The sequence below is a fragment of the Neofelis nebulosa genome, chromosome 3, assembly GCF_028018385.1.
Source record: "Neofelis nebulosa isolate mNeoNeb1 chromosome 3, mNeoNeb1.pri, whole genome shotgun sequence".
NCBI classification, from domain to species: domain Eukaryota; kingdom Metazoa; phylum Chordata; class Mammalia; order Carnivora; family Felidae; genus Neofelis; species Neofelis nebulosa.
In genome coordinates, this window is record NC_080784.1 from 199,808,260 (window position 1) to 199,880,348 (window position 72,089).

Consider the following 72,089-nt stretch of genomic DNA (forward strand, 5'->3'; position numbering starts at 1 on the left):
AGCTTCAAAATTACTACTTTTGGACATTGTTATTGGAGTTTGGAGAAATAGTTACTGTTATAAACTTTTGGCAAGAATGAAATTGGACAGTGTTTGGGAAAGCTGGTCTGCAATAGATAGCAAATGCTTTCTAAATGCCTTCACCCATTATGGTCAGGTGAACTAATTTTGTGTGGATGGACATTCCCACTGCAAAAAAAAATTGAAATGCTGGAAAAAATATTTTTAAAAAGTATTTGAAGACGTTAGAGAGCAATCGAAGCAGCAAATTCTTGGCCCAGTCCATACAGGTGACCATGGTAAATTCAGCTTTACTTTTCACCTCAGTGGATTCTCCAGGTCTCAAGAACGGCTGACCAACTAACAAGAAGAGGAGTGCTCCCGACTGCCTCATGGAGCTGTGAGAGGAGAGTCCTAGAACACATCCAGAGTCAAAACAATAAGAAGAATGTCATTCAGTTGGAATTCCAAATGGTCATACTCTCCAGCAGGGTGCCAAACTTCACAAACACTGAATCCCAATCTCCAAGAGGAGGCTAAGGAGACATGATAAGAAAATGCAATGTAGTATCTTGGATGAGATGCTAGGACAGAAAACCACAATAGGTAAAAGCTGAAGAAACCTGAAAAAGGTGCAAGTTTTAGTTTATAATAATGTAGCAAAATTGATTATTTATTAATTGTAGCAAATTACCATACTAATGTAAGATGTTAATAACAGGGTTAGCTGAGTGTAAGGTGTATAGAAACTCTGTATACTATCTTCTCCATTCTTCGCAATCTAATATAGTTTCAGAAATATCAATAAAAACAAAATAAAAAGCTTCTGCACAGAGAAGGAATCAATAGAACTAAAAGGCAACCTACTAAACGGGAGATGTTTGCAAATGACATACCTGATAAAGGGTTAGCATCCAAAATCTATAAAGAATTTATAGGGTGGGAACGCAAACCGGTGCAGCCACTCTGGAAAACAGTCTGGAGGTTCCTCCAAAAATCAAAAATAGAACGACCCTACGACCCAGCAATTGCACTACTAGGTATTTATCCAAGGGATACAGGTGTGCTGTTTCGAAGGGACACATGCACCCCCATGTTTATAGCAGCACTATCGACAATAGCCAAAGTTTGGAAAAAGCCCAAATGTCCATCGATGGATGAATGGATAAAGAAGACGTGGTGTATATATATATATATATATATATATATATATACACACACACACACACACAATGGAGTATGACTCGGCAATCAAAAAAGAATGAAATCTTGCCATTTGCAACGATGTGGATAGAACTGGATGGTATTATGCTAAGTGAAATTAGTCAGTCAGAGAAAGACAAATATCACATGACTTCACTCATATGAGGACTTTAATGGACAAAAGAGATGAACATAAGGGAAAAGAAACAAAAATAATATAAAAACAGGGAGGGGGACAAAGCATAAGGGACTCATAAATATGAAGAATAAACAGAGGGTTACTGCAGGGGGTGTGGGAGGGGGGATGGGCTAAGTGGGTAAGGGGCATTAAGGAATCTACCTCTGAAATCATTGTTGCACTATATGCTAACTAATTTGGATGTAAATTAAAAAAAATAAAATTAAAAAAAAAGAGCAAAAAGAAAAAATAAGAATTTATAAGGGCCCCTGGGTGGCTCCGTTGGTTGAGCGTCCGACTTTGGCTCAGGTCATGATCTCGCAGTTTGTGGGTTTGAGCCCCGCATTGGGTTCTGTGCTGACAGCTCAGAGCCTGGAGCCTACTTCAGATTCCGTGTCTCCGTCTCTCTCTGTTCCTACCCTGCTTGTGCTCTGTCTCTCTCTCTGTCTCTCTGTCTCTCTCTCTCTCTCTTTCAAAATTAAATAAACATTTAAAAAATATTTTAAAACATTTATAAAACTCAACACCCTAAAACTAAATAATCCAATTAAAAACTGGGCAGAAGACATGAACAGTCATTTCCACAAAGACATACAGACAGCCAACAGGTACATGAAAAGATGCTCAACATTACTCACTGTCAGGAAACACAAATCAAAACGACAATGAGACATCACCTCAAACCTGCCAAAATGGCTGAAATCAACAAGAAACAACAGGTGTTGGCAAGGAGGTGGTGAAATGGGAAAACTCTTGCACCGTGGGTGGGAATGCAGACTGATGTAGCGATTCTGGAAAACAGTATGGAGCTTCCTCAAGAAACTAAAAATAGAAATACCCTGCGATCTAGAAAAAGCACTACTAGGTATTGAGCCAAAGAATACACAAATACTAATTCAATATCAGTATTAGTATTAGGAATACATACACCTGAATGTTTATAGCATCATTATCTCCAATAGCCAAGTGATGGAAATAGCCCAGTGTCCCTCGATAGATGAATGTGTAAAGATGTGGTATATACATACAATGGAATATTACTCAGCCATAAAAAAGAATGAAATATTGCCATTTGCAATACATGGATAGAGCTACAGAGTATAATGCTAAGTGAAATAAGTCAGAAAAACAAATACGATATGATTTCATTCATATGTGGAATTTAAGAAACAAAACAAATGAGCAGAGGGGGAAACAAAAAACAGAGAGAAATAGAGGCAAACCAAGAAGGAGACTCTTAACTGTAGAGAACAAACTAATGGTTACCTGAGGGGGGCGGAGGGGGGGGGGTGATGAGTGAAATAAATGATGGAGATTAAAAAGTGCACTTGCTGTGATGAGCACTATACTGAATCCCTATATCGTTCACCTGAAACTGATATTACACTATATGTTAACTAAGTGGAATTTAAGTAAGAACTGAAAAATATATATCAATAAAAAACAAAGACATTATATTATATGCAAATGGATGAAATACTCAGAAACCGTCATTTTACATCAAAAAATTAAAAAAAACCCAAGAACCCCCCAAACTCTGTGTAGCTTAAAAGAGACCATTGTAAATATAAGGATATATAGAAGCTGGAAGCAAATTGATGTAAAGACATACGTTATGGAAACACCAAAAGAAGACCGGCCATTATCAGTATCAGAATAATATAATTTAATTTTTTTTTAATTTTAACTATCAACATTTTAAATATCTTTGTAAGATATATTTATAATATATCTTAAATAAAATAATATTCAATGAAAAATTTTTAAGAAAGAGGGATATTTTGTTATATAAAGGGTTTCACTACATTGGGTTTATAGGAAATTTATAATTAAGTCTTTCCTCTAATAATATAACCCTAAAATGTATACAGCAAATAATGACAAATTTAAGAGAAAAATACAAATGTTCAGTTATTGTGGAAATTTTCTCATGCCCCTTCTTAGTCACTGGCAGAAGAAGGCATTGTTAAAATCAGAGAAAAAAAACTTGGTAGGGACCTTGATGATTAAAAATAGAATGAAAAGGGGTGCCTGGGTGGCTCAGGCAGTTAAGTGTCTGACTTTGGCTCAGGTCATGATCTCGTGGTTTGTGAGTTCGGGCCCTGCATAGGGCTCTGTGCTGACAGCTCAGAGCCTGGAACCTGCTTCTGATTCTGTGTCTCCCTCTCTCTCTGCTCCTCCCCTGTTCATGCTCTCTCTCTCTCTCTCTCTCTCAAAAATAAATAAATAAACATTTAACAAAAATAGAATTAAAAATCCTGGTGGTTTGACATATTTAGCACATTACATCTAACAAGTACAGGATAATTTCAAATGAACACAGAACTGAAATTATACAAAGTTTATTCTGATCATATAGAATTAAGCTTGAAATGAACAAGAAAATAATTAAAATTTCTTTTTGAATTTTGAAAGTAAACAAAATCACTTCTAAATTAACAATGGATCCATGAAGAAGTCACGATGAAAATTAGACAGTACTTTGAACTGAATAAAAATATAAATAAAAGTTATCAAAGTTTGTGGGATGAAGCTACAACTGTAGTTAGAAGGAAATTTCTTGGCTTAAATGTTGTATACATTTTTTTAAAAGATTAAAAGTAGATGGGATAGATATGCTTCTTACGATATTAGAAAAATGTGACATTTGGTCAAACAAAATGGAAGAAAATAATAAAATAAGCAAATAAAATAAAATAAATAAAAAGAAAATAAATATACAACGTACAGAATCCACAGAGTCAGAAGTTGGTTGAAAAAAATAATAAGATTGATAATTACATAGCTAGGCTGACCACGGTAAAAAGAGGAAAAGCACAATTCACCAATATTAGAAAAAGATAAGATAGATCATTAGACATTAAACAAGAACTTTGGGGAAACAACTTTATGCCATTATTTGGAAATTTAGGTAAAACTGACAAATTCAATGAAAAATACAACTTACCAAACTAATACAAGAAGAAATAGAAAACTGATTAGTTTCTTGGGGCGCCTGGGTGGCGCAGTCGGTTAAGCGTCCGACTTCAGCCAGGTCACGATCTCGCGGTCCGTGGGTTCGAGCCCCGCGTCGGGCTCTGGGCTGATGGCTCAGAGCCTGGAGCCTGTTTCCGATTCTGTGTCTCCCTCTCTCTCTGCCCCTCCCCCGTTCATGCTATGTCTCTCTCTGTCCCAAAAATAAATTAAAAAACGTTGAAAAAAAATTAAAAAAAAAAAAAAAAAAAGAAAACTGATTAGTTTCTTAATAGCTACAGGGAAAAACTGAAATTAATCTCTAATCATTATTTAAACAAATCAAAACAAAATCTTAAGTAGGCGTGCCTGGGTGGCTCAGTCGGTTGACTTCGGCTCAGGTCATGATCTCACAGTTCATGGCTTTCTTTGAGCCATGCATTGGGCTCTGGGCTGACAGAGAGCTCAGAGCCAGGGGCCTGCTTAGAATTCTGTCTCCTTCTCTCTCTGCCCCTCCCCCACTCACCTTCTGTCTCTGTCTCTCAAAAGTAAATCAATGCAAAAAAAATTTTTTTCTTAATAAAATCTTAAGTAAACTATAAATAGAAGTGAACTTTCTTAATCAGATAAAGTAAATTTTTTTAAAAACCTGCAGCCAAAAAGTGACTTAATAGTAAAACATTAGAAACTTCCCTCCTGAGATCAGATCTCAGACAAGAGAAGATTACTTCTATTCAATATTCCTCTGGTGATGGTAGACAGTAAAATAAGGCAAGAAAAGTCATAGGGCTGGAAAAGTAGAAATAAAACTATAATTTTTCACACTAAATTTGCATGTATCTATTGAATGCATAGAATATTTTAATGTTTTTTTATTTTTTTTATTTTTTTTAACGTTTATTTATTTTTGAGCCAGAGAGAGACAGAGCATGAACAGGGAAGGGTCAGAGAGAGAGGGAGACACAGAATCAGAAGCAGGCTCCAGGCTCTGAGCCATCAGCCCAGAGCCCGACGCGGGGCTCAAACTCACAGACCGCGAGATCGTGACCTGAGTTGAAGTCGGACGCTTAACCGACTGAGCCACCCAGGTGCCCCTATTTTAATGTTTTTTAATGTTTATTTAGTTTTGAGAGACAGAAAGAGAGAATCTGAGTGGGGGAGGGGGAGAGAGAGAGGGAGACACAGAATCTGAAGCAGGCTATAAAAAGCTGCCCAAGAAAGCCTTGACCTAATCAAGAGCTAAATTCAGTTGTCTACACCGTACTCCACACCCTTACTAGGACAACCTCAGGCTGCTTATGGCCTTTTTTTAAATGACATTATCTACTAACAGATATTTTAGTCTGGAATATGTTTTATGGTTGTTATGTCAAATGTTACAATTTCAAGAGGAAAGTGGCTCCTCCTCTGAATTCAAGTTAAGCCAATTTTCTAATTATCCACTCTATGAAGAAGGAGCTGTAGCGACCCCCACCCCTGAGTGTTTCTTTTCATCCTAGTTACTTAAACTCCCTGGAAGCTAGCAAAATGTTTCAAAGGTAATTAGAATTATTTCCTATTGGAATTTGGATATTTTCTGTATCTTTATCTGGTTAGAAGTCATAATCTGTAGAATGATTCTTTGACATTCCCAATGAGTCAGAAAAATGTTTTCTGTGTGATGGATTTATATTCACTATTTTATTCATTTTTCATTGGCAAATATATGAGTTGATAATACAAACATATTTTGAATAGCAAAATATATATATATATACATATATATATATTTTTTTTACATTTGTCTTCTATACACCTTCATTTAAAGAAATTGTCACTAGTGTTTTCTTATGTCTGTCATTATGAACTCATGACTTTTCAGGTTCACGATGTATAAATCAATCCTCATCAATGTTCTTTCAATTCCCAATTATCTCCACTTGATGAGTAGAATGCCTCTGGACATAGGGATCCTTGTGCTTTGTGAAAACTTATCTTTCAGGGCGCCTGGGTGGCTCAGTCGGTTGAGCGTTCGACTTCAGTTCAGGTCATGAGCTCACAGTCTGTGAGTTCGAGCCCCGCGTCCGGCTCTGTGCTGACAGCTCAGAGCCTGGAGCCATCTTCGGATTCTGTGTCTCCCTCTCTCTCTGCCCCTCCCCTGCTCATTCTCTGTCTCTCTCTGTCTCAAAAATAAATTAAAAAATTAAAAAAAAAAAAACTTATCTTTCAGGCACAACAGGTGCTCTAGGCTCACATTTAACCTTTCAGTTCACAAGTGGGATCAGCAACTTCTGCAAGGATCCCTGGTTTCTCACAGGGAGAAAACAGCAGTGGAGACAAGAATCTAAGTGCTGTTGTGAGTAATGGAAGCAAAGAGCGAAGCATTTCTCCTGGGCTATTTCTTTGGGCAGAGCTATAAAAGATATATTCTGAATTTCTTTTTGTAAAGTTATGATTTGATTTCGATATTTCCAATTCAACTCTAACAGTACAGCGTCCCTACTTACATTTTTGATTGAAAAATTATACTTCATTTTCTTTTATAGTCAACATCTTGCTTCCAAATGAAATAAACATCATTACCTTTTTACGTTACTGAGAATATAAGAAAACCATTCCAAAATAGCAATTCAATATCAACGCAAAAGTATGATTACTGAATAAGTTCAATTTGGGGGGGTAGGGTTTTTTGTTTATCTTGCATTTCATTATAGATTTGCAGTCAGATTATTTTGTTCTAGAATAATGGTTGTCAGACTTTATTGTGCATCAGAATTACAAGGAAGATTTGCCTAAAGAAACAACAAAACAACACATAGTTGTGCCTCACCCCCTGAATTTCTAATTCCAGTGAGTTTGAGGGAGTGTCAAAAATTTGCCATTCTAATACATTTTCTGATGATGATGGTGCCACTGGTCCAGAGGCCACCCTTTGAAAATCACTGTTATAGAATCAATTATAATTTGTCCCTCTACAGGTTGAAGCACTTACCCGACCTACGGTTTTACTTCAGGGCTTTCTGCTGGCTTTCAATCTGAAGCTGTTGGCATTCCATAGTTGCTGCTGGTAAAGTCATAGGGTGAAGTCTGCTTAGATTGTCAAAACATAGGAAAGATAAATCTTCTGTGCCTTGACATAGTTTTTAAAAAAAAAAAAATCACCAGCTCTGTATTCAAAACTCTGCACCTTAGTTTCATTGCCATCCAATCTCCCTGCAATGACTTCGTACTTAGCTATAATTGCAAAATATCTATATTTGCTTGAATAAACTGAATAGCCTGGCTCTGCTTCCTATGACTTAATTTCTGATCATATCAGAACAAACTGTGTTCACATGTAACAATCTCTAGTCACTTTAATGTATCAGATTATGCACTGTTTCAATGAGATTATCCCAATTAGTAGTTTCTTAACACCGTACCAGCCAAAGTTTTCAATTTTCCACCAGAGGATCAAGAAAATCCCTAGTACCTTAGAATCCCATATGATTAGCAAAGAGAAATAAAATAAATACAAACTCTTGAGGTTTGCCCTGAAATTCTCATACATATTTCATGTAGCCTCATTTTATTTGGAGATAAACCCAGTTTCATAGGACGCTGGTTCCTCAGAGGCATTACCTTAATGCTCTACAAATTCAAACTTCACAAAACCAATCAAATATGTTATAAAAAAAAATCCAGCACATATCAACATAAAATGCAACTTAATTTTGAGATACCAGCAATCAGAAATGAGCCAGCTATTACAACCTTAAGCCATGACTCCAAAGTTAAAGTGGACACTTTTCTACAAATTCATATAATTTCCAGCTTATCGGGATCCCGGTCCTCCCAGGGTCATTTCATAAGACAAGGATGTTTATGGTTACAACACGTCTTAACTGCAACAATTCAAGTAAAGTCCCCTATTTCAGATCATTATCAAAAAGCTTTAGCTATTTTGTTTTAATGCAGAAATGCAAATTCTTAAAGGAAATCACATCCACCATGTTCCAAAAACCCTGATTTCTACCTTTGTGTTAACTGTAGTTAATATTACAAGAAACACGTAGAACACAGTGTTCTAAAATCAAGGAAAAATGATTAATGCTCCGGTGTCATTATCAAATTAATTTCATCACCTTTTTAATATTTAATTTCACTCAAAATCTCCAAATTTGGAATTAATGTCTTTAAAAACATTAGATTCAAAAAGGAGTCTTCTGAAAAGAAAAACAAGGTACTATCCTTTCGAGTAAGCAGAATTTTAAGACTCTTGGCCTCAGGACTGAGCATTTCATCAGTTCCTCGGCCTGTGGTTTATCAGTTCCAAATGAAAACTCCACTAGAAAAAAATATTAGTTTAAAAAATGTCTAATTCTTATAATTTTTAGTTTCCAATATTTACTGTCATCTCATGCCTCTTGCTAAAAATAGTTAGCCCTCCACATATGATAATATCCAGATACAAATTTATCACATTTTCATTGGATACATCTCTATAATTTTTTGTTTTGTTTTGGAGAGCTCCTTTCCAAACAAGCACATCTCAAGACTGAGATTTTTCTTAAAAAAAATTTTAACATTTATTCATTTTTGACAGTGAGAGAGACAATGATGAGCAGGGGGAGGGGCAGAGAGAGAGGGAGACATAGAATCGGAAGCAGGCTCCAGGCTCCGAGCTGTCAGCACAGAGTCCGACACAGGACTCGAACTCACAGACTGTGAGATCATGACCTGAGCTGAAGTAGGACGCTTAACCGACTGAGTTACCCAGGTATCCCAAGACTAAGATATTTCTGAACTTCATTGAAGTCATTGATTGAACTTCATTGCAACAAATTTGCAATAAATCCTTTTTTTAAAATTTTTTTAATGTTTATTTATTGTTGAGAGAGAGCATGAGCATGGGAGGGGCAGAGAGAGGGGGAGACACAGAATCTGAAGCAAGCTCCAGGCTCTGAGCTGTCAGCACAGAGCCCAACGCGGGGCTCAAACTCACAAACCACGAGATCATGACCTGAGCCGAAGTTGGGCGCTTAACCGACTGAGCCACCCAGGCGCCCCTGCAATAAATTCTTAAAACTCCAACCATTCTTTTATGCAAGTGATGCCTTCCTTTATACAAAAAAGAATGTGATAGTTTTCAAATATGATCGCAAAAATTGTGACACCTCTCCCATCAAACGGTGAGGTGTATGTCCACCAGATGAAAGTGACGTAGGGCCAGTTTCTGAACCCAGGCCTTAAGAAATGGGCAGCTCCCATTTCCTGGCTCTACTCTTACTCCTAAAACCCTGCCACCACGCTGTGAGGAACCCCGAGCCACTCCACGGAGGAGACCGCATGGAAAGGAACCTACTGATGGCAACTTGCCATCCAGGTGACTCAGTTGTCTGGGAGGTGAGTCCTCCAGCTCTGTTTGAACCACATCGGCTAATGCTGCATGGAACAAAGGTGAGCTGTCCCCAATACCCAACCGAAGATTTGTCGAGCAAGATAAATGGTGGTTGTTATTAAAGACATTACACTTTAGGGTGATTTGTTATGCAGCGAAGGATAACCATAACACCGCTGCTTACAAGTATATAATAATCTGCGGAACGAAGTTCTTGGAGTCATGCATATTTACACACTAGTAGCTTCTAAATGCTTCCTGCTAAACTAAGGCATTTTAAATATTAATATTTTAAATACTAATATTTTAAAATATTTAAACTATAATAAGTCTTCTCCCATTAGACCTTTATAATAGATTACTCGAGGCAAGAAGAGTTACTCTGAATTGATCTATTTCTAATTGTGGTTAACTTAAAGTCAGCAATGAATGACTTATTTGTGGTGATGATAGCAATTGTATTCTGATCGTGGTAATGTTCACATCAGTCTACACGAGTGATAAAATTTCATAAAACTAGACACTGAAAATAAAAACACAAAAGAGCTTAGGTAAAAACCCATGAAGTCCAGGGGTCTCTGGGTGGCTCCACTGGTTGAGCATCTGACTTCAGCTCAGGTCATGATCTCACGGTTCATGAGTTCGAGCCCCACGTCAGTCTCCGCGTGACAGCTCAGAGCCTGGAGACTGCTTCGGATTCTGTGTCTCCCTCTCTCTGCTCCTCCCCTGCTCACACTCTGTCTCTCTCTCTCAAAAATAAATAAAGATTAAAAAAATAAAATAAAAAACTGTGAAGTCTGAACAAGGTCTTCACTTGAGTTGCTATTAGTGTAGCAATGCCAGTTTCCTCGTTTTGACAGTGTACTATGATTTTCCAAGACATTAACATTTAGAAGAAGCTGGATAAAAGCTACACGGGGACTCTGTATGGTTTTGGCAACTTCTTGCGAGACTTAAACAATTTCAGAGTAAAAAGTTATGATAAAAAATTAAGGTCTGGACAGTACAGAAAGTCATCTCAGTAAAAGGACTCACCTGGGTGAAGAGTCTTTGGTCCATTTATTGTAGAGCGACTACAGGTCATGATTTCTTGGATGAGCCCTCTTAAGGTCTCAGAGGCTCTTTTAGCAATGACACTTCAAAGACTTATTCTTATATTGATACAGACAATTTCATGGAGGAAACTCTTCAGAAAAGGAAAATACAGCCACTTGGTGCAAGGGTGGTGTAAAATATACGAGTAAAACACAGAGGTAAGTGAGGTTTATTTGCACTCACGTTTGTCCAGTGTTTTGGAAGCCTTAGCTGTTACAATTTCCCCAGCCTATCCTGGTGGATAGATTAAGGTGTCAAATACGGTCTTTATCTTGGAGACTTTTTGGGAGGTATCTGTAGGAGTTTTCTCTGAGTTCCTCGCTTTACCCCAGGTTCTTAAGAAGGTCTGGAAACCTCTCCTGGGCATGTGATGGGGAGGCAAAACAGGATTCTATCATTCTTTTGGAAGCCTCATCTTCCTACAGACACCTTGTTCCCATGTTTACCAAGTGATATTTTGATATTTCCAGGTTTTTTCTCTTCCATGGTTCAAGAGCCATCAAGGGAAAATCATCATTTGGGACCATCTACGAAGAGCTGGCTTCCTCTTAGTGCATTTTACAGGTAGGGGATCATCCTAGTTAAACAAAAAGCAAAAAACAAAAACAAACAAACAAAACAAAACAAAACAACTTCGGCAGGTGTAAGGAAGGCTCCCTAAGAACCCAAAGATTCAGAACAATCCATTTTGTATAAGGATCAAAACTGGAGCACAAATAAAAATGTCTTTTTTGAAGAGGAGGAATGGGGTCAGGCAGCAGCTAGAAAGCCAGAGAAGCAGGCTCAGTCTATGCTCCCCACCTAGAAAAGCCAAAGTCCTCCTAAATAGTAAGTAGCTCAGGGAGAGGGCTTTGCTGCACCATCAATCTGTAAGTGCCAGAGGAGACATAAGGAGAAAATAAAAAATTGAAACATCAAGAAGTATCAGCATATGTGCACTTGATTTTCACTTTGTAGCCCTTTTCCGTTATCTTCCAGATCCCTGATGCTCGTATGCTGCCAAGACTTCACCCATTTGTTGTGAAAATAGAATACCGACACAGAAACGTTAAGGTGTAGCAGTATCAGGGGCGTCGAGGTGGTTAAGCGACTGAGTTTGGCTCAGGATATGATCTCATGTTTCCAGCCCCACATCGGGCTCTGCGCTGACAGCTCAGAGCCTGGAGCCTACTTCGGATTCTGTGTCTCCTCTTCTCTCTGCCTCTCTCTCACTCACGCTCTGTCTCTTTCTCTCAAAATAAATAAACATTAAAAACATGTCATTTCCTGATTTGAGAGGAGAGAATACACCAGCCAGAAGTCAGGCAATGACTGTGCCTCAGGTCTTAACACCCCAGTGTTCCTCAGGAATGTTTTATTCTAGAATACTACCCTATATTCCGTGCCCCCCATGCTATCTCCCCAAAACAAACCAACTTATTTCATTTCCGAGTTAGTTTGGAAATCCATTTCAGAAGGAGGTCCCAAACTCACAAGACACCCAAACCCCAAATTCTGATAATAGGTTCATGAGAAATGAATCAAACCTAAATTGTGAACACAGGAAAAGAGTTAGTAATGAAAAAATATATACTGGAAAATAGATTCAAATATACGTTTCTAAAACTAGGGAAGCCATAGGAAACAAGATATAGCACCCATCTGAAATGAGATGCTGGTAGATATTTTAAAAGGAGGTCACAGAAGTCCTGCAGAAGAGAAAGGTGGGTGACAGTGAGGGGGCAGAAAATAAAGGATGGTTTTTGTTACTTGAGTTTTTAAATTTTCGAATATGTAGTATAGAGAGTTCTATTTGTTTGTTGGGTTTGTTCTTTGTTTTGATTGTTTGTTCTTTACGTATGAGTTTATTCTCCTGGGGCGCCTGGGTGGTTCAGTCAGTGAAGCATCCAACTTCAGCTCAGGTCACAATCTCACAGTTCACGGGTCCAAGCCCCATGTCAGGCTCTGTGCTGACCGCTCGGAACCTGGCACCTGCTTGGGATTCTGTCTCTCTCTCTCTCTCTCTCTCTCTCTCTCTCTCTCTGTCTCAAAAAATAAACATAAAAAAAAGAGTTTATCCTCTTTATCAAAAAAAAAAAAGAAAAAGAAAGAAAGAAAGAAAAAAAGAAAAAGAAAAAGTAGGAATCACTCTAATGGATATAAAGATTTACTACAAGAATGTTGGAAAGAGACAGAGTAGTATTGGCACAAAGACGGATAAGTGAGAATTAAAGCAGAGCCACACAGATATGAACATTAAGTTTATGAATAAGACAGGACTGTAGAATAGTATAGGAGAGACTTTTTCAATAAATTATGCAGGGCCAAATAAATATCCATGTGGAAATAAAATGACATTTGTTCCCTACTTCATATTATATAGAAAAAATGAATTCAAGGTGTACAGTAGATATTATAAAAAATAATATTGGATAGTATCTCCGTGACTTTGAAATAGGCAAAAGTACAGGTACAAAAAGTAACAGCCAAGAAGGAAAGATTGGTAAACTAGATTGCACTAAAATTGAGTCCTTCTGTTCATCAAATGAACACTATTAAGGGAGTATAAGAGTAAGTCAGAGTATAGAAGATATTTGCAATGCGTACAATCAACAAGGACTCATTCAGAATATATATGTGTGTATATACAAATATATATGTATGTTGGGGTGCCTGGGTGGCTCAGTCGGTTAAGCGTCTGACTTCAGCTCAGGTCATGATCTCACGGTTCGTGGGTTTGAGCCCCGCATCAGGCTCTGTGCCTACAGCTCGGAGCCTGGAGCCTGTTTCAGATTCTGTGTCTCCCTCGCTTTCTGCCCCTTCCCCACACATGCTCTGCCTCTGTCTCTCAAAAATAAATAAACAGTGAAAAAAATTAAAAAATATATATATGTAGGTTTATTTATATTATTATAAGTCTTTATGCATATACAATATGCATATAAAATATACAATTAAAATATATGCTAAAAACATATAGTAAAAACAAGATCCATGTGTGTAATGTGGTTTTAGTGTTGCTTGGTTGTTTAAGAATGTGGGGCTTGTTTTGTTGTTTTGTTTTGTTTTGTTATCAGAATAATGGCAAATAGTTGAAGTGTTTTTCCTAAACATTTTTTCTAAGAAGCGACTTTATTTTTTTCCAAGTTTTTATTTAAATTCAAGCTAGTTAACATACAGTGCAATATTAGTTTCAGGTGTATTACATAGAATACAGTGTAATGTACATATGTGTATTACATAGAATACAGTATTACTTACATACATACAGTGTTCATCATGACAAGTGCGCTCCTTAACTTTTATTTATTTTTTTCCCTTTTTTTGAGAGAAGAGGGAGACAGTATCTAGCACATGCACACAAGTGGGGAAAGGGCAGAGAGAGAGAGAGAGAGAGAGAGAGAGAGAGAGAGGGAGAGAGAGTATCGTAAGCAGACTCCACGTTCAACGTGCAGCCCAACATGGGCTCTTGACCTGAGCCGCAATCAAGAGTTGGATGCTAAACCAACTGAGCCACCCGGGTGCCCCAATAGTCATCTCTTAAAGTGAAATGTCAGAGAGCTTTAAAGATATTCAGGGACTGTTATTTTCCCTCGATTATTTATTTATATATCGGTTGGATATTACTAAGAAAACTGCCTCATTACAGGAAAAAGGAATTGTAGATATGGTATTTTTAAAAGACAGGAAATCCCATGATTTAATTGGTTGGGGCCAGCTTTACAGTTGAGAGTGAATATTTTGCTTTCTACAAAAATTGCCACTGATTTGGATTGGCGTGCTCTGATTTTTACCTTATTGATGCTTTATTGTGGAGTAGCATTTCGTTTAACTTTAAGATAAGGCCCATACAGCATTGCCCAACTAGTTGGTAATGTGATTATGTGGGCCCTTGGCTTTAGGCTTTAATTCACAGTAGAAACCTTTCGGCATGCTTAACTTTCTGGGAACAAGCACCCTTACCTGCATCAGTTTTGTTTTTTTAGGTTAGTTGTTGCTGTGGTTTTATTGTTGTTCTTAGATCTACAGAAAATGACAATTTTTTTTTTTTAAACAAGGTTTGGAAAGATGACCCTCTCTCGTATTTCCTCCTTGTTTGTTTTTTTTTAACTTTCTAAGTATTTTTCCATACCTTAGGTTCTTTTTTTTGTTTTTTAATATACATTAGGGTCAAGTTAATTAACAGCGTATAAAGTGTGCTCTTGGCTTCAGGAGTAGAGTCCCATGATTCATCACTTCCATACGACACCCAGTGCTCATCCCAAGAAGTGCATTTAAATGAATACTGGTCATTGGAATATTTTGTCAGCACAGATGTTGGGTACTTAACTGCCTAATATTGCCATGTGCGTGTTGTATATGATTGTAAACTCATGTCACTAAATGTATTTATTCTCGTTTTTTAATGATCAGAGCCCATATGGTCTTGTACAGACATGGTTTGTAAGTGAACTATAGGGGCAAACATGTCGATACATTATCAAGAGTTTATTGCAGCATTTCTCATCTTGTTCTCTGTCTCTTCTATAATAAGGGTTAATATTAACAGATGACGAGGAGTGGAAAAGTCAATATAAAGATTTCAGAAGGAGGGGCACCTGGTGGCTCAGTTAGATAAGCTTCCAACCTCATGGTCATGATCTCATGGCATGATCTCATGGTTCTTGATCTTAAGCCCCGCATCGGGCTCTGTGCTGACAGCTCAGAGCCTGGAGCCTGCTTCAGATTCTGTGTCTCCCTCTCTCTCTGCCCCTCCCTCGCTCACGCTCTGTCTCTCTCACAAAATAAATAAACATTAAAACATTTTTGTTTAAATAAAAAACAAAAAGATTTCAGAAGGAGCACTTACAGAATGCAGATTTGTGATGCTTTGGATTTGATCCTTCTGAATACAGTTCTAAAGGTTTTTTATTGAATATCATCACATTTGTAAGCTTCGTAAGGATGGACATCATATTTTCCCTTCTATATTTGCTACCACAGATGTAAATTCTTGACCTTAATATCATCTTTGAAAATGTTGAGAATTCTGCTAACTTACATTTTACAAATTGGCATTAATTGTATTACAGCAAAGGATTTGATTGGCAGCAAGGTGTGAAATTCTTTCAAACTCGTACGTTTCTTTTTTAATTCCATTTTGTTTTAAGGCACATTTTAAATGTAGTTTTCTCATTTGGCAAAAATTGTCTAATTGATATGAAAAAGCAAATGTATGAGTATATATTTAAATCCTGACGATTGGTAAGAAACCCCAATTTTAAAATGGGCACCAGTTACCAGTCTCCAATTCACAAGAAGATGTTCAAATAGACAATAAACATATGACAAGGTGTTCAACATCCTTTTTTAAGAAATACAAATTTAAACCACATTGAAAAACCACCATATGCCCACAAAAAAATGGCTAAAATTGTAAAAGACTGGCAATATCAAGTGTGACGAGGATGTAAACTGAAATCCTCGTGAACTTCTGGTAGGCGTTCTAATTAGTGTAAACTAACTTGCAGAACGGCTTCCAGCCACATCTACCAAAACTAAATACTGTGTACCCTATGACCCGGCAATGCCTCTCCTCAGAAACAAGAACGTGTGGTCAACAGTGTTCATAGCTGCATCATTCGGTCGTATTTCTGAGGCAGAAAAACAACTCAGAACTGTTACTGCATAAATAAATGGTGCTCTAGTTAAGCAGTGGAATCCTACACTGTTGTTGTGCACAAGAACTTGGCCAGATATCATAAACTTTAAGAAAAGCGAAGAATGGCAGCCACCAAGGAGTACTGTCCATTATATTTCATTTTATATATATTCCACTATGTATAGTTCAAAAGCAAGCAAAGACCAATGTATTGTGTTGAAAGTCAAGGTCGTAGCCGCTTCTGGCGGGAGCAGAGCCGCTGGTCTTCAGTTTTGTGGACAATGTGAAGGCTCTTCCCCACCCTCACCCTATGCTCCATACCTTCAGGTCCTTTTTACCATTTCTCTGCACTAGTCCCCCATCCCAGCCACCTCTACCTCTGCCCCTGGGGGACCTTCTGGGGACAGTTTCTGCAACGCTTCTTGGACAACCTGTCCTTTCGGCGGTTTTGTCCAAAGGCACAGAAAGACAGAGGGCTCTCGAGTTTGTGCTTTCTCTTGCTGGGAAGCCATCGCCACTGTTACGGGAGCAAGAAAGACCCGCCCCCACGACATGGTGGGATGGCTGGAAGGCTACCTCCCTTCTGAGTTCTCCTACAAGACCAGACTGAAGCTGCCTGTGGAGACTTCCGCTGCGCAAACACCTTTCTCCTTTTCCCTGTTCATCCTCCCACGCTCTCTCACCTGTCTCCCCTGGGACACCTTCCCTAGTGATTCACTGACACACACATCCCCATTTTGGCATCTGCTTCTGCAGAACCTAACCTGAGTCAGCTGGTCACGTCCAGCTCTTGTTAAAAAAGCTGGTTCAGGGCTAAAAAAAGAAAAAAATGGTCATGCTGATGTGTCCACTTTAGGAGAACTTCTCAAGATGTATAATTATAATTTTTAATTTTCTATCTGTACATTATTCTTCAATAAGAAAAGGGTTTTTTTTTTCATGTTTATTTATTTTTGAGAGAGAGAAACAGAGTATGAGCGAGGGAGGAACAGAGCGAGAAGGTGACACAGAACCCGAAGCAGGCTCCAGGCTCTGAGCTGTCAGCACAGAGCCCGATGTCGGGCTCCAACCCACAAACTGTGAGATCATGACATGAGCCAAAGGCATGACCTGAGCCAAAGTCAGATGCTTAACTGACTGAGCCACCCAGGCGCACTAAGGAAAGTTTTTTTTTCTTCTCCCTTTTTTTTTTTTTTTTTAAATATTCCAAACCAAGGGGCGCCTCGTAGCTCAGTTGGTTAAGCGTCTGACTCTTGATTTCAGTTCAGGTCATGATCTCACAGTTTGTGAGTTCAAGCCCCACGTGGGGCTCCAAGCTGGCAGTATGGTGCTTACCTGGTGTTCTCTCTCTCCCTCTCTCTCTGCCCCTCTTCTGCTCACTCGCTCTCGCTCTCTCTCTCTTTCGAATAAATAAACTTAAAAAACATTTTTTAATATTCCAAACCCAGTGACTAGAAAAAAAAAATGTCCTAGAAAATTTTCACCTGCTACAACATAGGTGTACCTTAAAGACCTCATGCTGAGTGAAATAAGGACAAATACTGTATGATTCCACCCATATGAAGGATCTAGTGTAATCAAACTCAAAAACACAAGGTGGAATGGTGGTTGCCAGAAAGGGGGACATGGGGAGTTGGTGTTTAATAGGTGTAGAGTTTCAGTTTTACAAGATGAAAAATTCCAGAGATCATTTGCACAATAATGTAAATATATTTAAAAATACTAAGCTGCATTTTTTTTAATTTCAAGTTTATTTATTTTGAGAGAGAGAGAGAGAGAGAGATGATGATGATGATGATGAGGGGCAGAGAAAGACAAAGGATTGAGAATCCCAAGCAGGCTCTATGCTGTCAGTGCAGAGTCCGATACGGGGCTCAAACCCACGAACTATGAGATCATGACCTGAGCTGAAATCAAGAGTCATTGGCTTAACTGCCTGACCCACTCAAGCACCCCCTTTTTTTTAAGTTTAATTTATTTATTTTGAGAGAGAGAGAGAGAAGCTGCATTTTTTCTTTTTAATGATGAAATGGTAAATTTTATGTTATGTCCACGGTACCACTGTTTTGTTTTGTTTTGTTTTGTTTTGTTTTTAAAGTGAGTAAATATTGCTATTTCCATTTAATGGATGAGCAAGGTGGAATGATCCCGGGGCTTTGAGTTTTAATCCTGGCACCACCCTACAAATGCTCGCTCTGCTAATTAGCTCGACATCATCATGAATGGCTTCCTTTGATCTCACCACTTTGTGTTCTAGATCAGTTCTCCCCGATGGAACCTTCTGCCGCGATAGAGCTGTTCTACATCTGTGAATCCAATGTGGTAGCCACAAGCATTACGCGGCTATTGAGCATCTGAAATGTGGCTGCTGTGACAGAGTTTCTGCATTTTGTATTTTATTTAATTGTAATTAACTTAAATTTAAGTAACCACGTGTAGCTATAAGTGGCTACTGTATTAATGCGAACTTTCCTTGTAATGATTTTGAGAAGATGGAAACATAACTCCCCGCCCCCAACAGTTCCCATTTTGTCCTTCATGCCAGATTATAGGTATTCCAGGCATTGGAACCACATTCCCTAACCAGTAATGCTTTCTCTACCTTCCCTTCCTCTGTGATCTCCCATTACATCTGCCGGGCTGGCAAACATTTGTCATTGCGAAATAGCTGATAAGCACTTTGCTGAGTTTCGGACTGTTATCAGATTACAGAGTCCTGTAGGTGATCCTTGGCGAGGCTCAAGTCAAGACAGTGTGAGTAATTTGGGGATAATTCCAGGGCTTGGGTCTACTTAGCTGCTGCCAGGGTGCCATTTCTTTACCTGGAGACATCAGGGATTCAGAGAGATGGCTGGCCCAATTATGGAATAAGCTCCATACGGAAGGCAACAAAGAGACATTCGAGAAAAGCAAGGCCAGACATTGGAATCAGATAGCTCTGGGCTAAATTCCATGTATGCCACATACCATCTATCATCTTGAATAAGTCCCAAACTGCTCTGATCCCACCATATTTTGGATCTGCAGGATGAAGATAATACATTTCAAGTGATTAAGTCTGGCATAAAATGATCAATCAATAAATGACGTCTCGTAAAAATGGCTGACTCTATGCCCCCTGTGCTTCTTTTTATATATTTTCACCTCTTCATCCATTTGGTTATAATGAAAATAAAATAGCTGTAACCCCACCTTCTCTTCAGGGTGAGTGTCCCTGTGAACTTGGCCCTTCATTTTGCTCGGAAAAACAATGTGTTGCAGAAATAAATCATTAAGAGATGGATTAGGTGGGAATAAGCCTGTCGTTTTTATTTTCCGTTTTATTTTATTTTGTTCTTTGTACTTTTGGCCTGAAGATGGGTTGAAGGTGGAAGCAAATCCAAGAGATGAGACATGAGCCAGAAACACGGGACCTGCATGGAGCAATGTCAAGGTTGAGGGGGTGGGGGCCCCCCACTCTGGCATAGCTAATGATGACACAGAAGACTAGAAATGTTGTTATGAATTCTGAAGCTGTTGGCTGCCAAGCATGTGATACAAGTTTCCTGCCTTGACACCCCCATAAATCCGTTAGTAGAATTTGCTTTGCTTATTAGAGCTTTTTATATAAATGGTTGCTTGTTAGGAAACTCAATGAGAAGCTTAGTTCTGCATCTATATGAATGTGGGACTGACGCAGAGAGCACAAGATGGCACACATCTGGGTGCCCATTCATCTACCCATTCATCTAGACTCTTAATCAACCAGAATTTATCAAAATCACTTTCTCGAGCGTCTCATCATGTGAAATATCGCCAGGCCTAAACTGTAGTCTTTGTCCTAAAGGATCTCCCGGCAGAAGAAGGACAAGTGTGATAACAAGAGCCCTGGAAAGGATGCTGAAGAATTTCCAGTACGGCTGCCTTGTTCCGTTGATGAGGACAAGGAAGACTCAAGGCTCAGAGGCTTGAAAAGAGCAAGGGATCATCGCTTAGTCTCAGGGCTGGGGCTGGGAGCTGTGATTTTGGACATGTAGAAGAATGGTTGGCCCACCGCCATCACTGCCCTCGCCATGATTAGGTAGACCAGTTCAAAGAGTGTTATATGCAGTGTGCTGTAACCACCTCTACCCCTCCCAGGTATGTATTTATTTCTTTGTTCCAATGTTTGACGCCATGTTCTTTCTTTTGCACTTTTAAGTCCTATTCAGCCTTGATGTCCTGACACAGCGCCGAGCCTTCAAAAATCTTTGGCTGACAACCCCAGCCTTCAGGAATGGCTTCTGCCCATAGCATTGCCTATAGCATTGCCACGGTATTGCTTCTGTCAAGATGAAGGCAGGGAACCCATTCACGTGGATGTTTTAGACCCCACAGCTACCCATAAGTCTCTTCCATAGACCTCCAGGCCTCTGAAGAGCACAGTGTGTGCGTTTGTGTGTGTGTGTGTGTGTGTGTGTGTGTTCTTGAGATGGAGAGGTACAGGAAGACAAAATATATGTTAGTGCAGATGATAGAAAGTGACCAGAGAAATGCTGTAAAGCCAACTAAAATTACTCATTTGTAGGAGAACGTTTGCTGGTGTGTATGCCCATATACATAAGCATATAAGTATATGTAGCCACTTCCTGAAGACAAAAGCAGGAATATATGAATATAATCCCACTGATTTTATATACGAAGCTTCAACTGAAGTCCTGCGGGAAACTAAAATTATCGGGTACACAGGTATAAAATGAACAGGTGCCAAAGACTTTATTTAATTCATTAGTTAATGAAGGAACTGGAAAAGATGTTATAACCTGTTTAATGAGAAGTCAAAGAGCCACAAATTCACACGTTGAGAAAAAACGCTTACATGAGTTTGCAAAAACCGCTCTATCCGTGGGGCCGCAATCAACTGCATTCCACTGGACATAATTAATTTGCTTTTATCTGGGCAGAATTTTTTGCATTGCCCTCAGTTTTCTATAAGTTAACTTCTGTCTGCACAGAGTCATGTCACAGCCAAATAAAAGACAAACGCTGGCAATCCCATAGAAGCAGACCATCCCCAGAGGCTCCTTCCTTCCATAGAGAGGGTATCCATTCATCTCTAGTTCATTCTGAAGTCTTAAATTTTTCACTTGGCCCCTCATTTCTCCAGCATCCCTCGCCCATTTCTAGCCCAAATTTGTTCCTAATGTCTCCTCAAACAGGTAACTCCTTCTTGGCTTCCAGGCTTGAACATGATTTCTACCCTGTCTTTTCCACCACCTCTCCTCTGTGGCATAACCACTGACCTCCTCACCTCTGTCGTTTCCCAGTCTCTTTCTCACATAAGCCTCCCTTGACGCCTCACGTTAGAAAGGCCTCCTTTCCTCGCCCCCCCCCAACACATATCTAGTGCTACGTAATACTCCATGCTCACTCATTTATGTTTGTAAGTAAAATGGGGTCAGGGAAGAAGTCTCTATTTGTGGCCCAGTTTGGTGGAGAAAAAAGGATACAAGAATGAATGACCGTGACTCAGCTTTCACGTCCTCACTCATGATAAAGGGAAGGATCCCTGCCCTATGCACTCTCAAAATTGGGATGTGTTTCAGAGGAGATCTATAGACAATGATAGATGGGCCTGACAAGTAAAAAGATTTTGTTTGCGTTGGTTTATTAAAATATAAGTGTGTGTGTGTGTGTGTGTGTGTGTGTGTGTGTGTGTATAAAGCTCTTTGGCAATTTCCACTCCTGATATAATAAGATCTCAAACAGTCAATGATAAGGATCATGATAGGAAGAAATTTCAAAGTTGATTTAAAAGAAAATTGGTCCATAGGAAAAAGCAGACATTTTAGGCATCTTTGAAAAAATAAAAGTTAAAATAATAAATGCGAACATGAGGTTGGCGTATATTCCTGAGCAAGACTGTCAGTTCATTTGGTAAATATTTATTTCCTTCCGACAAACGCACTGTGTTCTTTTGGGGTATTTATGGAGGGGCTTGGTAATGAGCTGTTTATTACGATCTAAAAGCAAACCAAGGGACACGTGAAACGCAGCCATCTCATTAAGGAAGAATAAATAATATCCCATCATCGGAGCTCCCCACCCACCTGAACTCCAGTCTCGTGTCAGGTCTTGCCAAAGACACTTGAAAGCTCTCAATTTACCGTGTGCACCATATGATGCTCACACAGAAGACAGATCTACTGACTCGTTAAAGTGCACTAATTATTCCACAATTTTGAAAGTGAGAACATATGGGCGCTGTTTTCCTTGTGAGTGTTTCTGCTTCGAACACAAAGTACATGACTGAACAAGTATTTTCCATAATCTATGCTGTTTGCAAATGCTACTCGAGGTTCACCAAATTCACCAGAATTAAAAATGCTTCATTCCCATCTGGCCCGAAGGCTGATATTCATGTCCTCTTTCCACATCTCTTTATTCCCCTTGTCCCTCTGCCCCCTGAGCTGGGATGACTTCTACCCCGATGAGCAGAGCTAACTTAAAAGTGAATTATTCTGACCGTTCAATTTGTTGTTGAGTCAACACAAGGTGAGCAGCTGGTGAGATGCCTTTTTTTTTTTTTTTTTGTCTTCGTAAATGGAGCAGGTGGTGTTATCAGGACATGGCCTCTGAGGACACAGTGTCATCTGCAGGGGCACAACAGTGAGGATCCCAGGCAGGGAGGGAAGATCTTGAAGGATAAGAATAGACCATTTCAGGCAGGCAGACTCTTGTATCTTTAGTCCTGTAGCAGAAGCCAATCTCTAGCTTCTGGATGAGAACAACTTCGGATCTGGGGCCCAAAGACAGCTATATTAAAGGAGCCTGTGATTCATAGAAGCACCCAAATCTCAAAGTGATACTGAGTTACTTGAAGACTAAACCAGGTGATGGGAGTGCAGAGCTGAGATTATTCAGAAATAGTGATGTTTGTCTAGACATTAACCATTACATTATTCACGGGATTTTTATTCTCTTGCCTTTCTATGCACATGAGCTTTGTCCTTGCCGGCTTGCATTTGCTTGGGGGTAAAAATGAAAATTTGTCTCAGAGTGAATGCAAAGAGAAGGAGCAAGATATATATGGCTTTTAACACGTAAAAATAGGATTGGGCACCAAGACAAGGGTCTTGCAAGCCAGGCTCTGGTCTTAAGAGTCAGTTCTCCAAATCTTTATTTCTCCTTCTTTAATGTGTGAACACCCAGCTCTAAAAGACCCATTATCATAATGTTCTCCCGCATCGTAAAAGAGAGTTTCTTCCACCTACAGCAGCAAGGACAGGATGCCAGCCATGTCGTGATAAAAGGATATAATGTGAGCTCAGTTAATTGTTGAATTGAATCCCCTAAAAAGTTATGCTGAAGTCCTCACCTCCAGTAATGGTGTGTGAACACGGCCTTATTTTGAAATGGTGTCTGCAGATTGGATCAAGTTGAGATGAGGTTATCAGGCTGGGCCTGATGCAATAGGACTGGGGTCCTTATAAGAAGATGGCCATGTAAAGACAGAGACACACGGACACAGGGAGAACTCCATGTGACAATGGAAGCAGAGATTGGAGTGAGGCTTCTACAAGCCAAGGAACACCAAGGATGGCCAACCAACACCAGAAGCTAGAAGAAGCCAGGAGGGGTTCTCCCCTACAGGTTTCTAGAGCAGCATGGCTCCACTGATTTTGAACTTCTGGCCTCCAGAACTATGAGACAATGAATTTATGTTGTTTGAGGCAATCCAGCTTGGGGTATTTTTTTTTAAGGGAGCCCAAGGAAATTCATGCAAGGGCTGTTGGAAGACAAATAAGGGAAAGGCAAGGAGGAAAGCAAGGGGTGAGTATCTGTGTCCTTATTTACCCTCTCGGCTTCTGCCTGGAGAGTGGGCGGAGTATCAAGTGAGCGCTTGTGACATGAAAGATGGGGGTGAAGGTGGAGAATTGCTAGGCAGGTGTCTCTAAGGACCCACGGGTGTCCTGCATCAACCTGGCAAGATAAGCCTCATGTTGCAATGGGTCTGTTAATGGAAGACCAAGGGACTCGGGTCTCCTAAGGCTCCCCCTTGATGCTCCGTGTCACTCCTGAGGACCAGGAAATGCTGGAACCAATAACATTTCTATTAGAATCCCACATTTGTCTTGAAGTTCCAATTACCGCCCTTGTTTATCTCTTCTTCCCTGTCTTATAGACTTGTCTTGAACGAGATTAGAATTCAACCCCTGTTTTCCAGTGGAGTCACCGTCTCACAGTGTGGTTAAACAATGATTACTTTCCCAGACTTCCCAATCTCTGTTCATGACAGGACCGTTCGCCGAGCCACCCAGGTTTGATGCCACACCATCAGCTTCAGGGTCTGCCCCTCTCGACTGTGAAGTTCTCAAGACCATTCCTCAATCCATTAAACACCCTACCGGACCTTCTGCGATCAGCCTCGCTCAAGAGACAAAATCACTGCTTATTCAGCGAGTCAACTAAGCATTTGAGGTTTAATAATGAGTGAAATACAAGTGAGAGCCGTCTTCACAGAGTGTATGTAGTTCACTAACAAGGGTAGATATGCACTGATGAATTATCCAGCTAAATGTCGAATTAAAACTGTCACGAATACCGTGAGAAGAAAGTGCAGGGCTCTGGGACAGATGGTAATGGGGGACTGATCTAGTCTGGGTAGGGGATAAGGAAAGACTTCCTGAGGAATGAACATTTGATGCAAGATCCTTCAGGAGAGTAGAAGATCCCTGGGCAGAGGTAGGCTGGTGGTAAAGTGGGAGCTAGTAGCAAAAACGTTTATAGGGGTACCTGGGTGGCTCAGTCGGTTGGGCGGCTGACTTTGGCTCAGGTCATGATCTCACGTGAGTTCGCGCCCCATGTCAGGCTCTGTGCTGACAGCTCAGAGCCTGGAGCCTGCTTCGGATTCTGTGTCTCCCTCTCTCTCTGCCCCTCCCCCACTCACACTGTGTGTGTGTGTGTGTGTGTGTGTGTGTGTGTGTATCAAAAATCAATAAACATTAACAAAAAAAATTAAAAAAAAAAAACCTTTTATAAGGGGCACCTGTGTGGCTCAGTCAGCTAATTGTTTGACTTCAGATAAGGTCATGATCTCTCAGTTCATGAGTTCGAGCCCCCCATGAGGCTCTCTGCTGTCAGCACAGAGCCTACTTCAGATCCTCTGTCTTCCTTTCTCTCTGCCCCTTTCCCATGCGCTCTCTCTCTCCCTCCCTCAAAAAAAAATGTGCATATATACATATATATATATATAAATTTACATAAGCCTCAAGGAGGAAATGACAGGAGAGCAGGGAAGAGCCCAAGGAGATAGCTGTCTACAGCAAGGCTGGAAATGATGGCAAAGGCCCAATCTACTACCATTGTAAGAATTTTGATGTTTTTTTTAAAAAAAAAGAATAACGGAAAACTATTGTAGAACTTCAAGGGAGTGGTGACATGTGGAGGACCAATCTTCAGTCACCTCGCTTCACTGTAAAGAGGTGGCAAGAGTCAGCACTGGTGCAGGGAGACAAGCTGACCTGCATGTCAAGGGCCCTCAGTTTGGCCACACCCTGCACATATCCGGGGAGCAAATATTCTGGAGCCTGGGTCTCCCTCCTAGAGTCTCATGTGATTCGCTTGAGTACCCCCTGGGCATTTTGAGTTTTAAAACCTTGGCAGTTGATCCTAATACGTAGTCAAAACTGAGAACCACCATGATCCCTGGATGCTTATCGGCGTGAGGGCAGGGGATTTTGTTTCCATTTTCTTTTATCTCTTTGGTCGTCCTTCACTCTTGCCTCCATATCTAGAATCCTTTGTGGCATGGTGGTTAATGAGAAAAGAAAAAGGGGGGGACGGGGAGGAAGGAATGAAATGAATGAGAAAAATTTTTTAACATATGTGCCACTATTTACATGGATACCCCTCTCTCTAAGTAAAAGATTTTGCCCTGTCTCTAGAATAAAGCCTACCTCACTGTCCCTCCCCTGTCTTTTAAACAGTAGCACTCCCTAGGGTTTTAGATGTGCTCAGGGATGCCCAGCTGGAGACTTCCTCTCTGGGCTTTCCTGCCAGAACCTTCTGGTCATGTGAAAAAATGTTGACCTTTTTTTTCTTTTTTTCCCGAAGTTACAGGTGTAAGTTTTCAAGTTCAGTCCTTGGAGACAAACATGGTGTCTTTATCTGCTTTCCCCTCCCAGGCCTAGAACAGACATGGAATTTGTGAGCCAGCTTCAACACAGCAGACCACAGTAGCACACCCTGGGAAGGTAAAGTCACATGATAGTGCTACCATAGAAAAACCACGTAGAAAAATATTCATGTAGGGGCGTCTGGGTGGCTCAGTCAGTTAAGCTTCCAACTTCAGCTCAGATCATAATCTCATGGTTGGTGAGTTGGAGCCCAGCATTGGGCTCTGTGCCCACTGTGCAGAGCTTGCTTGGGATTCTCCCTCTCTCTCTCTTTCTCTGCCTCTCCCTCATCTGCTCTCTCTCTCTCTCTCTCTCAAAATAAATAAACTTAAAAAAAGACAAAAAAAAGAATCGGGGTGCCTGGGTGGCTGTCTATTAAGCGTCTGACTTCCGCTAAGGTCATGATCTCGCAGTCTGTGAGTTCGAGCCCCACGTTGGGCTCTGTGCTGACAGCTCGGAGCCTGGAGCCTGCTTCAGATTCTGTGTCTCCCTCCCTCTCTGTCCCTTCCCTGCTCATGCTCTGTCTCTCTCTCTCTGTCTCAAAAATAAACAAAAACATGAAAAAATTTTTCTAAAAAAGATTCAGTAACAACAAGTTTTCTATTAGTCAAAGAAAATAGTTTTCATGTTTCATACCATTTTAGAAGATAAATATTTGAATGTATATTCTATTTTAATAGCCAGCCAGGAAAAATAACATTAGGGTACCGGCAATGTCATGAATTAACTTAATATATGTTTCCCTCTAATATTTTAACATCAAAATTCTTTGGGGAGCTTATGTGTTTTGGGTCAAGTTAGCATACAGAATATTCTGCTTTTATTATGGGAATCTCATATTGTTTCATGACTGCATGGCAAATCATATTTAATAAGATATCAATTGAACAAAAAACACAAATGGATTTTATACACTGCATGGGTGTTCATGTTATGCCTTAAGAGGACTGAGTTACAGAATATTTGTTACAACTGTAGGATCCTTTCTTGTGTGTGGGCCCTTAGCCCAGAACCTAAAGCTTCATTTCTCCAAATGTCCATTGACGACTGTGACAGACGGATAATGAAAATGCTTTAGATGCTCCAAAAAGGAGCTCTGAAGTTCTTTGTCTTTAAATCAAAATTATTTAAGAACACTCTTTAAGAACAAGTAAAATGATAGAAAAAAATCAAGGCGCATGAGAAAGAGTGGGTGAGCGTTCACACCAACTGGCATGCTCGAGCCTACAGTTGTTAAATAAGCTTATGGGAATCCTTTTCAGCTTGGAGATGAAAATCGTTCCTGCTTGTTGGAACTAAATGTGTTAATGCACAAAAGCCCATTGGACCCTTTACTGTCTGTGCCTGCAAACATGTGACACACACAGGTCAATGAAATGGGGGAAATGTCACACAGCTTCACTTTCTCACAGGTAATTAAAAAGGTTTTGGGGGATCTCCTGGGTGGCTCAGTCGGTGAAGCGTCTGACTCTTGGTTTCCGCTCAGGTTGTGATTTCACTGTTCATGAGTTCGAGCCCCACGGCGGGCTCTGTGCTGACAGGGCAGAGCCTGCTTGGGATTCTCTCTCCCCACTCTCTCTGCCCCTACCCTGCCTGTGCTCTCTCTCTCTCTCTCTCTCTCAAAATAAATAAATAAACTTAATTTTTTTTAAAAAAACAGTGGTAGTTTTCATTCATTTTACATTTCATCTGAGGCACAAATGTGGTTGACACAATAATGCTTTCCCCCATCAAAGATGTCCACATCCTAATCCCCAGAACCCATACCCGTTACAATCCACAGCAAAAAGGAACTTTACAGTTGTAATTAGATTAAGGATCTTGGGATGAAGAGACTATTCTGAATTATCCAGGTGGCCCCATATAATCCAGTTGTCCTTATAAGAGGAAGGCAAGGGGCTCAGAGTCAGAGAAGGAAATGTGACCACAGAAGCAGAGGTTGGAGTGATGTGGGTTTACAAGCCAAGAAAGGTTGGTGGACTCTACAGGTTGCAAAAGTAATGAGCTTTTTCTAGAGCTCTCAGAAGGAAGGCAGCTCTGGGGACACCTTGACTGTAGCCCAATAAAATCATTTCCAACTTCTTACCTCTAGAATTTTAAGACAACAAATTTGTGCTGGTAGAAAGCATTAGGCAGTTCTTTGTTATATCGACAATAGGAAATTATCCTTTTTGTGGAAAAACAAATGTTAATTATGACCCTATGTCATACTATTTGCAAAAATGAACTCATGATGGATAATAGACCACAGAACTACAAAATCCCTTCAAACACACAGAACATCTTTGCAAACTGGGAGTAGACAGATGTGTCTTTGGGCAGAACACATAAGAATGAATTAATTGCATCAAAAATAAAAACCTCTACTCATCAAAGGATAACTGAGAAAACTCAGAGGAGATCCCAGAGAGAGAGAAAATAATTGCAATGCATATATCTGACAAAGGGCTTGTATCTAAAATATATAAAAAATGTATATAGCTCAATAAAAAGACAAACAACCCAAAGCTTTAACTTTGGGCAAAACACTTGAACAAGCACTTCATAAAAGAAAATATGCAAGTAGCTAACAAGCACATAATAATGTGCTCAAAATCACTAGTTACAGGAGAAGTATAAATTAAAATAAAGACTGTCGCAGATGTAGAGCGATGGAGAGGCTCATCCATCACTCATGGAAAGGTTAAATGGTATAAAATGGTATAACTACTTTGGAAAACAACTTGGTAAGTTCTCATCAAATTAAACCTATACTTTCCATATAGCCCAGGAATTCTATGCCCTGGAATTGACCTCCCCAAAAAGGGAATGTTTGTCTACAATATTTGTGTCCAAAATCATGTATTTGAATGCTCATAGCACCTTCATTTATAGTAGGTGAGAACTGAAAACAACCCAAATGTCCATGAATAAATAAATGAATGGATTCCAATACATCCTACAGAATGAAAAGAATGTACCACTGCTACTACCAAAAAAGGCAGGAATGTTTGGGGGGATAGAAATGTTTTACATCTAGATTGTGGTGGTCATTTCAGGGTAAATAATAATGTCAAAACTCATGTAAGTGGGTGCATTTTAATTATGTGCATTATAATTTTGATGATTTCAAGTGAATTTATTTTTTTTAATGATAAATGTTTAAAGCACAATGGAGGGTGTAACAAAATTAAAATCCATTGGCCCAGGTCTGAGGCAAGAAATCAAGACTGATACCTTCTTGTGTCAAAAAGCAAGAGAGCCATTCATGACAATCATTCAGATTTTGTCAAAAGGCAAGGAGCAGGCATGAAGGGGCCCCCACTGGCCACAGACAGGACAAAATGAATAATCAATGCAGTTGATTGAGACTATTTTAATATTCAGAAACTGATGGATTTGTGATAAAAGAGAGGTGAGGGAGGAGAGAATGTGGAGTGGGAAGAGACACAGAGACAGAGGGAGAGAGACAGAGAGAAGACCTTGGTAGGCACCATTGGATGTAACTGGACAATTAGACCAACCTCCTCCCATGAAAAATGGTGTTAAAGGAAAAGAATTAGGCACCTGTCTTGCATTTCCTTATAAGTCCTATGTCACAGAAACCAAACTAGGCGATATGGAAAGTTTCCTATTTACAGAAGAATCCCAGCTAATAAATATAGAAGGAATCACAGATGTAGAAAATCCCTACTTGCAACCCCAGGTGAAATGGGCTCAGGCAATGACCATTGATATGAAAATTTACCTTAATTAATTATGAAAACATGTAATGGTTAGATCGAGCTACTCTACCTGGACATATTGATCGTTTTTAGCATCAGTTATAATGAGACAACAAAGCATTGCATACTTCCTGGGGGTGATACAAGATGAAGTGTGCCATAAACTCTTCTTGCCAAAACATTGAATATGAGTCTAATCGAGCCCCTAGCATTATCTTCCATATAGAAGGAGTGTGGGAAGGATATAACATATGTCAAATGACACTGCCAGGAAAGAAACAGACAAACACAGAATATGGGATTGTCCACTGAAAATCTAAACCAGCATCTGTGACAATACTATGACCAAAACTGAAAATAAAAGTGAATGGACTGTATTACCCTTACAATATGTTATTAATTAACAATGTGTTATTAGTTCAGATTTAGGCAAAAAAAAAAAAAAAAGAGTACTGGAACAGAATAGGAAATTGTTGGTTTGTAACCTCGGGAGTTCTTTGGGTGAAATCTGAAGCCAGTCCCCTCTGCACAGGGCAGGGAGAGATGGAAGAAAGAGGGAGACCACTCCAGGCTGGTAGGTGGCAGGTTTAACAAGCAAGGGAACTTACATACGAGGCTTGTCTGGGGCAGCGACAAGACAAATAGATGTCCACACCCACCCGCCAGAATCTTAAAAGTATACAGAGAGGCTTTAATGGGGTTCAGTCATGTACACCATCCAGATGGTCTCAGTACCGTTTGAAAACGGCTGTTGGAAAGTGGGAAGAACATATGTTCCAAAAACAAAGGAGGAAGTGAGGAGCTTCTGATCGACCAGGTCTAGCACAAGGGTCCATTGGCTGTCATGTTCTCCCCCACCATGAAGTCCAGAGTGTGTCACATAATAAAGACTGTATATGCAAGTCAATGAGAAAATTGTAAAACAGTTAATAAATGTTTTGTGAATTGGCACAAAAACAGACACTCAGACCAATGGAACAGAATAGAGAACCCAGAAATGGACCCACAAACGTATGGCCAACTTATCTTTGATCACTCAGGAAAGAACATCCAATGGAATAAAGACAGTCTCTTCAGCAAGTGGTGCTGGGAAAACTGGACAGCAACAGGCAGAAAAATGAACCTGGTCCACTTTCTTACACCAAACACAAAAATAAACTCAAAATGGATGAAAGACCTAAATTTAAGACAAGAAGCCATCAAAATCCTCAAGGAGAAAGGAGGCGAGAACCTCTTTGACCTTGGCCACAGCAACTTCTTACTCAACACGTCTCCAGAGGCAAGGGAAACAAAGCAAGAATGAACTATTGGGACCTCATCAAAATAAAAAGCTTCTGCACAGCAAAGGAAACAATAAGCAAAACTAAAAGGCAACTGACAGAATGGGAGAAGATATTTGCAAATGACATAGCAGATAAAGGGTTAGTATCCAAAATCTATAAAGAACTTATCAAACTCAACACCCATAAAACAAATAATCCAGTGAAGAAATGGGCAAAACACGTGAATAGACACTTCTCCAAAGAAGACATCCAGATGGCCAACCGACACATGAAAAAATGTTCCACATCACTCATCACCAGGGAAATACAAATCAAAACTACAATGAGATACCACCTCAGACCTGATGTCAGAATGGCTAACATCAACAACTCAGGCAACAACAGATGCTGGTGAGGATGCACAGACAGAAGATCTCTTTTGCACCGCTGGTGGGAATGCAAGCTGGTGCAGCCACTCTGGAAAAAAGTATGGAGGTTCCTCAAAAAATTAAAAACAGAACCATCCTTTGACGCAGCAATTGCACTACTAGGTATTTATCCAAGGGGTACAGGTGTGCTGTTTCGAAGGGGCACATGCACCCCAAAGTTTAGAACAGCACTCTCAACAATAGTCAAAGTATGGAAAGAGCCCAAATGTCCGTCGATAGATGAACGGATAAAGAAGATGTGGCATACATATACAATGGAGTACTACTCAGCAATCAAAAAGAATGAAATCTTGCCATTTGCAACTACATGGATGGAACTAGAGGGTATTATGCTCAGCAAAAGTAGTCAGAGAAAGACAAATATCATATGACTTCACTCATATGAGGACTTTAAGACACAGAACAGATGAAAACAAGGGAAAGGAAGCAGAAGTAATATAAAAACAGGGAGGAGGACAAAACATAAGAGACTCTTAAATATGGAGAACAAACAGGGTTACTGGAGGGGTTGTGGGAGGGGATGAGCTAAATGGGTAAGGGGCATTAAGGAATCTACTCCTGAAATCACTGTTGCACTATATGCTAACTAACTTGGATGTAAATAAAAAAAAATCTACAAATTTGCCTACCACCACCACCCCCATTCTTTCAAAGGAAAATATATAAACAGGCATTCCAGATAAATGTACATCATCTATTAGAAGACAAGGAAAATCTAAAATAGATTAAAAAGAGAGGGTAGAGAAATAATATTAGATATACACTGGCAAATAGCACATAATAGATTGCACAATAAATAACAGCTGTTAATACTACGTTAACCTCTACATTTTCAGAGTCATCAAAAAGCTCAGTCGCCTCTCATCACTAGCTCAGTAATGACCCTGACCCTGAACTTTGGAGTGTTTCTCCCCAGGCTTAAACAGAGAAGGAGGGAGCCTCATCTTCCTTGGAGAACAGGAACAAATCATAAAGGTTTCTTGCAAACCTCAAACAAGATAATAGAGGTGCAAAGTGATTTGTAAATTATACATTGAGTTGTAAACTACAGACATATTTATATTGATAATTATATTGATAATTATATAATATATAGAACTCCAATGTTCACTGTTACTATGGTCAGGGAAGTGGTGATTTAATTATTTTTCACAGCTTTCAACACAATAGACATTTCTACGTACAGGAATCCCAAAGAGCCATGTGACCTGAATTCTCAGTTTTGTTTTGTTTTATTTTGTTTTGTTTTGTTTTCTTCCTTTTCTACTCTTCAGGGACGTCACACACTAGAATTTATCCTGAGATCAGCAGAGATCTCCCCATTCTCCTTCATCTTCTATGGTTTCAAAATCCATGGTATGCTTTAATGATACTGTTCTGATGCTACTCAGCTGTTTAAAAAGAAATTGCGGGTACCCTGAAGACTACATTTAAGGAAAGAATATTCTGACCTTTTAGAAGAGTTTACAGTTGTGAATTTGGGGACAAGACACAACTTGCAATTGCCAGTCAAAAACAAACAATTAAGGTGACTAATGTATTTTTCTGAAACTCTCCCTAGTCAGATATTCATAACATCAGACCATGACTAAGGCTCACAGGAAGAAAAAAAAATTAGTCAATTGGGCATATACTTCAAAATAAAGCATAATTACATTTGTGTTTAAAATAAATAAATAAATGTTTTGTGAAAATTACAAAATATTAAGGAGGTAATGTTAATCAAGTTGTTTCTACCATATCATAAAAAATGATTGATGAAGTAAGAACCTATGCATAAAAATAGTACTACTAAAATCTAACAAAAATGTGGGGCACCTGGGTGGTTCAACGAGTTAGTCTGACTTCAGCTCAGGTCATGATCTCACAGTTTGTGGGTTCGAGCCCCGCGTCGGGCTCTGTGCTGACAGCTCGGAGCCTGGAGCTTGCTTTGGATCCTGTGTCTCCCTCTCTGTGCCCCACCCCCACAAAAATAATAAATAAACATAATTTTTTTTAATTTAATGTAACAAAAATAAAGGAGGACTCCTTATGGCCCCGAAGGAAAGGAGACACCTCACTCCCACAACCACGAGGAGCTAAATTCAGCCAATGGGGAGCTTGGAAGCTATCTCCCCAGATCAGCCCCTTGACTTCAGTCCTGGGACACCCGGAGCAGAATCAGCAGTGCTGTGCCACACTCCTGAGCTACACAACTGTGAGCCAGACAGTGGGTGTTGTTTTTGCCCACTGAGTCTGTGGCAACTTGTTACACAGCAATGGAAAGTAACACACACAGCAAGAGGTAGGCCATGCGTGAACCAAACAGAAAAGCAGGAGAGAGACAGAAGGAGGGGAAAGAGACCCGTATGTTACTCTAATGGAGGTTCTACCCCATTGGGCTAAGTGTTTGCCACGAACATATAGGTGGAGACATTCACCCTCAACTCCAAGATAGGCACTTCGTTATCACTGAACCCAGGATATTCAGCAGGACAGGCCTCCATGCTGGCCGTCCTTGGGTTTGCTTTCCCGAGACCTCACCCACTAGCTGGGAGACTACCCCTATCCCGCAGTCATGGTGCCAGCCAGCGACAGGCTGTGACATTTGCACGTGCCCCCAAAGGGAGCGGCTGCACCACTGACCGGGAGCCAATGAAGTTCAACCGCATAACCTGGCAGATGGTGGAAGAACTCTAGAGACAACAGAGTTTGAGACGGTCTGACAGCCCCCTCTTGGCTGGAGCTACATCTGCAGGCAGGATGCTTAGTGCAATTGTTGCAAGCCTAAGTGGCACATGGTGGTTTTTAGTGAGTCATTTACCACGGATGGCGGCTGCCATGTCTCCCGCCCTCGCTGTTGAGTGTTTGGTCAAACGCCACCTTCTCAGAAAAAAAAGCTGTCCTCCTATTTAAAATTGCAAACACCCTGTTTCATTACCAACACTCAATACTCATCATCTTTCTCCTCTGACTCCCTTCATATACAGCCCTTACTTACTATTTTTTTAATGTTTATTTATTTTTGAGAGACGGAAAGCCAGAGCACGAATGGGAGAGGGGCAGAGAGAGAGGGAGACACAGAATCCCAAGAGGGCTCTGGGCTCCGAGCTCCGAGCCGTCAGCACAGGGCCCGATGTGGGGCTGGAACTCGCAGACCTCGAGACCATGACCTGAGGCAGAGTTGGACACCCAACCAACTGAGCCACCCAGGTGCCCCTGGCACTTACTACTTTTTAACAGATGATACAACTTACTGATTTGGGGGAGGATGGCGAGACAACAAACTCCACAAGGAAGCATTTCGATCTGTCGTGTTCACAGACACGTGTTGTGTCCTGGTTCTTGTATCATTGCCTGACCCCGGGTCAATATATGTTGAATAAATAAATGAATGGAGCTATTATTCTAAGTGTTCCATACAAGTAATTATCTTCTCTCCTTCGGTTTGGGAAGAGAAATAAATAAATCTTAGAACGTCTTAAATCACGTTGTATTTGCTATTTAGTATTTCAGAGGAATAACTACTAAAATCTATGTGAAGCAATTTATGAAAACAAAGTATATTCTGGAGTTTTTGTGTTACACTTCACAAGACGAAGGTGGGTAATGAAGAAATTTCTTTTATTTTCTCAATCAGAAATAATATCTTACCTTCACATAAAGTTGAGTCATGAATTATGTATTTCTTTTGTATAAATTAAGTATTGACGAGCTTAGACAGCAATAATATGCATTCGTATTCTTTTTAATTTTGAAGTAAATTACTAGGCTAAGTTTTTTTCTCCTCCCTGTCCCCTCTCTGGACTAACAAGGTTAACAGCTGGGTTTGTTTTTTTTTTCTTTAAAGGGGCTGCTGCATTTCAAAGAATTTAACCCATGATCTCATCCATTTAGTCCGCTTTAAGAAATACTGAGTACTTGAGACACGTCAATACAGGTTTACTTTTGGAAATGCAAGGGTAAATCTGGCCTGGTGCTTAATCCTGAGCAGGCTGTCTTCCATAGGCAATGGGGAGATGTATGCATAGAAAATTCTGTCAACAATTGAGGCTTTCAGGTCTGTGCCACCAATAGACTGGATGTGTATTTCTAAACCTTCATCATAAGCATTAAGTGGCATACATTATTTAAATGGATTTTAATATTTTTTCATCTTTAACCAGATTATCTCATTTTTTCCTAAATGCACATCCTTACTTAAAAATAGAAAGAAGTGGGGCGCCTGGGTGGCTCAGTCAGTTGAGCGTCCAACTTCGGCTCAGGTCATGATCTCGTGGTTCATGAGTTCGAGCCCCACGTCAGGCTCTGTGCTGACAGCTCGGAGCCTGGAGCCTGCTTCAGATTCTGTGTCTCCCTTTCTCTCTGCTCCTCCCCTGCTCATGCTCTGTCTCTCTGTCTCTCCCAAAAATAAATGAACATTAAAAAACATTTTTTTAAAAAGAAAAAAGGAAAAAATTTTAAAAGAAAAAAAAAAAGAAAGAAGATAAAGCTATATTCTCCTCACTGTGTTCCAAGATTGTTTCAAGTGGTAAATATGACCTGGTAACTTACCACGAGCTCACTGACGTCAATGCTTATATCTATCTTTTATTTTGGAAATGCAATTATTTCTTTCATGAAAAATGAAAAGTGTTAAGAATTGCACTAAAATGTCCTCCATGTTTTACAGCAAGTGACTTGAACATACCAGGAACATTTTGTTTTTACATAAATTCTGGGTTTTTAAGGGCATATGGGTGGCTCAGTCAGTTGAGCGTCAGACTTCGTCTCGGGTCGTGACCTCCCGGTCCATGGGTTCGAGTCCCGCATTGTGCTCTGTGCTGACAGCTTAGAGCCCAGAGCCTCCTTCAGATTCTGTGTCTTTTTCTCTCTCTGCCCCTCCCTGTTCGCGCTCTGTCTCTGTCTCTCTCAAAAATAAATAAACATTAAAGACAATTTAATAGATAAATAAATAAATATTCTGGGTTTTTTATAGGTTAGATTTTCTACTACAAATATGGCTGACAACGAACCAAACATTTCTGCAAATTGTTATAATGACATTTTAATGCAAAAGATCACATTATCATCAACCCCAGGAACGCGTGCTGTGTTTACACCAAAGGAAGATGGTAACTTTTTTTTTTTTCTCAAGTAGTTTAACTCAAAAACCTGAGGGATTGATATCTGCTGGAGGGAAGGGGCTTCTATTTCCTACACTAGCATCAGCTCGTGAAGAACAATAAAGACAGTGTGAATTCTTCCTAGCGATTAGGAATCACTGGGTATGTTTTGAGGCCATAGTCACTGCAACAGGCATAAAGGTATTCTTCGCACCAGAGGAAATGTTACTGGTGGATTTATGGAAGTAGGGATGTGCTGGCGGGTGCAGCAGATCTGCGACATCTTAGAGGGGAACGAGTCAGGAAAAGAGCAGAGCAGGGCCAGGTCTGGGCTAGATGTGGGTCTCAACATTGAATGCTTGCCATATTGGATCATCTAACTCTGGACCTCTGCTTTTAGCAGGCCCAGGACTCACTGAGTTGCTCTCTCTCACTATGGGAACCCCTAGATTAGAGGTTATTTGGAGGAGCGTATGAATGAAGTAAGTATCTGGGCCGGAAAGCAGTGGGAAAGTGAGAGGAAGGAAGACACACAGATCCAACGAATATATGGCTGCCACGAGCACGAGCTGCAGACACGTCCATAGCTTGAGCTCAGGAAGCTGTGGAGGGTGTTTTTTTGAGTCCCAGCTGGAACAAACGTGGGTCTGAGCAGGCGCCTTTCCCAGAGAGCATATCTCACCGGACCGAGAGAAAATACAAAAAAGAGTCAGGGCAACAGATGCGGTGTCGAGACCAGGAATGCCTGCTCAAGAGTTAGAATAGCAACCCTGTCACTTAGGAAGCTCGAACTCAGTGCAACCCTGGGGGTTCAGAAGCAAGAAGCTCAAAGGGAAAGAGGAAAATAAGAAGCTTTGAATAAGTCCAAAGCAAATGAAAGGCGTTTCAATCCAAGCTAGTGGTAGCAGTTGACCCCTTATAGATTCCTAAACTCTGAAGAATAATGGCCAACACTTACCAAGAGCTCGCTGTGGGCTAGGCCCTGCCCTATTTTACGTGCATTAGCTCATCTCATCCTCACATCACTCTCATAAGGTGAGAACCACTTTTAACGCCCCCCTTTTTTTTATAGACGAAGAAATTTATTTTTTTAAATTTTTTTTAATGTTTATTTATTATTTTTGAGAGAGACAGAGACAGAATGTGAGTGGGTTAGGGGCAGACAGAGAGGGAGACAAAGAATCCGAAGCAGGCTCCAGGCTCTGAGCTGTCAGCACAGAGCTGGACGCGGGGCTCAAACTCACGCACCGCGAGATCATGACCTGAGCTGAAGTCGGATGCTCAACGGACTGAGCTACCCAGGCGCCCCAACAGAAGAAGAAATTTAAATGATAAGAGCAGGTAACTTGCACAAAGCTAAAGAGAGGAGGAGCCGGGAGTCAAGCCCACGAAGTCCGACTTTAAAGAAAGTGCCGGAGTCCCACTCCAGCAGGTCCAGGGGTTCCCAAAGGATGGACGGCGTCGGCGAAAAAGGGAAAATAAAACAAAACTAAAAGAAAAAACTAAAAGAAAAATCTAAAACTAAACTAAAATAAAATGGACACAGACAACAGCAGTGTGTTGAACTGGCCGATTTATTGTAGCAAAGGTGGCATTATATTTGCTAGCGATTTCCTTGGAACATACATCATCTATGTTTTTCTACATTACCGAATTTTGAGAATGTTCCTATGTGTAAACAACCTTTAAGAAAGAACATGGCGATTTTCCCCTAACTTTCCCGCATACCCTTTGATTATAGATGAATTTCTTACATTATTCCATTATGCATCTGCATTTATCTATAATCTACAAAGCATTCGCTTTGCTGTTCTCGTGAAAGTCCCTCCATTTCTCAACACCTCAAGGGGAACAGTTACAGGGACATGACCTCCTGACCACATGAGACCAGAAGAACAATGCGTTTGCCTCGGTCTGCGGTGCCAGGAAGGGGTCGAAAAAGCCTTAGAAACCCATGCCCCATACATTCTCAGAGAACAATTCACCTAGGGACCAATGAACCATTCTGTTCCTTAACCAATTAGGTTCAGTCATCATATCTGGAATGCCTCCGGGGGGCCAGGTGGGCCTAGGGGTTAAAGTCACCTGTGCCCAGAGATACACTCCTTAGTTGCCGGAGTGGAGCTTTCAAATCCATATGTCTCTCCTTTATTGGCCTCCTTTGCTGGCAAATGTATGAGGCTATCCTTCCTGTAAATAGGAATCTCCATAGGGGATGGCAAGGGCTAAATGTCAGGCCGCTCAATTTCTTGTGGAACCTTATTTTCTTCCCTAATGGTTCTTTTCCCAGGGGGCCTGCTGAGGGCAATTCCCCAACAGACAATACCCCAGGTAGTTTTAAGGCCAAATTACCTAAAGGCAGGAGTACAAGAAGCTTCCCTGTCGGTTGGGCCGCCTTGCAGTCACCACTCTGTCCACAGCCCGGGCCTTGCCACTCAGGCTGGGATAGCTCGGCTTCCAGCAAGAAAGTGCTCTTGGGGTGCCTGGGTGGCTCAGTCGGTAAGCATCACCTCAGGTCATGATCTCACGGTTCGTGGGTTCAAGCCCCGCCTCGGGCTCCGTGCTGACAGCTCAGAGCCTGGAGCCTGCTTCGGATTCTGTGTCTCCCTCTCTCTCTGCCCCATCCCCATTCATGCTCTGTCTCTCTCTTAAAAAGTCAATAAAACATTAAAAGAATTTTTTTCATTAAAAAAAAATAAAAATAAGACAATAAAATAAAGAAAGTGCTCTTAATCACCGAACTCTAAAACCAGGAAAGGATGGGTCTGCGAGAGAGATGGTTTTCCCGCCCTGTTAGAGGATATGCAGGGCCCCAAACCAAGCCCTATCTAGAGAAATCTTCCCCAAAGACAAGTGGGAGGTATTCCAGAAACACACAGGCTGAGATCTCCAAAAACCGAAACTGAGTCCCTCCTTGGTGTGGCGGACAGTGTAGCTGACCGACCCGAGGTCCAATATCATCAGCTCCCTACCCCCTTTCCCGAGGGGTCTCGGAGCATCCCTCCAGCCAATGCAATTCAAGCAGAGACACTGCTTGCAACCTCCCGGAAAGATTTCACTTGCCTGACAGAAAGGGAAACGTAGTGCTGTGGCCTTTCATCCACTGCTCTGTTTCCTTCTCGCTTCCTGGAATACCAAGGTGGGACAGCAGCCAGCCGTGGCCCCTGAGGAGACCCAAGAGCACTAGCTGGGGATGACACCAGAAGAGGAGAGGATCCTGAGCCCTTGATGGCATCATCCAACATCTTCCCAGCTTTGGACTGGCTGCCTCTGGACCTCGTATTTGGGAGACAAATAAGGCACAATTGTTTAAGAAAAACAAAAAGAAAATATTTGGATAATTCTTTTGACTTCTTAAACTTTTTTTTTTTATGTTTATTCATTTTCGAAAGACAGAGAGAGACAGAGTACAAGCAGGGGAGGAACAGAGAGAGGGAGACATAGATTCCGAAGCAGGCTCCGGGCTCCGAGCTGTCAGCCCAGAGCCCGACACGGGGCTCGAACTCACGGACCACGAGATCATGACCCGAGCCGAAGTCGGACGCTCAGCCGACTGAGCCACCCAGGCGCCCCTCTTTTGACTTCTTTATGCTGATCTTCCTTTTATTATTCTCTCAGATCTATCCAAATGCTTAATAACCTCAGTGTCCAAGGAAGTGACCCCTGATTTCGAGTTGCTTCTCAGCAGTGCCTTGAACCCTCTCTCCCTCAGCAGACTCTGGGAACACCAGGCCGTGCAACTCACCGAGGGTGTTGTCCCTCTCTTCATCTGATGGATAGCTTTGGCTCCAAATACCTTGTCCAGTCTAGCAACTACGAAAGCATCTATCCTCTTCCTAACACCCAGTTTAGACATGGGTACATCACCTTTCCCCTTTTGTGTCTTGATAGCATGATGAGAAGAAAAAATAATTAACCTATTTGAAGAGTTAACAAATGCTATTTTTTAAACTTTATACATGAACAGTTTGTTCCTTTGTTTAAATTTTTAAGTGTAGGAAAAATTATCTGACAACAGGAAAGGTCATTAACATTGAGGAAGACGTTCAGAATCATAAAAATATTACATGATTTAATCAGCGATTCTCAAAGTAGTTTCCCCTGGGACAGTTAGAAATGCAAATGTGTAAGGCATGTGCCTTACACATAGCGAACAGTTAATGAACTACGCAGGCTAATGAATGAACCAGACAGCAACACTGGTGACACTTTATTTTTAAACCAAGTCCAAATAAATGCAGCTAATTCATAAATTTGAATTAGAAATACTACATACGAAATACCCAGCGCATGAATCATCTCAAGATTCATCATATATCTATGCCTCTTTTTGACACTTTTTGTTTCTACTGTTAGTTATATGTTATATGCAGAAAAGTAATAAAGAGAGTACAAAATTTTTAAATGAAACAAACAAATATGTAAACTAAGCATCCAGAGTAAGAAATCGAATTTTTAAGTTATTTAGAAATCACACACCTCGTCCCCTCTGCCCCCTCCCTTGAGATAATCACTACACAAAATGTTGTGATAATCATTGCCTGTAACATTTTCCCGCCCATGTGTGCGTCCCTCAACAAACAAGTGGCATTTGGTTGTACCTGTTCATGAATTATATTGAATAGATTCTTTGGGGCTTGGTTCTTTTCCAGATGAGAAACATCCATGTCGACACATGTAACTAGTTTATTTTCACTGCTATATAGTTACATTGTGTGAATGGGCCGTATTTTTTTTCTTTTTGTCCATTCCACTACTTATGGACATTTGAGTTGTTTCCAGTTTTCACTGTTACGAACATTGCCCACCTCCAACAATCACCAGCTCATGGACACACATGAGCCAAATATACCCATGATTATTTTGAAGTAATTCAAAGGCTCATATCATTTCATCTGTAACCTGTAAAGATGTTTTTAAGAAACAGAAATTCTTAAATTTAATGTGATCACATTGACCAGTCTTAGTCAAGGCTGGGGTTTCTTTTAGACTTTTGGGGGGTTTTGTTTTGTTTTGTTTTGTTTTTTGTTTTTGAGAGAGAGAGAGAGAGAGCACCAGTGAGGGAGAGGGGCAGAGAGAGAGAGAGAGAGAATATCTCAAGCAGGCTCCACGCTCAGCACGAAACCCAATGCGGGGCTCAATCCCACAACCTGTGATCATGACCTGAGTGAACTTTTAACTCTGAATTTGACTCTTTTGATTTTTATACAATGGATTTTTACATTGATTTTGCATCCAGCATCTGTGCTTCATTCTTCTTAATTTTAATATTGTATCTATAAAGTTTTTAATATTTATAGTAATCTATTAGAATACATTATTCCAAAATCTAGTGGCTTAAAGCAGTTGTAATCATTTACTATTGCTCATGTGGGTCAGGAATTCAGATAGAATACAGTGGAGACAGATGCTCAGCTCTGTAATGTCCTCAGCTGGACAACTGGCACCTTAGAATCATCTGTAGTCTTGTTCGTGTTCCAACAACTGCTGACTATTAGCTAAGATCTTAGCTGAGGCTGTTGGCTGGGACATCCCCATGTGGCCTCTCCAGGTGTCCTGGGCTTCCTCCCAACAGGGTGGCTGTGTTCCAAAAGCCAGAGTCCTGAAAGAGAACAAGCCATAGCATTCCATTGGATTCCATTGGTCTGGGCATGACAAGTCCCCTCCCGGCTTCAAGAAGAGGGAACGCAGATGCTGCCTTTCTCTGGGAGGAGTGCCAATCACCCTCTAAACAGCTTCCTGTGAGATAGCTTTGGTGGGGCCATGTTGGAACATACAACTATGCCACAATATTATATACACAGAGAAATTATCTGCAAATAAGGACAGCTTTTATTTCTCCTTTTTATACTCCCATCTTCTCTTTATTTTTTCTTGACCTACTACTCTAGCAGGTTAATGAATACGAGGTCAGGTAGAAGATCCTATTTTTTTTCTCTCCATCTCAAAGGAAATGCTTTTAAATGTCCCATCATCAAGACTACCTTTTGCTATAGGTTTTTGTCTTGGTGCACGTGATGGTGGGACACCTGTGGTCCCCAGAAGGAAAGGGTTTATGGCCCACCTGTTGGAAGGCAATAAGCAGACAGTCTCCAGCTGTCAGCCCTACAAGGGCAGCCTCAGCTGCAGACAGCTGTCCCAGCTGAGGTCATACCTGCTTGGCATAGTCCACGTTGGTAGAGTAAGTGATGTGGGGTATGAAGGTCCGGCCATTTTGACCAGACACGGGATCCTCAGGTGGTCAGTACTAAGTCCGGAACTCCCCACCATGCTTTCTGAGGCTTTGCTGACCCAGCATCACAGCTCGCTTCCTCCTCTGTCCAATCTTGCTTCCATCCACTTCCCTTCACAAGTGGTAATTCCTAAAAAATACCTTGGAGTTCAAACTCTACCCCACCATCTACCTCCAGAAAACTCATTCCACCTCTACTGGCACAGGCAATGGGAGGACAAAATGGACAATGAGCAGCTGGAGACTCCTGGTCCACCACCTGGCTGAGTGAGGACCCCGTCCCTGGTAGTGTGTGGAACACAAAAACCTTTGGCAGAAGATGCTGGTCCAATTGTTAAAACATTTACTGGAGATGAATTTGGAGACTATTTTGATGGAAAACAGTGCCTTACAAGGAGTGACGTTATCAGGCCTTTGAGGTGTCTGGAGAAAATAGCAGCTATAAGGGAAAGGGGATTGGATGGTATATTATTTTGCTACGGCTGTCATAACAATCTCACAGACTGGAGGTTTAAACAACAAAACTCTATTTTTTCACAAATCAGGCGCTGGAAGCCCAAGATGAAGGCACCAGAAGCATTGATTTCTGGTGACAACCGTCTTCTTGGCTCGTAGATGGCCACTTTTTTGCTGTGTCTTCACAGGGCCTTTGCTCTATGCACATGCACGCCTGGTATCTCTTCTTTCCTACAAGGACACCAATCCTATTGGATTGGGGCCTCACCCTTATGACTTCATTTCACCTTGATTACGTCCTTAAGGCCCTAAGGCTCTACCTCCAAATATAGTCACGTTGGGAGTTAAGGCTACAACAACATGGAATTTGGGGGGAGCAGGGTTGGGGGGGACACAATTCAATCCATAAGAAATGGCTGTTACTAAGCACCACCGATGCCCGACAAAATGATAATGAACAGCTGAAGTCAGTAACAGGCTGTTAATTGGAATCCAGATGTGAAAGCCAGGGGGCCTTTTGCTAACACGAAGTAGAAAGATAGGGGAATCCAGGAAGATCTCAGGGGTGCACCCCCAGGCTACTGCAATCCATGGCTCGCACCGTGCTCATACACTTCGCCATCCATGCTCCAGCAACAGTCCCTCATGGCGCCATTGGTCCCTCTTTCTGAGGGGAAAGATGGAAGAGGGACGTTAGTGGGACAAACTAAGTCATCGTTACTGCAGTAGGACTCAGAGAGAAATGGTGCCCACTGTCTGTCTCCTGGGTGTCCATTCAGCAAGTTGTGGTAGCTTATTTGAGACATGACCCAAACCCCCATTCCCAGGGATGAGAACTGCACTTGTCCATTTATGATTTCCAGTCAGTCAGCCAATTTCCTCGCGATTCTTCCAGCCTCTCTTATGTAGGTGCGATCTGATCCCTTCTCCAGAGCCGTGGCAATTACCCCACAGGGTAGTGACTCCTCCTTCAGTGCTCCTTCAAGCTGGGCTATCATGCACAACCACATGCAAACTTCTTTTACATCTTGCCAACTTATCTTGGGATATTTACCTACAAGTGCGGACTCCAGGGCAAAGAGTGACTCTGCATGCACGCGTCATCAGTATTGCCGAATCCCCCTCTTCAGGTGTCATTCCATTTTGAATTCATGCCAACAATATATGAGCATGCTTGTTCCCCACAACGTCACCAATAGAGAAGGTTGTCAAAATAAATGGGTTTTGGTTTTGAAAAAAAAAATTTCAGGCCAATATGGTATGAGGAGATGTGAGCTGTACGAGGGTCAAAACTACTGCTTTGCTAAGAGAGTAGGGAAAAATTCAGGGACTAGGGGACAGGTGCCAAATCCCATGCAGGACTGACCGTCATTTTCCCCAGGAACCCTGGACACTATGACATTACATCAGAAAATACTCGGGGGCGCCTGGGTGGCGCCGTCGGTTAAGCGTCCGACTTCAGCCAGGTCATGATCTCGCGGTCCGTGAGTTCGAGCCCCGCGTCAGGCTCTGGGCTGATGGCTCGGAGCCTGGAGCCTGTTTCCGATTCTGTGTCTCCCTCTCTCTCTGCCCCTCCCCCGTTCATGCTCTGTCTCTCTCTGTCCCAAAAATAAATAAAAAATGTTAAAAAAAAAAAAAAAAAAAAAAAGAAAATACCAGAGCTGATGGGAACTCTGGTCATTATCTACCTTTCACGTTACAGAAAACTCGTGGCCCCTGTCAAAGCTAAACAAAGCTGGACAATAAAGTGGCAGGAGCAGATTTTCAGATTCTCATCAGTAATATGCTAGTGCAATAGGGAAAAGAATCCAGTGTGGTCTGAACTTAGCTTGCATTTTTACAGAGATGACTGGGCTTTTAAAAGGAGACCTGGAGGAATTGGGAGGGAGAGAACCAGGAGCTCAGCAGAGTCAGGAAAGTGAACAATTACAAAAAGCGAGAAAGGGGATTGGTCAATGTGACACCCACCCGGGATTGCTCCTACCCTCCCACAGTGGCCAAGAGACCGGAAGCCTGTCTTTACGAGTTGGATGAACAAATGGTAAATTCTTTCGCTAGCCTTGAGTTTTCTTGGCCAGGTACTTTATTTATTTATTTTTTTTAATATATGAAATTTACTGTCAAATTGGTTTCCATACAACACCCAGTGCTCATCCCAAAAGGTGCCCTCCTCGATACCCATCACCCACCCTCCCCTCCCTCCCATCCCCCATCAACCCTCAGTTTGATCTCAGTTTTTAACAGTCTCTTATGCTTTGGCTCTCTCCCACTCTAACCTCTTTTTTTTGTTTTTTCCTTCCCCTCCCCCATGGGTTTCTGTTACGTTTCTCAGGATCCACATAAGAGTGAAACCATATGGTATCTGTCTTTCTCTGTACGGCTTATTTCACTTAGCATCACACTCTCCAGTTCCATCCACGTTGCTACAAAGGGCCATATTTTGTTCTTTCTCATTGCCCCGTAGTACTCCATTGTGTATATAAACCACAATTTCTTTATCCATTCATCAGTTGATGGACATTTAGGCTCTTTCCATAATTTGGCTATTGTTGAGAGTGCTGCTATAAACATTGGGGTACAAGTGCCCCTATGCATCAGTACTCCTGTATCCCTTGGATAAATTCCTAGCAGTGCTATTGCTGGGTCACAGGGTAGGTCTATTTTTAATTTTCTGAGGAACCTCCGCACTGCTTTCCAGAGCGGCTGCACCAATTTGCATTCCCACCAACAGTGCAAGAGGGTTCCCGTTTCTCCACATCCTCTCCAGCATCTATAGTCTCCTGATTTGTTCATTTTGGCCACTCTGACTGGCGTGAGGTGATATCTGAGTGTGGTTTTGATTTGTATTTCCCTGATAAGGAGCGACGTTGAACATCTTTTCACGTGCCTGCTGTTGGCCAGATACTTTAAAGGGGACCACATTCATCCCAGGAATGTGGCCTTGAGCTGTTAGAAGCTATTAATGTTTGTGCAGGTTTATAGGCCAAGGTTGAAGCCTAGTCAAGAAGAAGGCTCAGAGGAAGCTGGCTAGGGTTGTTTGGTCAAGGGAGAATCTTTGTCGAAAGATCAAACACGTGGCCCCAGGTCACCCCCAAAAATAAGGAAAGACACTAGATCAGGACCCTCATTTCTCACTGCCACTGGCTGGTCACTTTTTATTGGCAGAAAGTGCCTACTTACAAAGAGTATTTACTCACGCATACAAAGAGCCCTCAAATCTCGAAAGCCAGCTACTTAAGTCATTCAGGCTAAAATAAAATAATAATATGAATCCTCCTTTTGCTCGCTCTGATGAAAGTGACATATGGAGATGCCGATTTCTCAGCACATGATCCATAACTCAAACAGAAGTGTTGCCTACTTCCTCATTAGCTAAATTGTGTTCATTGCAGAAAGCTGCTTTTGGGAACAGTATCGATCAGCAGGAAGTAAGGTGGAAAAAATTAACACAACCTGAAATCTCCAGTCTTGTGGTATAGCTCGCCATCAGGGAATGACTTACTAGGAAAAGAATAAGGGAACACTGTCCATACGTTACGTATGCAACCTGTCCTCTCGAATCTGAGCCCACCGACATAGTGTTTATGACGGTTCAGAAGGGACGTCTGTGGTCCGAACATCCCATGCGAGACATTTAACTTAGGACCTTAACCTCTCTGGTGTGCTGAGAATGTTTCCCTCATCTCTTTAACTGTCTGTATATGTGATCACATATAGAATACCCACAATGCACTGGGTGGAATGGATGTGTTTAATTTCTTTTTTTTTTAATTCTCACATTTCAATGGCTTTGACAATTTTCTCTCCCCTCCTCATTTCAAATTAGTACTATTTTATATGATAAGAACCACTCCCTTTTTATTGTGTGCTGTTTTATCTGAAAAGCCTCTTTCCACCGAGGTAACAGAGAGATATTTTTAAATAAATGGTCAAGGTAAGAATGTCGTAAAGTAAGAGTGTTAGTCACAACACCCTCCCCGGAGAAATTCACAGAAAAATACTACATTCAATGTTTGTCGTTGAAGAGCCACATTATCTTTCCTTTTGTGCATTCTGATAATTGAACAATTAGCACTCTGCAAGTAAATTAAAATAAAATTACACTCTCCTAAATCCATTACCCCAGTTATTTTTAATAATTTCCTATTTGCTTGCAGTTTCAAGTTGTTTTTATTTCACTGTTTTTTTTTTAATCAGTTTACTCCTTCGTATGAAACTTAAATGGGTTGACTCAAGATGCCAACTGTTTCTAAAGAATATGAATTGACCCAAATAATTGAGCGAGAATTTGAAGTTAATGGCAGAAGGGATCTATCGCAAGGCGGGAACAATAGTAGGAGGTAAATAGCATATCATTATTCACCTCCTCCATTCACACGACTTCTGTGTTTATTATAAATTTGCAATTTGTTGTGAAGTGATTTCAAATTAAAGCTAATTATCAACCATGTATCAATGCCCTTATTTCAGCAAATATATCATAAATGTCTCCGTGTCAAAGCACTATGTTGGGGGAACTACAAAGAGAAATAGAGCCGAGCCAGACTCCTGCCATCTGAAAAACGTGTGTTCTCGTTGGAGGGAAAATGGCAAGTGAATACAGAAATCATAGGTGGTGAGGTAGCAGTTTCCTGTGGCTGCTGTAACAAATTGCCACAAACTGGGGGCTGAAAACAACAGATATTTATTCTGTCACCATTCTAGAGGGCCAGAAGTCCAAATCAAGAAGTCAACAGGGCTTTGGTCCCTCCAGAGACTTTAGGGGAGGGTCCTCCATGGCCCTTCCAGCTTCTGTTGGCTCCTGACCATCCTTGTCAAGGCATTACTCCAACCAGCCTCCGTCTCCATCATCACATGGTGTTCTTCATGGCTCATTATGTCTTAGAATCTTTTTACAAGGGTACCAGTCCTTGAATTCAAGATCCACCATGATCTAGGATGTCTTCATCTTCATTTAATTATATTTGAGGGGAGCCTGGGTGGCTCAGTGGGTTAAGGGTACAACTCTTGACTTTGGTTCGGGCCATGATTTCACAGTTTGTAAGTTTGAGCCCACATGTGGCTTAAAGCTGCTGGTGCACACCCTGCTTGGGATTCTCTCTCTCTCCCTCTCTCTCTCTCTCTCTCTCTCTCTCTCTGCCCTTCCCCTGCTCTCTCTCTCAAAATAAATAAATAAAGTTAAAAAAATTTCATTATATTTGAGAAAGCCTTATTTCCAAGTCTCTTTCTGATGTTATGAGTAGACATAAATTTTGTGAGGAACACTAGTCAGTCCACGAAAAGAAGGATAGAGTCTGAGCTGGACTGAGTACCCCTAAGTTCAGAGCAAGACGGAACAGAAGGCATGATACTGGGTGTCATGGAAAACCTGACTTTGTGGGTCCAACCCCACCCTATCTCTTTCCAGCCAAAAAGCATTGACTCTGATCACACTGAATTTTCACTTCTCCTGAGACACATGGTAATCTTTTGAACTTCCGCAAGGGGTAAATTAATCTGCTTGTCTCTGTAGTTTCTATTGAGATTTTAAATCTAAGACAATAGAGGTTAATTGCCCTTATGTTCTATAGACAAGAGCAAAGTCCATCGCTGCCAGTCCTGCTAAGAGATAGATAGAGCAAGTCCTGAAACCTTAGCCCAAAACTTGCCACCAACCTAACTAATTTCTTCAACAAGGAAGTGAGGGTATGCTTCCTGTGCATCTAGGGGACACTGTTGGAGGGCAGCTGGATTACAGTCATCTCAAAAGGACCCTGTCCAAGAAGTCTACCTGCAAAGGAAGTGGATACCAGCAGAAGACCGCTGGAGGGATCCCAGAGGTAGGAATTGAGACAGAATCAAAAGCCATCAGTAGGACCCAGCATTGCCCTTCTCAGGACCTGCAGAATGAGGAATCCCAGCCATTTTACTGTAAGCAATTCCTGAAATGCCCCACGATGGGAAGGTCAGCCGTTAGGCATTTGCCCTGTCGAAGAGCATTTAGCACTTAAGTAAGAACTCCAGCTGCACCAGCTACGGAAAATTGTGCCATTTTCTTCATCATGTTCTCTCCAGTGCAGTGGAGGGGTTGGAAACAGCAATCTAACAGGGATAGGGAGAGTAGAAATATGACCAGTAAGGATCACACACACACACACACACGCACGTGGGTGGATGGGTACAGGCACAACACGTCTCCATAACTTGAAACAAAGACTCCTTTTCTCACTCATGCAATGTGTCCATTTCAGGAGCTCTGCTAATTACAACACTTTGAGACCCACACTGAATACTGCTGGTCTCCAAAAAGAAAAGATGAGATTATGGCTAAGCATGAACTGTTTCTTACAGCTTCTACCCAGAAATTACACATTTTTAAAAAATTTATTTATTTTGAGAGAGAAAAAGAGAGAGTGCCTGAGCAGGGAAGGACGAGAGAGAGAGAGAGAGAGAGAGATAATCCCAAGCAGGATCTGTGATGGCAGCGCAGAGCCCAATGGAGGTCTCCATATCACAAACCGTGAGATCATGACCTGAGCTGAAATCTGGAGTTGGAGACTTAACCTAAGTGAGCCACCCAGACATCCCTGGAAGTTACACGTTTCATCACCTAGAGCAAGTCACATGACCACAGCTAACTTCACATAGGTGTCCAAGCTTGATCTTACCTGTTCTGAGAGGAGAAAGGACTAGAATGTTTGTGAGCAGCTCTAAGAACTACCAAAATGAGCTAGGATAATGGGTGAGGTTGTATTCTCCCATTCTCACGGCCAGATTCAAACCATGTTCAGAGCCTTTACTCTTGCACTAAGGACAAGGCAGTGAAGCAGGCCAAGAGCTCACTGTCAAAGCCAGCTGACCCATGGCCAGAGAGCTGTCCGGCCAAGTCTAGTGTAGATCAGCTGCACCCCACTTGCCCTGAAGACAGGACAAGTGAGAATAATGGCTCACTGCCATAAACCACTGGATTTGGAGTGATTTGTTACAAAGCATTGTTATGGGAGTTGCTGACCAATGCATACCTGAAAGTGACCTGAAAGCTCTTTTTGAGCATCACTTCAATTCTAGAAAAGGAAAAAAAATGGCACAATGGTCTCGGCACCAGAGGAAGGACACAAGTTTTTAGGTGTTTTAGGTTATACTCTGTCAAGTTCAGCTCATTCAACAAACCATTTTGTTTGTCTTTTTTTTTTCCTGCAACTGTTCTCCATGTAAGCAATCTCTACTATCCCTTCAAGACCGAAATATCCTGCTACCTCCTCAGTAAAGAATCTTCTGACTGAGTAGGACTTGTGGCAATGCCTTCTCACAGCATTTTGTTTAAACTTCCATTTTAGGACTTAAGACTTTATTAACTAGGGTGGCTGAGCTGACTTCCCATCTGCAGGAAGAATTGTAGAATATGTTTTCCCATATGCACCTGCCCTTCTAGATTGTGTGATTCTTATTCAATTATTCCATCCTTTACTTGACATATATGTTTTGAATGTCTCCTGATGGTCAAGCACAAACAAGACAAGACAATGTCCAGTATTTCTCAGTGCTTTTGTAGGCATGACTACATATTTGTTAGGCTGAGTGGTTAATAAGCCCCAGGGGAAAAAAAAGCCCATTTGTGGGTATTGTTTATGAATACTGGGGTTTATGTGCTTTGGGGGACGAATGGAAAGGGCCAATAGAGACTGAATTTACAGGGGTTTTTCAGGGAAATCTTAGCTACCCATTACATCAGGGATTTATCTGTATGTGGCAGCCATGGATTTGGACATAAATGCACAAAATGCTGACATTTGAATGTAACAGAAATATTTCTGCCCGCTATTCAATCCTCAGCACCTAAAAAAGCACTCAATTAAGTATTTTCAAAACTTTAAATAAAGGAACGTATTTGAGGGCCTGATCGAAAGAGAACCACAAAATCAGGCCATTAAGAAATACCTGAATCAGGGTTTGAACTACGGTATCTGATTGCAAAGTCTTCTTTTCTCTACTCTATCCCACTGCCTCGTGAAAGGTTAAGTGAGGGCCTACAGAACAAGCCAAAATAAAACTGAAGTGTAGCTGCATACAGCTGATCTCAGTAGTATAAAGTCAAGCCCAATCTATTTTTATTCGGCCAATTTCATGCGATTGCTTTAAGGGCAATGGGAAGTCTTTTCCTCTCATGAATGAGACCCTGAAAGACAAAAGTACAGGTTTCCGCCAGGATCCAAAGGTGGAGTTTTCCTATGGAATGTTCTGTAAACCAAAATGGCCTAAGCAAAAAGTGTCCCCCACTTTCTAGGTACTAATCCAGGTCATTCCTAAAAGCAAAGGGTGTAGCACGTTTTCAGAAAGTAGGGGGGATAACTATGCGTCTTTTTTTGTATTTGTATCATTTTTACACACACACACACACACACACACACCTCACATATACAGGGAATGAGGGAGGGATGAAGGAAAGAAGAGAAAAGAAAAGAGGAAAAAGGAGAGAGAGACAAGAAGAGCCCAATTTTCCTGAAACTCTGTCATTTAAACTTAATTGCACCAATAATGATGCACGCTTATTTTAATGGAGATTTTGATTATATAATTTTTAACAATTAGAAGGTGGAAGAGAATGGTATAATTCAAAAGCTAATTTAATTATAAAGGATGCTAGTGAAAAAGTCAGAGAAGAAATCCCAGATCATTGCCCTGTTCTCCCCATGAGCCCCGATGGAGATACCTCTGGATGTAGCAGGATTGCCCTGAGATTTCTCTTTGCCAGAGGTGTCTTCAGTGCTCAGGGAGCCCAAGGGAGGAGTGCACCTCCCCAGGACACAGGGGTAAAAATGAAACGGCCAGGGATCTGTAATAAAACAAAAGAGAACAAAGCATAAACACAAATGTGTTTAGCCAGCTAGGCAGAATGGGAGACTCATTTACCTTCCCCAAATTTTTGTGATCCCATTTGCTACATGAGGATGGGGACACCCTCCCCAGGGGACTGTTGAGGGCCTGAGCCCTCCAGGACATAGCTGGCACTCAGCGTGTGGCCATAATCGCCAGAGATAGGGGAGGGAAATCACCAGCAGAGAGGAGTGTGGTCATGTGATTATTGTCACGAGGACTGAGAATAAGAATGTCCATATACAGGCTGAATCAGGTCCCCCAAAAGAGATGTGGAAGCTCTAATCCCCTGTACCTTTGTGTGACTTTGGAAGTAGGAGCTTTGCAGATGTAATCAAGTTAAGACGAGGTCATTAGGATGCACCTTAATCCAGTATGACTGTTGTCCTTCTAAGATGGCCATAGGAAGACAGAGACATAGGAACAAGATCATGTGAACCAGAAGCAGAGATTGGGGTGATGTATCCATGAGCCAAGGGACACCAACGGATCGCTGGCCAACACCAGAAGCTAAGAAAAAGGTAGACAACAGATTCTTCCCTAGAGCCTTCAGAGAGAGAATAGCCCTACGGGTTCCTTGATTTTAGACTTCTTGCCTCCAGAACTGTGCGGGAATAAGTGTCTGTTACTGAAAGCCATGCAGCTTGTAGAATGTCGTCATGGCATCCGTAGGTAACTAACAGTCTATAATGTGCTTCACATGGTTGCTGCTTGTTAGAGTCTGTCTCCTCCTCTTCCCCACCATCCACCTATTGTGTTTCCAATTGTCAAGGCTGAATGCTCCTGGAGGCCTTGGATTCCAGTCCTGGGGAGTTCTTTATGAATGGAGTGACTGTAGGCACAACGGTAGTGCCTATACCATGGTTCACCAACCGGTGTTCCATGACTTCTCTTCCCCAACCAGTGTCATCGAAGTCTGGGTAATGGTTGCAAAATGCAAATCCCCCAAATGCTTTTCAGGCTTCCCACCTTTTTTTTTTTTTTTAATTTAATGTTTATTTATTTTTGAGAGAGAGACAGACTGTGAGTGGGGGAAGGGCAGAGAGAGAGGGGGATACAGAATCCGAAGTGGGTTCCAGGCTCGGGGCTGTCAGCACAGAGCCCTATGCGGGGCTCGAATCCACAAACTGTGAGATCATGACCTGAGCCGGTCGGATGATTAACCAACTGAGCCACCCAGGTGGCCCACCCCATATTTTCAACATAAAGGCTAGAACCAATTCATGGCCTGTATGGTCTGGCCCTGCCCACCTCTCCACCCGGTTTCCCATCCCTGTGCTGTTCCAACCACACAAGGGGAGCATGGGGCAATTGAGGAATTGAATGGCCAGTCTCAGGCCCTTCCCACGTGATGCCCCACGTTAGAAATGGCCCCCACGTCTCCCTTGTCCCAGGCAGTGCCCAACCCATTCAGGCCAAACGTCACTTCCCTGGGGAAAACTAGACCAGACCGTGGTTTACCATTCATCATTGGCACGAGTACCTATATTTCATAATGTTTATTGTAATTCATATTACATATTTATGAACTACAGTATTAATGGTTCTTAAGACCCCACTAGATTAGGGGCGCCTGGGTGGCTCAGTCGGTTGAGTATCCGACTTTGGCTCAGGTCATGATCTCACGGTTCGTGGGTTCAAGCCCCACGTCAGGTTCTGGGCTGACAGTTCAGGGCCTGGAGCCTGCTTCAGATTCTGTGTCTCCCTCTCTCTCTGCCCACCCCCCCCCCCCGCCCCGGCTCATGCTCTGTCTCTCTTTGCCTCTCAAAAATAAAGAAACCTAATTTAAAAAATTAAAAAAAAACAAAGACCTCACTAGATTAGAAACTCCAAGAAGACTGGAACTGTGTTTGCTAAGAATTGCAACTTAGTATTTAGCACAGCACCTGCCATTTAAAAGAGCTCAATATACACTGGGTGTTGTATGGAAACCAATTTGACAGTAAATTTCATATATTAAAATAAATAAATAAATAAATAAATAAATAAATATGCAATCTGAAAAAAATAAATAAATAAAAGAGCTCAATATACATTGGATGATGAGTGGATGGATGGAGGGATGATGGATGGGTGGGTGGGTAGAGTGAACAGATGGCTGGTAGATGAATGTCCTAACTAAAAGCAGAATAAGTCTTTGGTTCAGTCAGTTGGGCATCTCCATTACTGAGGACTGAGAAGTACAGAGAGCGGTGAGTCTAGGCCTGACTCTGGCTTTGCCCGACTCTCTCAGATCCATGGTCAAACTGGCCTGGGACTCTCTCCCTCACCCTTTGGCATTTCTGTCCTGATTTCTATCCACATTCCCAGCTTAAGACCCATTGACCACCTCAACCTTGATGCCCTCTCCTTTCTAATAATCTTCCTGACAGCATTTTGTGGAGTGAATATAGTTTTGATGCTAACGGATCCAAAACCCAGTTTTCCAAAATACACACCATGTGATTTTTTGTTGATTTACTTGTACTTCCTCAGTTTTCATAATAACTATGAAATTACATATTATCCCTTTTTGTAGATCATGAGAGATTACCTGTTTGAAAAAAAAAAAATAGGGAAACTCTGTTTCAGAGAGCCCAAATGACTTTCTCAAGGTTAAAAAGGATTGAAGTTAAAATAACTGAGCTTTCCAACTAAGTCCAAAATCCTTTTTTTTTTCCCTTTTTGATCACAGTTCATACATTTTTTCCCCTAAAATCCAGGATATTTTCCATTGTTCTGAAGGATTATGGCATATTCAGGCACACACACATTTGTTCCCCGTCTGAATTTAAGCCTTTCTTCATTACTGATGTTCAATTTAAATCCTCTGCTCCCACCTACTGAAGGAAACAAAAGGGATAAAATAATGAGGGATGTGGAACAAACGAAAAGAGATGTCATATCACAAGGAATCTTGATTACTCCACTTGAAAGTCTGTGCTATTGCAGAATGTGTGGGGGGAGCTTTGGAGGGAAGTATTCAAAAAATTAGCCGAGGTTAAATAATCAGTGTGAACGTACCCGAGCTGAACAGATTATAACATTCAAAGAGAAATTTCACACAGGATGGAGAAAAATGTTACAAAATTAAAATTAATGAGAGTAAGTTTGACATTCGTGTATTAGCTTGGATCAGAGCTAGATAACCATTTTAATTTTCCCTTCTCAACCTTTTTGTTCTGTATTCAGAATCAGTCCTAAATCAGAAGTTGTGAAACCAGGATGGCATGTTTGGAAAGGTTTGGATTCCGAGCCACATAGAACTCCATTTCTCTTCTAACTTGGTCCACCTGTGCATCGCTGTTTTCAGTCTCTGTTTCCTCGTCCTCTGTTTCCATCATGGTAAGAAGCCTCTGTCACAGGCTTGTTGGGAGAATATATTGCAGTTTAATGTATTGGAACAAATTGAACACAGAGTTTGTCCCTCAGTTGGGGGTCTCAGTGGCAAGCCATGGAAGATGGCTCTGGATGTTTACACAGAGAAAAGGTTTTTCAAAGGGTATTAGGTAGCCCACTTAATTTGGGGGGCGGGGGAGGGCTGGAAATTAAACTCATGTATAGATATCCAGAATTGTCCTAAACAAAGCCTGATGAAAAAATTACTGCTGCCTACAAAGAAGAAACTGCCCTTCTGCCTCCAACATCATCACTTCTGCCCCAGAATTCTAACCTCCAGCTTTTCAGAACACACAGGAAATGTCCTCACTGGAAATGAAGTTTTAAAACCTGACATCTCCCCAAAAATAAATAAAATAAAATAAAACAAAATAAAATAGTGAATTGAAGTGAAATGAAATGAAATAAAATAAAGTAAAATGAAGTGAAGTGAAATAAAACAAAGTGAAGTGAAGTAAAATGAAATGAAATGAAATAAAATAAAATAAAATAGTGAATTGAAGTGAAATGAAATGAAATAAAATAAAATAAAGTAAAATGAAGTGAAGTGAAATAAAACAAAGTGAAGTGAAATGAAATGAAATGAAATAAAATAAAATAAAATAAAATAAAACAAAATAAAATAGTGAATTGAAGCGAAATGAAATGAAATAAAATAAAGTAAAATGAAGTGGAGTGAAATAAAACAAAGTGAAGTGAAGTAAAATGAAATGAAATGAAATAAAATAAAATGAAATAAAATAGTGAATTGAAGTGAAATGAAATGAAATAAAATAAAATAAAGTAAAATGAAGTGAAGTGAAATAAAACAAAGTGAAGAGAAGTAATGAAATGAAATGAAATGAAATGAAATGAAATGAAATGAAATGAAATGAAATAAAATAAAACAAAACAAAACCATAGAGCCCACCTTGGGCAGGTGCCACCCACATGCCCCTTCGTTCTGCTCATTAGATCTTTATAGCAAAATACACACATGCCCCACCCTGGTCACTTAATTTCTGAAAGATCAAGAATAAAATGTCAGGCCAAAACAGTTGCGGACATTCTCTCTGGGTGTTTCCCTGTTTAGGGTCTGTCCCCCACTCACTAGACTATTAGCTCTGTGTGGTTATGACCGATTTGTGTGCCACTGCATCATCTGTGCCTAGGGTTGTGACTGGAGAGGATGTTCGGTAAGCATTCGGTGAGGGAATAAACGATTATGGAGGGAAGGGCGGGCAGTTGGCCCTTCCCAGTCACAGATGAGTAGGGCAGTGCCCCACAAAGTCTGAACTTCCATAAGAGACCAAGTAGGTGGCAGGGGTCGGGAGGAAAGTGGGGGGAAATGAAAGCAGCCTGCCCAAGAACTCAAGGCTCAGATGGGCCTGCCTGACAACGTAGAACCATCTTTCTCTCATCCACTAATGTGGTCCCTTTGGTGTAATTGCCAAAGCCAACCGGGAAACCATTTGCTTGAATTTTCCTCTCACCGACTCACGTGGCTGGTGGTCTCCCTAGAGGAGAGCCCTGTGCAGAGCAAAGAAACCAGTGCTGAGAAAACCCAGAGCCACTCCACCCGAAACCCACGTTCGCTGCCATGGATCCATCAAGTTCAGTGTAGATCAAGGATCTCTGGAGTCGGAAGAAAACTGACAGACTGTGTCACATAAGCATGAGAGCCCCGCTATAAACACGGCAGGGTCTAAGCTCAGCATGCCTCCTGCCTCACCCAACCCCCAAAACTCAACACAGAAGGTACAGTGCCGTCTGAGAAAACCAGAACAGAGGGGCTAACACATCCCAAGGTCACACAGCTCGTAGGAGTCAGGGCCAGGATCCCAACTCAAGCGTGTGACCACAGGACCCTCGAACAGGAGGAAAGAAATGGAGAAAAGCAAGGCGAAACGTTCCTTTCTTCCTCTTATCCTTCCTCTAAGTAATTCCAGCAAAGATTTATGAAGCTTTTGCATTCCCCCAGATAAGAACCAGCTGCTACAAAGAGGGGGAAAGAGAGAGAGAGAGAGAGAAAGAAATCAGAAAAAAATAATTCTTGGAGATTAAAATTTTTATTGCCAACATTTTTTTAAAAACCTCATAGGATGGTTGAAGATGATAACATAGAAATGAAAATTGGAACAGTTATTGGATATAAATTGTAAAATGCAAAATGCAGCTTGGAATTATCGATTGCCATCTTAATATACCCCAACCTATTGATCCGGCAGGGCGCATTTGCAGGGTGGTCAGGAGAAGCGCTCAGTCACGGGCACTGTGCAGGCTCTGGGATGTCATTCGGCATCCCTACAGCACCTGAGCCCTGACGGCCTCTCAAATGCCCATGACTGAGCGAATGATGAAAAGTTTGCTATTCTTTTTTTTTTGTTTTTTTGTCTTTTTTGAGAGAGGTAAAGAGACACAGAGAGAGTGCAAGCAGGGTAGAGGGGTGGAGGGAGAGAGAGAGAGAGAGGGAGAGAGAATCTTAAGCAGGCTTCTTGCTCAGTGCGGACCCGGATGCAGGACTCGATCCCACAACCCTGGGATCATGACCTGAGCTGAAATCAAGAGTTGGATGCTCAGCTGCCTGAGCCAGGCACCCCTCAAGTCTGTTATTCTTTACTAGGGAATACCTTTTAGACATTTTTGCTAATTTTTTTAAGGAGGGTACAGATACATGTACTGATATGGAAACATATTCATTATATGCTTTTTTTGAAAAATGCAAATTGCTACAGTCCTTTTGTAATAAATCACAGGAATAGGTGCCTCAGTCGGTTAAGCATCCGACTCTTGATTTTGGCTCAGGTCATGATATCACCGTTTCATGAGTTTAAGCCCCGCACAGGGCTCTGTACTGACAGTGCGGAGCCTGCTTGGGATTCTCTCTCTCCTTCCCTCTCTCTCTGTTCCTCCCCTACTTGTGCACTCTCTCTCTTTCTCCCTCCCTGTCTCTCAAAATAAATAGATAGATAGACAGATCATCACAGTATATATGTATAGGTGAATGTATATGGGTTGGGTAGGGCTGGAGAGGCATTCACCAACTGAATAACAGAACTTCCTAGAAGGGGCAACGGCAGTGAGGGAGAGGTAAGGAGAACAGCAAGCCAGAGAAGGGGACATGTCCCACGCTGGACTTCCAAGCTTGAGTTGAGCTTCAAAGAGTATGGGTCACTTTTGTAATTAAAAACGAAAAGAAAGAAAAGCCCTACAAGGCATGCCAAGCTCAGAGGGAAGACAGGGAGAATATCAAAGAAGAAAAACAGAACAATCGAAGAACCTGTGTACTCACAAACCCCAGACTCCGGTGGAGACGAAGATCTGCATTTCCACCCAGCCCCTGCCTACACCTGCAGAATCTCCAGAAACTTGAAACTTCATAGAGAAAAGGTTGGGCCCGAGCAGCTCTTGTGAAGGCAGGACTTTGTCGTGAGCGACAGCTCAGGGATTTCCAGGAGGCCAGCCCCAGGAGCTCCCAGGCTCCCACCCCTCGACCATGCAGGGCACATGCAGTCGAGGAGAGGGGACCCCTGTTTAAGAGAGAGATTGGATTGAATCACTTCCAAATCCTCCGGAGGCCCCTGACCTCATTGTGTCAAGCAAATCACTTAACCCCTATGACTGCGTATCAGTGTCCCGACACTGTAACGAAGTGTCACAAACCAGGAGGTTTGAAACCACAGAAATGTATTCTCTCACAGTTCAGGAGGTCAGAAGTAGGAAATCAAGGTATCAGCAGGGTCCACTCATTCTGGAAGCTCCAGGGCAGAATCTGTTCCAGGCCCTTCTCCTCGCTTCTGGTGAAAGCCAGCGATCCTTGAGTCTTTGCTTATAGACGCGTCACCCCAGTCTCTGTCTCCGTCCTTATGTAGTTTTCTCCCTGTGTCTCTCTGTGTGTGGCCAAATTTCCCTGTTCGAGTCACTGGATTAGGACCCACCCTCCTGCCATGTGACCTCATCTGCAAGATCCCCCAGTTTCAAATAAAGTCGCATTCACAAGTACCCAGCGGTAATGACTTGAACAAATCTTTTGTGGGGGACCCAGTTCTACCCACTACAGGGTTCAAGTCCCCACTCCCTAGTTAACTTCACAATATTTGCCACGATGGTAAATGAAATAAAATTATGACCGTGCAGACCATGAAATGTGGGTGTTCTTCTGAGCAATAATAATGATCTCTGTCGCATTCAGATTCCAAATCCCCACCACGGAGGTCCTTCTATCGCGCCAAGCTATGACCTCCTCTGATGTGCTTGGGGCCAGGGACACAGGAACAATAGAAGGCCCCAGGGAGGGAGGGGAAAGAGGTGGCCCCAGCTGGGGCTCCTGGCTGGAGGGGAGAATCCAGGGTCCTCCCAGGAAGCCCAGGTCCAGATGAGAGGTCCTCTCAGACGCGGGGATTGGGCCAGCTCAGCCCTACCATTCTGGCTGGACCCTGGGAGTCCCGGTCCTGCCAGAATCTGTGCTCTGAGAATGCGAGCTCAGGCCGTCTCCTTCCCTTTCCTAACCGCAAGACAGCTCTGGACGAGGCTCGGAAAAGTGTGGAAGGGTCTGGTTGTGGGTTTGGAAGCCTGGCTCCAAGTGACTGAATAATGGGAGGAGGGTTTGCCTTTTTTTTTTTTTTTTTTAAGGTTCATTCATTTTTGAGAGAGAGAGAGAGAAAGCATGAGTTCTGGGGGGGTGGTGAGAAAGAGGAGCGGAAGATCCCAAGCGGGCTCTGCACGGACAGCAACAAGCCCAAGGTGGGGATCCAACTCACAGACTGCGGGATCAGGACCTGAGCCAAAGTCGCATGCTCAACAGACTGGTCTTGCCTGTCTTAAGTGAGCCCTGCCCCTTCACCTCCTCCGACTCAGAGCCCCGTCTGGCCCGTCCCCTCCGCTGTCCGCATTGCTCCCCCTTCCTCTCCACTTCTTCCCAGGACCGGGTTGTCCAAGCTGGCCCTGCTGCTGCTTTACTGGCCATCCCCTTTCCGCTGTGGTTCTGCTGTCACCGCTGCTCTCTTCCCCTCCTCCCCAGGGACCTCGAGGGACCCAAGCAAACCCCTTCCCCCCACCCGCAGCCTGTCATCCTGAGCGCTTGGCCAGAAAGCACCCGCTGGCTTCTCCGGGGAGGCTGTGTCTGGCTGGGAGAACCACTCCCCTTTCACCCCTCTCCAAAGGCCGATGCTTTTGCAACTCCGTTTCATTAAAAAAAAAAAAAAAAAAAAAATCCAAGTAACTGGCTCAAGGTCAGACTGCAAGGACGTTGTGAATCTGGGCTCCTAGCTCATTGTTCTAAAGACCCCCAAACCCATGCCCAGCTAGTGCCCGGCAGGACAGTTCTGGAAAATTTACATCGAGGTCTAGCTCTCTGGAGGGTTGCTCTGAGGGAGCCCCGTTTCAGCACGGGTCACCTTGGGGGTCTCTGCCACCCGAATCCCCTTTCCACCAGGCGGGGCTCTGGTCTACTTCCGTTCTCCAGCCACCGGGAGACTTTGACCCAAGGCAACTTTACAGTACCTTCAGGGGCTCTAAACACAGACTCACAAACAGAAGACCACAGCCAAGCCGTCAGGGGGAGGAGGAAAGGCAAACAAGCAGACAGCGCCCAAGCGCACTGAGTCATAACGGATTATCCAAAAGGATGACTGCGCACGTCTGCACGCTCCTGCCCGCCGGCTCACCCCAGCGCACCCCCTCATACCCGCAGAATATGCAGCGCCAAGTGTGAAGAGAAAGGATAAAAGGAACATCCCAGAATCGTGACTGAGCGGGCCACCAGCCCCAGAAAGGGCCACCGCGAGAAGCGTGCACAGGCTGTAGTGTTCGGAGAACAGAAGACTAAGCAGAGAGGGATGGCCCGGTGCGGAGCGCCCGCCCCAAGTGACAGGTGCAGCCCAGTCTCTCAGCGCTGCCCCTGTTCCAAGCCAGGCCGAGGGTGCAAAAAGATTATCATTTAAATGTCACCGTGCTTATGCCTTGTAACACAAAAACAAGAAACCCTTCGTCTTTGGAGTCAAGAAATAAAACGAGCAACCTTGATTTAAATTCAGTATGTGACACTTTTGGGCTTTGAGACTTTGTGTGGAATCTTTAACCCATCTCTGCCTCCATGGTCTCCTATATAAAATGGAATTATTGGGGCACCTGGGTGGCTCGGGTCATTATCTCGCAGTTTGTGAGTTCGAGCCCCACGGGGGGCTCCATGCTGACGGCTCGGAGCCTGGAGCCTGCTTCGCATTCTGTGTCTCCCTCTCTCTCTGCCCCTCTGCTGCTCATTCTCTCTCTCTCTCTCTCTCTCTCTCTCAAAAATAAATAAACATTACAAAAAAATTTTAATGGATTTAGCATGGCGATCTCCCAGAATCAGGTGGCCATTACTTGAGAAGGTTTAGGTAAAGCCCATGAAACACACTAATTAAGAATATATATAACAGTAAAAAAAATAAAAGTCATCAAGCACACTGTTTAGAGTCTACTTTGGTTTGATGTTTTTAAAAGAAAATTGGGCAGCGGGACGGTGGGGCTGGGTTTTAGGATTTGGTGTGGAAGTTACAGAAGCAGCTGTACTTAAACCAGATGGCCTGGGTTCCAACACCCACTCCTGTCATTTCCTGTAGATATTAGGAAAGTTACCAAAAGATTCTGTGCCTCGGTTTCTCCATTTGTAAATGGTCTCGATAGCGTTGTAGTAGAGCCCGTTAACACAAAACGTGTTAAAATAGGTGTGCCTGTTTTAACTGCCCAGACAGTTGAGCGTCTGACTCTTGATTTTGGCTCAGGTCATGATCTCGCGGTTCATGGGACTGAGCCCTGACCCTGGCTCCGTGCTGACAGAGCAGAGACTGCTCGGAATTTTCTTTCTCTCTCTCCCTCTCTCCCTGCCCCTCCCCCACTCATGTTCTCTCTCAAAATAAATACAGAAACATTAAAAAAAATACATGTTAACATAAAACACTTAGGATAGTGCCTGGAACATTGTCCCCATCATATACATATTAGCGATTCTTTTTAGTACACCCATTAAATGGCTTATTCCTTTTTTTGTTTTTTACATTTTGTTGTTAAGTAATCTCTGTATGCAGTGTGGGGCTTGAATTCACAACCCCAAGTTCAAGAGTCGCATGCTTCACTGACTGAGCCAGCCAGGTGCCCCTAAATGGTTTGTTCCTAATCCAGTTCGGACTCGGGTGGTCTTTACAAAGATAAGCCTGACGTTCAGATATTGTTCAGAGTCTCTGTCTATAAATGCCACGAATTGAGCATATTGCATACGTTTTATTTCTCGGATATAGGGATTTCCATGCACTAATTCAGAGACAAAGTGGTGTCTTCCTTGACTTCACTGCAAGACTTTCTGACTTTGGAAACTGTAAGGTGAAACTCACTACTTAGTTCTGAACGTGTGTGTGCCCCCCAAAATTCATATGTTGAAATTCTGTGTGATGATATTTGGAGGTGGGGACCTTGGAATGTCATGAACACGGATCTCCCATGAAAGTGATGAGTGCCCTCATGAAGGGGGCTCCCTTCACCCTTCCACCATGAAAAAGGACCCCCAGTGAGAAGCCAGAGGTCTACAACCCAGGGGGTCACCAGAACCCCACCATGCTGGCGTCTGACCTTGGACTTCAGCCTCCAGAACTCTGAGGAACAAATTTCTATTTATAAGCTACCCATCTATGTATGGTATTTTGTTAAAGCAGCCTGAAAGGACTCAGGTGTGCATCAGAAAGTAAGGTATCCAGTCACTTCAGCGTAACCTCATTTTTTTTTTAATTTTTTTTTTAACGTTTATTTATTTTTGAGACAGAGAGAGACAGAGCATGAACGGGGGAGGGGCAGAGAGAGAGGGAGACACAGAATCTGAAACAGGCTCCAGGCTCTGAGCGGTCAGTACAGAGCCCAACGCGGGGCTCGAACTCACAGACCGCGAGATCATGACCTGAGCCGAAGTCGGACGCTTAACCGACTGAGCCACCCAGGCGCCCCAGTAACCTCATTTTTTTATGATCAGTTTTATGAACCACCTTCTGTATGCCAAGGGTCAAGCTGGGTGCTGCAGTCAGTCTGTCATTTGTATCTCAAAACCTACCCATTGAGGAAACAGTTCACTTAACCTCAAAATATCAGATGGGCTGCCCAAACCTATATAAGTTTCAACCACTGAAAAGCTCAGCTCTAAGCTGTGTTCTATTTTAGTTTTTTTTAAGTTTATTTATTTATTTTGAGAGAGACAGAGATGGTGTGAGCCCGAGTCGGGGCTCAAACTCATGAAACTGTCAGATCAAGACCTGAGCCAAAACCAAGAGTTGGACACTTAACCGACTGAGCCACCCAGGCCCCCTTATTTATTTAAGTTTTTTTTTTTCCAAAGTAAGTTCCAGTTCAGCATCCCTTCTTTCCCCTTTTTAAGAGATTTAATTGGAGCACCTGGTGGCTCAGTCAGTTGAGCATCCAGCTTCGGCTTGGGTCATGGTCTCACTATTATGAATTCAAGCCCCACATCAGGTTCTCTCCTGTCAGTGCAGAGCCTGCTCTGGATCCTCTGTCCCCCTCTCTCTGCCCTCCACCCTCCCCCCGCTTGTGTGCTCTCTCTCAAAAATGAATAAACATTAAAAAAAGAGAGAGAGATTTAATTAACTTGGCCAAGTGTCGTTGACCCTCTGCTGATCTTAAGTGACAGGTGATTTAGACCTGGTCTTACCGTCTTATTCCTCCTTATGTTGCAACATCAGTGGGCACTTTTCTCTACCGGCTCCCTAAGTTATGTTTTCAAGTTGGAGAGAAGAATCTGACTATTCACCAGCATTTCTGGAGCCACATCACATGTGTAGTGCCTGGTTTTATGAAGAAATAACCCAGTTTTAGAAATCTGTCGAGAGAATAGGTTGGAATTCTTTTTAAAGGTAGGTAACACTTTGCTCAAATAAAGCCAATTCATGGAAAGTTTTGAAGTTCCTTTTGAGAGTATTTTTAGAGCATTTTTTTTCAGCGCCTCACACTCATGAGAGGCTGCATGGCATATTTAGAACACGAGGGATCATCTAATAAGGGCACGGAGTCATACAGAACTGAGTTTAAATCCCAGTCCTCCAATGGAATCAAGTCACAGATATCAGGGAGGAAATTAAATTCTCCGGGTGTTTTACGGGTTGGCCTGGGGTCTGACCCAATGTGGCATTGCTCGGGCGGGACCAACGCGGGTGAGGACCTGACCTGTAACCCTGGACAAGTAACCCTGGCCTGTAACCCTGGACCTGACCTCTCCGAGCTACTCATTGTTTGCATTTCCGTACTGAGAAAAATAGTGCCCGAGAGGAGAGCGAAGGGTGCCCCTCAAATGTCAGCTCTCCATCCTCCCCAAAACAGAACGAAAAATCTTCCGATCTGCACCTGGCGGTTAGGCTACATGCAAGTATTTCCCCCGGCTCTGGCCCCCTTGCCGGGGAAGTTGCATACACAAGCAAATGTGCTTTGGCAAGGCGGAATGTTTTTTCAGCTGAAATGGTGGTGGTTCAATTAGCTTTAGCAGTTTGCAGAGAACATTCATTGAAAACACTGAAAAGCAAACATTGGCAAAATGGAAAGTTACTTCCGAGCTCGCTCTGGAGATATTTTAAACACTGAGAGAAACTCAACAGGAAAAGAGCTGTAAGACAGACTCCTGGTCCGACCAACGTGGAAGCAGCCTCACATCGAAGGAGTTCACGGGCAGACGAGGACTTTCGCCCCTTGGGTTGGTCATCACGTGGTCCCGTTCGTCGCGATGCAAGGTTCCAGGTCCGGGCCATCGGTCATCATTGCTTATTTTTCCATTTAATATTTATCTCATTCTTCCTACCTTTATGTGAAGCAGTCGGTTCCCTCCCCTCTTTTCTGGACCACGAGCCACCTGAAGGCTAAGAAACTGAGGGGCCCTGAGCAGTGGGCAGAAAGAAAGCAGGAGTTCCAAGCCCAGGGGTGAGTCAAGAGCTGGCGATATTAGCCATATGGCAGGGCTGGGCTGGCGTCATGGACAGCGGGGTTTCAGCCCGAGCTCCAACACGTGGAAAAGTCGCCAATCACCTCTGACCCTCAGATCTTCACCTATGAAATGAGACTTGGGTCTGCTAGTTGGGACGCTACTTTCAGAGTTGAGGTGCGGTATTTCAAGGTAAGAGCTAGACACTCAATTCCTGCTGGTTTTCCTTCCTCTCCAATAACCACATGATGTACATGGACAGTGAAGGGAGTCCGTGATAAGAAGAGAAAATCAAAGGGACTTCTATTAGGCGCCTACCGTGTGTAGGCCCTTCAGTGCCCCAGGCAAGGGAAGTGACGGGCTCACTGCCGGGTTCCTGCAATGGCCCACCCTGTGTCTGCATGACCCTGAGTGTGAGTGACTCCTTCAACATGGCGTTGCCACCCTGGTGCCTGTCCTCCCTGCTGTCTTTCGGCTCCTGTCTTCGGGTCCCGCAAAACAAATACCACAGACCGGGTGGCTCACAACACAAATTATTCTCTTACAGATTTGGAGGCTAGAAGCCCACGATGAAGGTGTCACCGAGTCCTGCTCCCTCCGAAGGCTGGAGGGGAGAATCCGTTCCCTGCGTCTTCTAGCTTCTGGTGGCCTCAGGTGTTCATTGACTGTGGCTGCCTTACTCCCACTCTGCCTCTGTCTTTACGTGACCTTCCCCTCTTTCTCTGTGCATCTGTCCTTCGTCTCATATAAGCACATTTGCCATTGGAATTAAGAATAAGCTGGAAACTCTGAGATGATCTTATCTGGAGGCCCTTAATTACATCTGAAACGACTCTTTTCCACTCAGAGTTTCTGGGGACCAGGACAGGTTGATGCATGTTGGGGGCTGGGGAGGGGGGGCTACAACTCATTACCGTCCTCTTTATTCCTCTAACCTCCTCCTCAAACTGTTTTTCTGAATTCCTTGCTCTGCAGCGAGGAAGGTGCCCATCACCCATGTTTGGTAAGAACAGAAACAGGGAGCCCAGCTGAGGTGGCGAACATATACATTTTGACAGATGAGAACACTCACAGAACCGTATGGTTCTCATTTGTAGTTAGAGCACCCTTCAAAAGTGCAGTTGGTTCATTTTAAGCTACCAACTCAGTGAGGACAGGAACTGGGCATTCTTCAAAGCATTGGCTCTAGTCTTGTGGCTCACTGATGCTCAGGAAGTGTGCCTTAAATCCATGGATGGAGAAGGGTTGGAAAAGTAACAGACCCCCGTGACACACCATCTAAGGGCTTGCACAGTCACCTGCCTGGTGTAGATCGACAAGAGCACCCTAGAGTGAGAACTGGACTAGAAATCAGAAGAACAAGATTCTGATCCTGTTTCCAAGTCCAAGTTTTTGCATCTGTAAAATGGGGAATTCATTACTGTCATTCCCAGAGTTCATCATTAGTATTGATGAATACACCCTAAGTCGTTGGTTCTTGCCAAAAATACAGTGAGGTCAAGGTTGGGAAAGGTACAAATAAGCCTGTTTGATAGACTTGAGCCAACTTGTTTTGCACAATATCCAGACATTTGAATCTTTCCTTCTGCTGCCAGAAGGCACTGGATAAAGGGAGATGGGGAGCCGGGGCCACGAGGCCTGCGAATCAGGCCAGGAGCCAAAGCCCCTTTTTTTCTCTGCAGCCAAGTTCCTTCCTCCTGCCTTGTTTTCTGGTGGTGTGTGTAATACCAGCACATGGTGAGATGCAATTAAAACGTGAGTCCTGGAGCGTGAGTGCCTTTACATTCTAATTACAGGTTAATAGAACGGACCCAGAGAGATCGCCTAATTGATCTTGAAAGGAGATGCATATGTTTCACGATCCTCCAATAAAGGAGCTCTGTTCCCTTCAAGAGGATAGGAGTTAAAAAGGAGGCTACGTTCAGGTAAGGGATTCATTTCTGAAGGAATACATACCGTCAACATCAAGTGCACCAAGAGTTAGGGTCCACCATATGTGTGTTCCATTCCAACATGTGACCGCTGGTATTGTGAAAATCTTTCTCTCTCCCACCTGAAATACACACATTTCACATTCATTTTATCATCGATTCAGCACATAATTACCGACCGAGTACGTTCAATTGCAGCTATGAGCAGAAACCAATTATTTAATATGTCAGGGTCACCCGAATCCCCGATCGGGACTCTCCTGATCTGTCGCAATTACCTCTTAAATGATGCCTCTTACCCAAATTTCTCCCAGTTTCTAATCTGAACACCACAATACGGGGACAGTGAACATTTCAGTCTCCTGGTTCTCTTCTCCTGATTTCACAGCATGGGAGGTCCTCACTGCTTTCTGAGAATGAACTCAAAACTCCTCAGCCCGGCCTCTGAGATCTGCTGAGAGGTCTTGACGAGGTCCTTTTGAATCTGTCTTAATCCCATGCCACTGCTGGACCACATCGTCTCTCGTATTCTCTTTACTACCTTCACCTCTCAGATAGTGGTTCTCAAACTAGGGTTATCTGTGCCGCCTGCAGCAGAATCACCAAGCTGCTTGGTAAAAAGGTAAGTCTTGGCCTCTCAGCCACACAGGCTGAATCTGAACCTCTGATGGTAGATCCCTGATGATGCCTTTATTTTTTTAAATTTAATGTTTATTTCTGAGGGAGAGAGAGAGAGAGCTTGAGAGGGGGAGGAGCAGAGAGAGAGGGAGGCACAGAATCCAAAGCAGGCTCCAGTCTCCAAGCTGTCAGCACAGAGCCCGATGCAGGGCTTAAACTCGTGAACTGCGAGATCATGACCTGAGCCGAAGTCAGACGGTTAACCAACTGAGCCACCCAGGTGCCTCTCTGCTTTTTCTTTTAATGTGTATTTATTTCTTTTGAGAAAGAGCATGCACATGAGAGGCGGAGGGGCAGAGAGGGAGAGAGAGAATCCCAAGCAGGCTCAAAGTTGTCAGGGCAGAGCCCAATATGGGGCTCGATCCCACGAACTGTGAGATAATGACCTGAGCAGAAATCAAGAGTCAGGTGCTTAACTGACTAAGCCACTGAGGCTCGCCCCAAGGATGCCTTTTGATGAAGATTTCTAGGCAGTTCTGATGCCATCACAGTATGAAAAGCTGTGCTCTAGGAATATGAAGCATTCAGCTAAATTCTGAACGCTGTGCTCTGTTTCTCACCTCTGTAAATGGGCTGGCACTGGTTTTTCTTCAGGATCCCTTTCCCCTCTTCTCTTCTCAGTGAGTCCTGCTCATCTTCCGAGTCTACTCAAACACCACCTCTTGGGGGAAAATTTCTACTGCCTTCCATTTAGCACCTCCATGAGTCTCTCCCCTCCGGTACCCTGAGCCCTTGCTCTCCATTTGCACTCAAGATGTTTTATTGCAGATTCATTTTCTTCACCACATCTCCAATTTCTTGCTGAGAAAAAAATGGCTTCTTTGTCTCAACATTTTTGGTTGGGAGCGCAGTGCTTATAACACTGACCTATCCCACAGGATCCATTTTCCTTAAAATTAGGATATGACAAAATAAATATGAGGTGGAAATAGAGAGAGCCGGGTTTGAAAATCAATTCAAAAACCACCGTTTGTTTGTTTTTGTTTTTGTTTTTGTTTTGAGAATGCTGTGCAAGCCTCGATTTCCCCATAAAATTAGATCGATGTAACATATCTGTAATAGATTTATTTCATTAATGGCCCTAAGTTTTCATCCTCCAAGTATCTACACCCTCCACCTCTTGACGTTGAAGTTCCTCACTGAAGATGGAGAATCTGGTCCCCCAAGTTTGTGAATCTGGACAGGCCTAGTAAGATGTTCTGGCCAACGAGGTGTGAAAAAGCGTCATGCAAATGGAGGCTTCAAAGAGCACCTGCAGGGCACCTGGAGGGCTCACTCGGTGAAGCCTCCGACTTCGGCTCAGGTCACGATCGCGCGGTTTGTGGGTTCGAGCCCCGCGACGGGCTCTGGGCTGACAGCTCAGAGCATGGAACCTGCTTCCCATTCTGCCCCCTTCTCTCTCTGCCCCTCTCCTGCTCCTGCTCTCAGAAAGAGATAACATGTAAAAATTATTATCACGAAGACGTGAAACCACTGAGTTGTCCTAAAGATTAAGTGGACTGTATTCGAGCATCGTTACTTCAGCAGTTGGTATCCTCGGAGTTCTTAATGCATGGTAGTTATGATCGCAAAGAGGGACATCGCACCAGGCTGTTTTTCAGGAAGGCATCTTTGGGAACTTGACTCACAGTCAACATCCCTTTCTTCTTGGTTTTGTTCCTTCCTCTTGGCCAATGGCATAAAAGAGGCCCTGAATTTCCGGTAACTTTTTCTGTCAAGGAAGTGGGAGGCTACACTTAAACACTCCCTTCTTGGAAGTCCAGTGGAGCTTTCAAATCACCACGTTCTATAGATCCTCTACCGTTCTTCATGAAAGGGCTCATCATGAATTCACAGATGTCTGTTAAGCCAACTGTACATTTTTTAAGTTTATCTATTTATCTTTTAGAGAGAGAGAGAGAGAAGGTGCAGGGGAGGGGCAGAGAGACAGGGAGAGGGAGAATCCCAAGCCAGCTCTGCGCTGTCGGCACAGGGTCCGACGCAAGGCTTGAACTCACAAACTGTGAGATCGTGACCTGGACTGAAACCAAGAGTCGGCTTTGTAGCTCTTGTAGCCCCCACTGAAATTATCCATGTGCATTTTTTTCTTCCCTTTTAGATTATGAATTCATTTGAGATAGGACCCGTGCGTTCATCTTGGTGTCTCCCAGGCGATCTGCATGATGCTTTCAAGTAGGAGGCCTCTTCGCATCTTTATGAATTTCACCGCGGACACACAAGTGCCTGTATTGCGGGAGTTACAACGTGATCACAGAGACGAGACAGACAAGACACGTTCACAAATAACTATTACATGTTAATAACTATGATGAAGGCAGCAGCCATAGTTACTGCCGTTTTCTGAGCCTCTGCTGTGTGCCAGGCGCTGTACGGTCTGGAGATGTGCTGCCTGGGAGAGTCCCCACACAGCTAGTCTGCAGAATGCCGGAACCAGATGGCACCTCTCTGAGTGCCCTTACAAGTTCTTGCCTTCCGAGGTCACGTGTCCAAAAAGTTTACATTTCAGATGCCTTATACCACTCACTCCATAAAACTGAGACGCAACCATCGACCACCGAATGACTTCACTTCCTGTTCAATTCTTGCTCTGTTTTCCTGCCCGTGCTGCATTCTGGACCTCACTTGTGTCTCCTGGTTGATTTACTCTCATACAACTCAAGCATCCCGCTTTGGTTCTTCTTTGGCTCTGCAAAGTAATCACAAAACACCTACTATTAAGAGTTTACTGAAGATTTGAGATGACAAGTAAGGATTTCACTGAATACACCACAGAACAAGATTTCTAAAAGAATATTTGGACATACTCTTTTTGACGTCTCTTTGCCTGGCATGTTATTGGGTAAATCTCCCTGGCTTCTTCTCATCCCTGATTACTTTCTACCGTGTTGCACAGGGGCCCCCTCTCTCAAGACCATTTCATGTATCTTGAGCTCTGTCACCCCTACCACATATTTACCAGTGTCTCTAGTTGCCCCAGGAACCTCTAATCCTTACCAAGTTTTTAGCAGAATAAATCACTTCTTATGAGGGTTAATTTTATGGGTCAACTCTTCTGGGCTAGAGTGTCTACTTCTTTAGTCAAGCACTAGTCTAAATGTTGCTCTGAAAATATTTTTTAGATGTGATTGACACTGAATTCAGTAGACTTTGCGTAAAGCAGATGAGCCTCCGTAATGTGGGTGGGCCTTGTCCAATCAGTGGATGGCATTGAGAGAAAAGACTGAACTCCCCAATGAGGAAGAAATTCAGCCTCCATCCGGCCCTTGGGCTGAAGACTACAATAACAAGTCTTGGCAAGTACCTCCAGTCTGCCTCCCTGAAGACTTTACACTTGCCAAGCCCATAATCCACATGAGCCAATTCTTTTAAAAAAATTCTCTCTACATATATAGTTTTCTGTGTGTGTGTGTGTGTGTGTGTGTGTGTGTTCATGTGCATCTTATTATTTCTGTTTCTCTAGAGAAACCTGATTCTTTTGTCTTTACTGTTCTCTCTTGACATTGCCCTGAGGCACAGGAGTTCATCAATTGGGTTATCAAGGCATATTGACAAATATAGCCAACAAACCCTAAAGATATTTTTCTAATTCCTAAG